This window comes from Lygodium microphyllum, chromosome 20 (genome assembly GCF_053477565.2).
Source record: "Lygodium microphyllum isolate KBCC chromosome 20, Lygodium_microphyllum_v1.1.10, whole genome shotgun sequence".
NCBI classification, from domain to species: domain Eukaryota; kingdom Viridiplantae; phylum Streptophyta; class Polypodiopsida; order Schizaeales; family Lygodiaceae; genus Lygodium; species Lygodium microphyllum.
In genome coordinates, this window is record NC_141154.1 from 134,500,013 (window position 1) to 134,572,101 (window position 72,089).

General features: G+C 38.9%; 2 protein-coding genes and 1 pseudogene across 2 annotated transcripts; 1 reads left to right on the forward strand and 2 right to left on the reverse strand.

The window, feature by feature from the left end:
- Positions 1–23,802: 23,802 nt before the first annotated feature.
- On the reverse strand, positions 23,803–25,950 carry LOC148019430 (uncharacterized). Its single transcript, XM_087661065.1, has one exon. It carries the CDS (start codon positions 25,872–25,874, stop codon positions 23,985–23,987), a length of 1,890 nt encoding a protein of 629 aa, XP_087517191.1. The 5' UTR covers positions 25,875–25,950; the 3' UTR covers positions 23,803–23,984.
- A 1,472-nt stretch (positions 25,951–27,422) lies between these two features.
- LOC148019431 (uncharacterized) lies at positions 27,423–27,935 on the reverse strand (annotated as a pseudogene).
- A 21,947-nt stretch (positions 27,936–49,882) lies between these two features.
- Positions 49,883–53,296, forward strand: LOC148019432 (uncharacterized). The gene is made up of 2 exons (XM_087661066.1): positions 49,883–52,045; positions 52,947–53,296. The coding sequence occupies exons 1-2, from the start codon at positions 50,064–50,066 to the stop codon at positions 53,143–53,145; spliced, it is 2,181 nt and encodes a 726-aa protein (XP_087517192.1). The 5' UTR covers positions 49,883–50,063; the 3' UTR covers positions 53,146–53,296.
- The last annotated feature ends 18,793 nt before the right edge of the window (positions 53,297–72,089 follow it).

Here is a 72,089-nt window from a genome sequence, read left to right on the forward strand (position 1 = left end):
CGACTTAACCCTAACATACATGAAAACTCATAGGGGAGGTCGACAACTCTGTAACAAAAGACACTCAAATGAGAACATCATTCTTCAAGTAAGAGAAAGGCATTACGCAAGGCCAGCCACACCTTTAAGCTTCCTGTGATCTGCAGTCAAGTTCCTAATTCCTTTCATACCCCTTCGAGTGCTGAAATTTTTGTTGCAACCGATTGATAAAGGGACAAGTGATAGGGGCTCTAGCTTGCAACGTATTTGGGGGCGGGGGGGAGAAGGTCCTCCCTCCTCCTTATGCTCCTGATTCACAATTCTCCTCCGCCACGACCTATGATGCAGGTTGCACCTTGAATCAGCCATATCCAGGGAACGAAGCTCGTGTGTATAGAACGGGCTGGGGGCGGGGGGGGGAAGGTCCTCCCTCCTCCTTATGCTCCTGATTCACAAGTCTCCTCCGCCACGACCTACGGTGCAGGTTGCACCTTGAATTAGAGCGCAGCTGGAAGAGCACCTTGTGTGCAGTGCCCTCTATGCATCCAGTCCCTTGTGCAGATCCAATTCGCAGTTGAGCTCAAGGTTTGGAGTGATAGCTACAATACAATCCTCCGACGTTCCATATCCGGTGGAAGTAAGATGCAGGGATCTTGATGAACAAGAAGATCAGAGAACCGCGGTTGTTGAGACAGAGGTCCCAAAGCCTAAAACAGGAACTTGGATATGGAAGCACGGTGGATATGATGTGAAGGTGTTTTTTGAGTACACTGGTGCAAGCTCTGATACCATGTTGGAAACTGCAAGGAAGACGAGAGACGAAAGGAAGAGAGAGAAGAAGAGAGACACGAGACACCGGAAGTGGAACCCCAAAAGTGTGTCAACTGAGCACACATGATAGGAGTATATAGAGGGGACCTGGGCCGCTATATATAGACGGTGCTATATATAGATAGACTATATATAGCTAACACTATATATAGACAGACTATATATAGCTAACACTTCCTTCTTTTTGCTTAGCTCTCTTAAAATATATGAATGATAGCTGATTCACTCGCTATAATCATCCATTTCTTTCCACTACTCCTCTCTAGGTAAAAATGAACCCTAGTCCATTTTGATTCCCCACATCACGCTTAGGACACATCAAGGTCAGGACATACCTAGGGAGGTCACTCTCACCTAGGGTTAGACATGTCTTTCTAAGCCACACTCACTGCAACTGTGGGACAACACCTAGGCTTGCATGTGACCTAACTCTTAGTTCCATTAGCAAGAGCACAATGCACCACACAATGTTGAAGGGATTCTAGTCGACAGATTGTATCCACCGAGGATCAAAGATAGAAGGAAGTAGAGAATAGGAGATATAAGAGAAGAAAAAGAATAGACAATAGGTAGATAAGATAAAGACAAAGCTCAATGAATCAAAGCACTATGTATTGATAGAACCTGAAATTCCTTGTCTAGCACCACTCAGAAGCAATCTCCAAGAATTAGATCTCCTAGACCTCCCATGTAGACCAACTGAACGTGCATCAAACAGTAGCTTCTTCTCTATTCCTCATACTACAAATCTGATGGTTTGGTTGGCTTGAAAAGGGGGGAAAGCTCTAGGACACCTATTCAGGATTCTTTGAGATCACTCCTTCTTCTTCCAGTTCAGAGTGATGTTTACTACCTCTCAACTGCGATTGCAACGTGCATGATTTTCCCCAATCCTTCTTTTTTAATGAAATCTACCAAAACTAGTTGAAAAAGTCACTTTCTTTTTTCATGCCACCCTATTCTAGAAGTTTCCATCGCTTTTTTGGGCATTTACAAGAAATAATATCCAAAATATCAAAAATATGCTAGTTGTGTCTAAAAATCTAATATTTTTGGACTATTCATACTATAGACATTGACACTAATTTTACTAATACAGCATTGACTCTCTAGATCAATAAGAAAGTTTGATGACAATGCACTATAGAGTTTTTCACACTTTGTCCACATAGTGGCATGACAACCGTAAGGCAAATACACCCCCAAGTAGTACAGCTTCTTTTCTTTTCTGATAAATATAAACCACCTTAATGATGTGATCAACTTCTCCCCATGACCAATCCCCATGAGGCCCCATCATCTTCAACTCACATGACCACCCTTCAAATCAGCGAATCCTCATCAGCTCTCAGACCCACAAGTGCCATGGGATTGGCACTCATCTAGGAGGGGAATAATGTCACAAACATGTTACAAACCATACAACCCAAAAAGTAGAGGAAGACCAAGGAAGCCCCACTCAAAAAGTGAATAAAGAAGATCATTCTGCCTAGGCGATAAAAGTGGAAGAGAAGGCAAGCTTTAAAAAATGTAGGAGAGCATCGAATATTCTAGCAAGGTGCACCGAATACTTTAGCAAGGTGCACCAAAGATTCTAGCAAGGTGCACATAGTATTTTAGCAAGGAAAGCGTAGGGTGCAATGTGATTCATTTTATAAAAGAGCACTAGGCTCCCTCCTGTGCAAATTGTAAATGTAGAAGAAGAAGAAACTGAATCTTTTTTATATGCTGCACTATGCATCTATGGAGAAGTGGCTTGGTAGGTACAAGGTAGCCAAGAGAATGCAAGGTAGTGTGATTAGAATATCGACATAGTTCATACCAATGTCCAATTCGATATCCCAAGGGTATGAAGGAGATACTGTGGTTCATGTCTACGAGATGGTTGCATGATGCCTTGGACCAAGGCTTCATGCCAATGGGTGGAAATCTCTAGGAAGGAGTCGCTATTGTAGGGGGTGGAGGAGGAGGATCACTTATAGGCTGTAGATAAGACAACTAGGGGCATTCTAAGTGAAGAATCTAGAGTACAAGAATACTTCAAGAATGAAGTAGACTTATTTTTCTATGGGGACCTATGCATATATCTTCTAGTGTATACTGAGCTATGCCAAAATCTTGTCATGGACTCGTAAGACCAATCATATTTGTATTTTCTTATCAAATTCATTGACTATTTACTTTTATTAGTATTTTATTACATGTTTTTAAACCAACATCTTCTTTACAAATATATATTATCATTTTTTTCCTTCACCCTTAGATTGATTATGCTAACATCTTTATTTTGGCTGTGCAAGTCATTGTAGATGATCCATAGAGCAAGATGAATCAAGGGATGATGGATGAGGCATTACAGGAAATCTTCATGCATATGTCTTCAGATCAAATGGTGCAATTTAGAGATATGGTAGCAAACCAAGATTTTTCCTATCATCTAGGTGTTTAGTGTGTTCTACCTCAGCATGCTCCAACGTGGCAATCTCTAGTAGGAGGAGTTGACACTCTAGGCTAGCTATAGAGGGGAACTCAATGACACCTCACTCAATGGGTAGAGGTTGTGGTTGTAGTGGGTATCTCAAAGAGGTGTAACTTCATCTCCTTCTCATTCTTGGGGTGGTTCTAGAGGGTATTGTGGAGATATAGATGTTATGACCTTGTGGTCGATCGCTACTTCTCATTGTTGCACCAGTTCTAGGAAGGGTAGCTCAAATGGATATTGTGGAGATATTGATGTAGTATCTCCATCCTATTAGTTCAGTAGACGCTTATTATCTCCAGCATTTGTTGCATCTACATGGATGTCTACTCCATTGATTCTAGGTTTTTCTCACCCAAGTGGCACCCTTATGGGTGCTACTTTGAGAGATACTACCCCTGCAAGTATGCTAGATGGATGTGGGTCTCCTGGTTTTGCCCAAAATCATGGTCTCACAGATGGGAGAGAGCACATCTTAGACCCACCTCACCAGGGTATGGATACTTAGTGGATCAGAGAATTAGTATTGTAATCATGAATATTGAGGGGAGGAGAATGATGGTACACATGAGAGAGTTGTGCATGAATAATGTTCTAGAATACTAGAAAATCATATCGGAGAGATCCAAGGAGTATGTGATTGTATCCTTGCATGAGAAGTTCTTAGTACCTATAGTAGTTGATTGATTCTCCACTATTGGATGGGTAATGGATTATATATATACATATATGTCACGTAGATGGTCATATGCATGCAAGGTACTGAAAAGTGGCTCTCCAAAGCCTAAGTTGTTGGATGTAGAAGATTAGTGAAGACTCAGGAAAGAAGCTATAGATTCTCTAGGACAATGGTAGTAGCAACGTGAGGCAATAAGGGCATGGTTGAACACAGGGGTCGTGTATCATCTTGGCACTTGTAGACACAAAACTTCTTTGAAGAATTTCATAAGTTTTTGTTTGGTTATGTTTACTTTCTTATTTGGTGTAGTACTTGTACTAACAATCTTATTTCTTAGAATGCTACTTTGTTTTCCTTGCAGCACTCGATCACAAATTGTGATCCCATAAGGTTGGAGACATGGTATGCATAGAAGCACGGTCTCACTTCTCTTATCGATAGATTGTATATGTGTGGTGGTTTGGTAAGTCATGTCTCTCTCTTGATTTTAATTTCTAGTTATTTTGTGATGCATTAAGTTATGTAGATTAATCTTTGGTTGTTTTATATTGTAGAGTCCTTTTGAGGCTCCATTGCATTGGGATGAGATCTTAGATGGGCAGGACTTATAGCAGTCACTTGGATTTATGGAGCATGCACCCCTTTCTTTTTTTTGGCCCTATAATCTATGGAGGCTCTTTCTATGTAGCCCTCCTTCTATATATTTCTCATCCTTTATATGGACTCACATTCTGCAATACTTATTGATACATCTATTTGTCTTTGGATTTTGGTCCCTATCAATCCATGTAGTTTTATGAGATATCATTTGTTGATGGTGTACTTATTTGATAATTAAATCAAAGAATATATTTTTTCTACCATCTCATAATGCATTTTTTAAAATAATAGTTGTATACTCAACCTATATATGATTTATGAAACTTTTTTCAACACATGTGGCTAGAAGGGTGGCAGGGGTTTATGCCACCCACTACATGCATGTGTTTCTATTAGCATCTCAAATAAACATGCATGTATTGCAATATGCATTTGTATTTGTGTTGTAATATGCGTCACTATGTGTGTCTCAATTTTCATTACATATTGCAACGATTTTGTAGAGACATATGTACTGAGGGTGTTAGAAATGAGGAGGGAAAATTTTTTAATTAATAATTTCATCGCTTTAAACATTGGTATATGGATTGTATCTTATAGCATGGTCCTTAAAGCTCCCTTGATCTACTCTTACCTAATGTGAGACATAGTATTGACAGATTTGAAGATTTCATGATTCACTATTGAAGGTCTTGATGTAATACTTTAGTATATGCTAAAATAAGTGTATTTTGAAAACTCTACCATAGAGCTTTTGGATCTATATGGGGTTCTTTGTCTTGAATGAAATCTATGCATATATGAGCCTCGTTCTTGGCAAATGGATCCATGTCTTGATTTTGGATCATGTGTGGAACAATTGGATTAATATATACAAAATATGTGTAGGCTATCATCTCAATGAAATTATCTTGAGCTATTGTGTCAAAATTGTCTGAATTGGATTCATGTATGTTGTATAGATTAGAATCGAAGAATATTGTATAGTTGCATTTTCAATATTTCTTATGTCTTTATTGCAAACTATAGAATCCTAGATTTATGCCTTACACTTTATCTCCTCGACATTTGATGAATATGATATGATAGGCCATTTGAAGAGTTACATGATGGGTAACATTGTGAGATCTCTTACAGGCTCTTTTGATGAAGTGAGAGAATTATTACATAATTTTAATATATATATTTAGCAATACCAATAGCAATGGCTACAAATCTTGATAAATCATGAATCTATTTCACTAAAGCTTTACACACTATTGAAAGCCAATTGAAATTATTTGATTGTTGGAACTCTTTGGCCTATGTAAAGATATATGTAGAAAAGATGGGGTTTTTTGGGATATCTAGAACTTATTATAGCCAGTATTTTGTATGGCTCATAGTGTATGAAATGAAGCCATGTATCTTTGAGTTGTATATGAAAGATGAAGTTTGGGATGAGTTTAAGAAAGCATTAAGGGAAGGATTTTTTGAGTGAGAGCACAGATTTAGTTACTTGCCCAAGTTTTATGGAACAGATTGCCAAGCTTATTAAAGGTCTTGCATCTACAAAGTCATTACATGAGTTTGAGTGCATGTACGATTAGATGAATATTGCTATGAGCAGAAGGCTTTAGAGATTCAAAGGATAGATTTCTTTTTGTAGGCTATAGATTGTGTCTTATAAGTAAACTTGGAAGAGCTTTTGGAAGATGAAACGACAAAATTGGATTTGAAAATAGATTGGTGGAATGTACAAGGCATTGTCTCTATTCTTGTTAAGAGGTAAAGGAGAAGGACCAAATTACATGTTTGGATTATGCCTACAACCTCTAATAAGGTGACAAAGCCTACAGTGAAACAAGTTGTATATATGATTGCACTTTCTCTTAAAGTTGATATTATGGATGAGTTGGCAAAAGGGATGTGTGACCCAGAAGTTAAGGTTTCAAAGCTAGATGAAAAGGGGTGGTAGCCCCCATAGCTTTCTCAAGAGGGATTTGTTCATCATTGCATTTGGTGTGAAAGTCCTCCACATGAGAAAAGATACTGTGATATTTATCGAGATGCTTTAGAAAGAAATGTAAATTTTTGGAAAGAGGAAAAATTTAATTTGCAAGAGACATGTCTTTCATTTGACCCAACTTTGAGAAGAAATAGATCGCAGAAATTACTTGAGGATATGGTTGCTATGAATGTATACTTAGTAAAATAAAAGCTGCCGTATTTGGGTTGTAGATTTTAAAAACTCTTGGATATGCTATCATTGTTAATAAAACAAAGGTTTGGAATCATGCAGTACATATAGCTAAAAAGGACAAGATATCTAGGGTTGAAATAACTAGTGCAAGTAAGAACCATTCATGAGATGATGGGTTGGGCTACACTAGTGGATTCATTTTCAGCTTATGCTTATCTTTCTAGGACTCAAAATATGGGTGTGATTGTGTAAGAGAAAAGAGAAAGGGATGAATATAATGCAAGTTCTTGTAAGAAAGTGACATGTGGAAATTTCAATTAGCCTAGGGCTTTTGCTAGGCCTATGCCAAAGCATGTGATGGAAAAAGCAGGATGGAAAGAAAAGGGAAAAACAAGATTCAGAGTACAGACTAAAATTGGATATTGAGACTGCAATTGATTTGAAAAAAGTACATGATGAGCACATCTTAAATAGCAAGTTTGAGTTTACTCTTAGAAACGTACTTGGAATTGCAAAAAGAGAATTTCATGAAGAAATTAGCAATACCATTAAAAGAAAATGATAGTTTCTTAGGGAACCAATAAATGCCATGGTGTAGAAATAAGAAGAGCTTGGTTTGTAGGGCATACATATGGATTATTAGGATGACATAGGTGTTGTTTTAGATATTGTTGATGCTATGAATGTGGTGGAGGAATGTGTAAAAGTGGATATAGACTGAAATATCAATAAATGGAAACCTTACGCAAAGGGGAGTGACAACGATTCATGATGATGAGACTTCAAGTTTAATTCTTAGATCTCATTAGATGAGAAATCATTAGGCTTGAGTGACATAGAGATAGTTGTGAAGATTGGGGAGCTTGGGACTCCATGTATTGCAATTATTAACTATGGGTCAAAGATTAAAGTAATGATAAAAAGTCTATATAAAAGTAGTGGGATAGCCAATTGATGGTGATCATGGATAGTGGATATGGACAACAAAAAATTAACTCTCCAGTGGACTCGAATGTGAGGATTACCATTGGTAATGTGCACAATGGTTAGCATTTCTTTGTATGGGACACTTCTACTTATTTGATTATTTGGGGACAACCATATACCACTACTATCTCGTCGAGTTCTTAAAATTATATGTGTGAATCATGCCAGAAATAGAGACACGCTAAGTGACTACCCTATTACCACCAAATTTGAAAGAGTTTAGGGAACCTAGTTTTTAGTGTATGAGCCCTATTGTATGTTGGGACTACAATGGGGATACATGGAGAAAGATCTTATCTCCAATTGTGGGAAGTTGCTTTTTTGGTAGGATTTACTAAATTTACAACAATATCTTCTGCTGTTTTTGAAGAATGGAGGCTACAATTGTGAATATTCTAGTTGCACGAAAGAGGATCAAATTATTTAAGAGAAGATATTCAAGCACATATAAAGAGGATGGACAATACATTTATTATGAAACATGGATCCTTGAGAAAGGTCTAGCTATGGAGGGCGAAATTCATTAACAAGATGCATGATGACTGAGACTAAACACACTGACTATTACTCAAGTGAATTAAGTTTCAAGATAGATTAGCTTGGACTCATGAACACAATCTTGAATAGAGAGAGACAAGTGAAAATACTAAGTAAAATAACATTCATCATCTAACTCAATGTCAAGCACATGCTTTTATAGTTGTAGGATGGCTCCCCTTTTCTCATTGTGCCTATGGGATTTGAGCAGCTTCTCCTAGGTTGTTGCATGTCCCTTGCCCTATTGCTCCATACAAAGAGGTTGTCTTAGGAGTGCGATTGCATAAACCTAAAAAACATTGAGCTTATTAATTGCAATCTAGAAAACAACCAAGAGGAAATTTGGTAAGATGAAGAAGATGAAGTCTTTAAACCTTGCCCTACTGCTCCATACAAAGAGGCTGTCTTAGGAGTGCAATTGCATAAATCTCAACAGCATTGAGATTATTAATTGCAATATAAAAAATAAGCCAAAAGATAATTGGTAAGATGAAGAAGATGAAGTCTCTAAACCTAATGAAGAGTAAGAAGTTTGGCACATGTTGAAGAAGGAGTAGATTTAGAGTCGCTATGGTAAGAGTGTTATAAGTATTATATATATAGCTTGCAAAGTAGGTTGTTGTAGTTTACACCTTTGGATATCTTAAATTTTTAAAAATCTAGTGTTGATTGGGAGCCTCTAATGATACACAACACACCCAAGGTGTACCTTCATACCTAAGGAATATCCCTACCAAGTTTGGTAGCCAAATGATTAAATACACATGAGATAGATGGTTTGAAAGGTCGATGTGTGTAGTAGATTTTTTTGGGTGCAATAGTTTATAGGATTTGACTGTGGTGTCTTTAGGAAAGTTATACATGGTATTTTTGAGCTATTTTCTTAGTGCAATTATCTTGAGCTATCATAAAAAACTTGTTTGAATTCATTTTATGTATGTTGTATAAGATTTGAATCAAAGACTCTTCTATAGTTGTATTTCTGATATTTCTTGAGTCTCTATTGAAGACCATATTATCTCTTTCGATATTTCTTATTTTTCTTATTTATGGCTCTTATCTATAGAATCCCAATGATTTAAGCCTTATACTTTTAACCCCCCTTCCCCTTCGATAGCGTGTGATACTAGTTACATTATGCCTAGTAGATAGATGGAAGGACACCAATATACTTTGTGTTAGTACAATGAGTGGATTATTAGATGGACTCATGTGGAATTAATATTTTGTAAAAGTGCATTTTAATGCATTTTTGAGACATTATTTGTCTAAGGTGTACTGAAAATAAATATATTATTTGATGTTACAAAATTTCAATGTGTTCTTATATGATGAGTTATTCAGTGATTTATGTGACCTTTCAAGACTAAATCCGTGAATAACGTAGTGTAAATCTCGAGCAAGTTACTCATGAATATACGTGTGCATCAAGCGGGTTCAAAAATAAGATATTTTTAAAATACCATTTTTGTATTTTTTTTTGCATATAGAAGGGTATAATATAAAGGGGTTATTTACAAATTGAATAGAAAAGGGTTATGTTTTATTCAAGAAAAACTCACAAATAAGGATATTTATAAATAGGCCTTGAACACATGTGACGTAGAGGATTTACATAGAGTAACTTCTTTGAGGTATAAAGTACCAATTCATATGCGAGATATATAAGTGACCAAAATTATTTTATCAAAGACCATTATAACTATTAGCTATATATAGTCTATCTATATATAGCGCCCCAGGTCCCCTCTATATATTCCTATCATGTGTGCTCAGTTGACGCACTTCTGGGGTTCCACTTCCGGTGTCTCATATCTCTCTTCTCTCCTCTCTTTCTTTCGTCTCTCGTGTTCCTCGCAGTTTCCAACATGGTATTAGAGCGCCCCTTCATCTTCATGGCCTCTAGCCCCTCCACAGCCTCAAGCCCGATGCCTTCATTCCCTAGGTCGTCGTCATCGGCCCGTACCACAGCAACCTCAACCCCCACCATAGCTCCTTCCCAGACAATCAGGAGACAGAGCGCTACAAGGCTGTCGCTACTAAGGAGATGGAGAAGCACAAGGTCATGGCCTGCGCCTTGCTGGCGACAAGCATGTCTCGCTCACACCTCCCGGCAGTGGAAGCGGAAGCGCACATTGGGAGCTTGTTGCATCCGAGGACCCTAGTTTCCCCTTGCCTCAATCCAGCTATGAGGATTACGGCCTCATAGGTATAGTGCGAAGCAGTCGCAGATCAAGAAGCGCAAGAGCTCGCCGCATAGCAGTTCTTAGCCCCAGTGCGTCTCTACTTTCCCTTCCGACGTCCTCTCCTGACTGCATCATTTTGTGCCTCCCACCATGGCGCATTTCATGGCTGCATCGTTTTGTGCCTCCCACCATGGTGCAGAGAGGATATTACAGCGGGGAGGACGAGGAGGTCTACAACATCCTTCCTCAGCATGACATGCTCACTACTGCTTCTCTGCTTACCACTAGCAGTCCGTAGCAACCAGGAAAAAGAAGCAGCTTTTTTCATAGGTTTTCTTTTGCCATCTCTCTCTCTCTCTCTATGGTTATGGCTTCCCTATCTGGTCGTCACAATCCCTATTTTCCTCATGAACCTCATCTGCTGGAATTGAAAGCACTGTCGTGGATCAAGAAAGGTACTCCTTGAAGAAAATTAGGCACAAGTAAGAGAGAAGAGCGCTTGCCATCACCGATACTAGAGTAATCCTCACAGGTAGCCCTAGAAGTGTGTCAACTGAGCACACATGATAGGAATATATAGAGGGGACCTGGGGCGCTAAATATAGACAGGCTATATATAGCTAACAATAACTAGTGTGTTGGGACTTATTTTAAGTGGTACATGTTTTCCAAGCTGAAAAATATAAAAAAGTGACGTGTTTATTTTAAAATGTTATTTTTGACTATTTCGAAGGGATTTTTATAATTTTTCCTAAGTTGGCTTATCGATAGGTCTACTCACTTTGATTTGAGTATCTTGATGATCCTATTCTAAGTTTCCATATGAAAGTTATGGTTGAAATAAGTTGCAGCTAGGCACATGCAAAACGAATACAAGAAAAAAAATCAACAAGAGTTTGGAAGGCAAAAAGCATGAAAAGCAATAGTGAAAGATAGGTATGAACTATTGTATATAATTATAAATAGATATTTGAGTCATTATTACAAGCATGAGTAAATAAATAAATGATTTACTATTGTGATTAACAAGGATAAAATAAAAGAAAAGTGATTCTATCTCCTTATAAGTACCTTTAGCCCAAAAATGTTGATTGTAAACAGGTTATTTTTGGGACAATTCTAAAGATATTCTCACATACCTAGAACAATAATAGGTGAGAATAAAAAGTGTTTCCTTTTTTTGAGATGTCTAGCTCTACATGAGCTGGCATCCATTATGTACCTTGGTGATGTGGCAATATATTATTCACTAATGTATTAGGTGAACAACATAAGGATATGCCAGTGATTCTACAGTTGGACTACACCCACATAGTCCATCCTTAGTTATGGCACATTCATTTTGCTACCTCTTCTTTTCTTAGCAAGTTCACACTTAGTGTCTCCGCATATATATATTGTGGTACTTTCATATTAGCCTTTTAACATGTCGTAGAATCAATTCTTTTTGTGTGAAGAAGAAGAAAGAAGAAGAAAAATATTTCAGCTCCATGTCTTTTTGTTCTCAAGTCTCCATTGCTTTTGTGTACGTGTAATCTTGGGTGCTTTACCTCTCTCCCCTCTTATCTATTTTCATGGCATCAAAGCCATCCTACGGTGGCTGCATGGAGTTCAATTAAAGGTTGAGGTAAAGGCATTGGAGCAAAAAAGTAAGCAAGCAATGGGTAAGAAGCTCTTCCACCTTGCTCAATTTGCCTTGGGTTATAGTCGTAGGAGGCTCCTTAGGCCTGACAAGGTTGCAATCTTTGATTGTAGAGAAACTGGGTGAGCAAGAAGACTAGCCTACTTGTACCTATTGATCCATTTCTCTATGGATGCATGGTGCAACATACAATAAAAATTCAATTTATCCTCCATAGCACCATCTATCCTCTTCTTTGTTCCATTTCTGACCACCATATCTCCTATTAGTCTATCATTGTCCTCAAATGTCCATAGCAGTCTATTATCTAAATTTACTATTGGTCACTACTGTGAATATATACCAATGCTTCTGACACTACACTGCCCTCTAGACTAACCCATTGTCCCACAAAGCCTTTTAGGGTTTTCATGAGGCAATCTAAGAAGAACATCCATCTAGTATGGTCTTGCAATCTCCACTTCGCCCACGAGATGCACTAGGAAATGAGTTTGTATTGTGAGCATGCTTATGGGTAAAAGAGACAAGTTATCTCCTACTCCTTGCCATATAGATTCAATGGAAGATATCTTGATCTCCTTCTATGAGATCCTCTGCACTAAATTTGACAACTTATAAATCGCTAAACGTATCTCTAGAGTAAGATACCCTGTGATCATGATTGATAGTATAATTACTAGAGATTCAATACATTATAAACTATAGATCAACAAAACTAATGGTATACTAGATGTACTTACTATCAAGGCCAAGATAGACATTGCATATCTTGTGCCAATCATGGTATTTTAGTCTATTAGTTGGTCACCTTTAGAAAATGTGGACCTAAGAGAATGCATCATGTGCATCAGAATATGGATAAACCTAATAATTTTCTTCACCATATTCTTCTCTTTAGTGGATAGGACCCAAGGAGCATTAGGTAGTTGTATACGATATCATATGCATTAGGATATGGATAGACCTAATAATTTTCTTCACCATACAATCCTCTTTAGTGGATAGGACCCAAGGAGCATGAGCCAAAGCATCCCCATCTTACCTACCTCCTTCAAATCCATTCCTGCCCCTAGAGTATCTCACTTTCTTGTGATATGGTCCCACAACAAGTTGCCAACATTCTTGATCTATAAAAGGATCCAATATGCTAACTCATAGAAAATTGAGAACTGTCGCATTACACTTGGAAGCGGCTCCTCATGAACCATCTTTGACTCCTAGACAAAATCAGGTCTTCATTCATGTGATGGGTTGTCCAAGGAATCCTACTCTCAAATGATGGCGCTTCAGCAACAAGAATTTGATATGTTTGTGATAGACCATCTTCTTCATGGTCCACAATCTTTGCAAGTCCAACTTTGGTCAATACAATGGACATGTATGATAACTTGAGGTGACCAAACATATCACAATATCTATATCTAGTCAACATAAAGATAAATGACCCATGTTAGTTACCAATTATGAGAACAAAAGCTCATTTACCTAAGCACTCTCCAAATCTCAAAAACTCTTGCATAGTCCACATAAGAGTAGCTCATATGTTAACAAACTATCTCTCAATATGCTTACTCATGTCTTCCACAATAATCCCCTTGTTTCATAAAATATTGAGCTTATCAACTAATGGATAGAGATAGATGTTCATATTCTTGATTTTATAGTGTCTAGGAATGTGCGAGCTAAGGATCATGTGTCCTTTCTTTGTAGAAAGCCATGGTAGGATGTTATAGTTTATAAGAACTACTCACCACACACTATAAGAAGTCGAGTGGAGTCCAAATGGATTTACACTATCTATAGCAAGACTAAGATGAATATTCATTTTTTATGCGCAATACAATATACACAAAGTATAGATAAAATACAACATAAAATTAGTGGCCTGCTATGTTAAACAATGTAAAATTGACTATGCTAATCAATTGGTACTATAACTATGCCATTTGTAGGTAGATGCAACAAACCAAATATAATAAGTGATGATTCAGTGGCTATATGAGGATTATAATGACCACTGATCAACTAAGTGTAGATATGCCAACCCATCTAACTAGGCATTCTATCATCAATGTGTCCATGTTGAGCTTGCCATCTCAACACTCCCCATCAAGCTCAACTGTATCTTTGCAACTCCAAGTAAGCTTTGAAATTTCGAAGCTTCTCCATACACAATGCATTTGTGAAAATGTCAATCATCTAATTTTATGTGCTGATATATAGCAAGCCAATCTCTCCTCCAAGTATCTTCTCTCTTACAAAGTGGTAATGTATCTCAATGTGCTTTACCCTAGCATGGAACACTAGATTGAGTAGCTTATAAAATAAGTTGAGTAACAAGGCCAACGACATGACTCAAGTTTGGCCTAGTGATAGTCGTGTAAATCACACGCCCTACTATCCTACTGAACATATCAAGGTCTTTTATCTTATCCCTAATATTAACACTCAACTTCACATTTTGCTCCAATGGCATTGAAAGAGGCTTACATACTATCATACCATACTAGGACAACATATCCAAGCCATACTGCCTTTGGGATAGCCATATATCATCATCACATTTGATCACCTTAGTACTAAGATAGTGCCTTAGCTCACCCAAATCCTTCATCTCAAACTTTTTCTTCAAAAGGTACTTGACTTTAGTAATCCCACTATCATTGTCACTTGCAATAATCAAGTCATCCGCATATATGACTATGATGTCCAAACCTACATCTTTCTTTCTTACATAAGTGTATGATTAGCATCATAAACATAAAAGCTAATGTTGACAACATACTCTCCAACCTTGTCAAACCATACTCTAGGTGCTTGCTCACCTTGTATACATATGTGGGATGCTCTAAACTCCTCATAATCTATTGGTTGCTCCATATACACCTCTTTTTTGCAATTCACCATGCAAGAAAATATTCTTTAGATCCATTTATTGCAAACTCCAACCTTTTTCTACCAAAGCAATCACACATCTAAGAGTTGTTATCCTATCAACTAGACGTAATGTCTATGCCAAATGTTTGAGCATAGGCTTTTGCAACCAGCCTAGCCTTATACCTATTAACAAAACCATTTGCATTAAACTTAATTTTGTAGGCCCACTTATAGCTAATAGATTTCTTACTCGTAGGCAATGGTACTAGATCCCAAGTCTTATTGGCTTCTAATATAGCCATCGACTCATCCATTATTGCATCCCAATGAGCGTGACTAACAACATCCTCAAAACAAGTGGACTCAACATCTTTAATCACCTTCACTATATAACCATAGTGATAAGTTGCATAACCTTCAAAACAAAATCTTTTAACAAGGTATCTAACCCTACTGGACCTATGTACCATTGGATCACTCATCAGTGGGGTGGAGCCTTTATATTAATATGTGCTCTTTGTACACCTAGTGTCCTCACTGTAAGAATACCAAGCTCATCATCCAAAATCTCTGAACTACTAGAATCTCCATCAAATCCCAAACGACCAGTAGATGCATCATTACCATTTGAAATTTTTTTCTTCCATTTGTCTTTACATACAATATTTGTAGATGCACCTAAAAATGTAGGGTTGCTCCTTGGTCTCCCAAACCAAGGGTAAACTATAGATATAGTACCAAATGATGTTTTCGGTCCACTAAGACTATGTGATTCTTGATTTTCTTTCTGTACATAACTATCATGATCATCATTATCATCCAATGCATCACCACTAGATGCATACCAACTAGTCATCTCATAAAAAATAACATCCCTGCTTACTTTGAACTCACCTATATGACAAGTTTATAACAACGATACCCTTTTTACTTTAAAGAGTATCCAATAGAAATATATATTTTCAACCTTTGGATCTAGCTTCTTTGGTAGCTCATCTTACACATGAACATATGCAATATAATCAAACACTTTCAAGTATAATACATCACACTTCTTGAGTGTAAAGCATTCTTCAAGGATCATCCCATAAACTACAACTATTGGAGTTCTATTCATAATGTAGATAACATATGAATAACTTTTAACTAAAAATGTTTTCTCAAATTATTTTCAACCATCAATGCATGTGCAACTTTTGCAATATATCTATTTTTCCTTTTTACAACCCTATTTCGGTGTAAATACCTTTAAGTAAATTGTCTTTTTATCCCATAAGACCTCAAGAAGTCACTGAAGTTATTAGAGAGGTACTCTCCCCCTCCATCTGATCTCAAGCACCTAACTTTTAAGTATTTTTCTGTTTCAATAGTAGCCTTGAAAGTTTTGAAGTGCTAAAACACATCACTCTTTTCTTTCATAAAATACACCCACAACTTTCATGAATAATTATCAATAAATGTGATAAAATATATGCTACTGTTGAGAGACATATTTTATATATACCTCCAAACATCTCTATGCATAGCATCAAGTATATTTATGTTCACATATCTCTCATGTGAAAAAGGTTACCGCTTACCAAACTATACACACACTATATGAAATTCTATAGCTCTAAAAGCAAACAACCTTATAACCAACCCTTTGGACTACGTTAATTTTAGCCTTTGCATATTTACATGTCCAATATATTTGTACCATATTTTAATGTCTGAACCACTTGTTTGCCTTTAGCATACATGATAGCATATGTAGCAAGAATTTTTAGCAAGTGAACATATAACCAACTCTACTTTTTTTTTACGACCAACCTACACTTATTATTAAAGTCTTTCATAAATTTTTTTTGCATTAAATCAAACTTAAAACGCTTGCTCTACCATTTGATTAAAAAATAGTAAATCATTTGTGATGAATAGTATATATAGTATTTCTGTCCTAAAGACGATGCATAGTTTCCTTGCTGCGATTTACCACTTCGAATATCATCCTTCTTAGCATAACATTGGACTGCAACATGACCTATTTTGCTACAATAATGACAAATAATATCAAAATTACAAGAATTTTTGTTCTGCAATCCATCTCTTTCTCTAGAACTTAAATCATCATCATGCATTATTAGATACTAAGGCATCTACAATGCTTCTTATCTTTTAAACATACTCATTTATAGAAGCTTTCCTTCTTCAAGTTATTTAACTCTTGCTTGAGTTGAATCTTCCATGCTTTTGTATTCACTGAAAAACATATTCTTAAATATTATTCAAGCTTCATGTGAAACTTCTATAGTTTTTATATATCCCAATATAGTGCTATCAATGACTACCAATAGCCAATATATAATATTTTTGTCTTTTGCATTCCATACGCCTTTAGTTCTTCTATAGTCTTGCAAAATTACTTAGCTTTGACTCCTTTTCTTCACTTGAAACAAATTCATAGAGGCCTTTTTCAATAAGAAAGTTTGTCACATAAAACTTTCACGATGGATAGTTGGGCTCGTTCAAATTCTCAATGGTGGGGTTTCCACTGGTTTTCTTTCATTATCACAAAATTGATATGAAACAACAAGTCTTCTATAATCTTTCACAATAAGTGCACAACCGCCAAGTAGCCTTTTGTATGGACTACCCAATTGTATATGTAATATACAACTTGTTAGTAGATAAATCTTGTGTTTGCTTTCAGGAAAGCCCCTCAAAACTTATAGATTCGAAATATGTAACCTATGCATGATCCACTTTCAGTTGACACAATCCAGATTGTAATATATCTTAAAACATTTGTCTACAACTTTGCGCATCTAACAGAAGGCTCAAAATAGCCTTGGATAGTGAGAAAAACACTCTGCTCTACTTATACACCAAATCTCACAAGAATTTCAGATTTTTTCTTTGCTCTATTTCTAGTGCCTCCACAGACTATTTAAGAGAAAGAGTGGAAGAGTGGGAGAGCTTATTACCCATGCCTTGCTTGCTTGAATCCTTAGTTCTTTTCCTTTACTTTAGCCTTCAAAACTAGCCTCTCTCAGTTATATTGCATTGATACTATGTCACGAATCGTGTTGTGAGGGGACACATAAGCTATTATACCAAATATATCATACACATAAGAGAAAGCTCACCCAAGAACACAAGAAGAGAGATAGAGGCTAAAACATTTTCTTACTAGTTTTTTCTTCTTCTTTTATAGATAATTTAATATATGCAAAGTATAGATAAGATATAATATAAAGGAAAGTGACGTGCTGTGTTTAAACAGTGTATAACTGACTATACTGATTGACCAACGTTATAACTATGCTACTTATAAGTAGGTATAACAAACCAAATATAATAAATACAAATTCAATGGCCATGGGATGATTATAATGACCATCAATGTGTTAAGTATAGATGTGTGGACCCATCTAACCAAGTGGTCCATCATCAATTTTCGCAGGTGTTAAGCTAGGCTCCATCTCAACATCTCTCTCCCTCTTGGCTTGTCTATTTTTCCATCCCTCTCTTTGTTTCTCTTTCCTCCTCTCTCTTCCCTCTTTGTTTCCCTCCCTTTCTCTCTATTTTTCTATCTCTCTCTCTCTTCTCTCTCTTTCTTTCTTTCTCTACCTTGCTTTCTCTCTCTAATTTTTTCACACTCCCTACCTCTCTCTCTCTCTCTCTCTCTCTCTCTCTCTCTCTTTGTTTCTTTGCCTCTCTCTCCTCTCCCTTTCTCACTCTCTATTTCTCTCTCTCCCCTCTCTCTCCCTCTTTGTTCTTCTCTCTTTTCATCCCTCTCTCTCTCTCTCTCTCTCTCTCTCTCTCTCTCTCTCTCTCTCTCTCTTTGTTCTTTTCTCTTTTCATCCCTCTCTCTCTCTCTCTCTCTCTCTCTCTCTCTCTCTCTCTCTCAATGTGTCTCTCTACAAACAAAAAGACAAAGAGAAGATAAGAAAATAGAAAAACAAAAAGAGGAGAGACAATGTACCTATCTCAAAGGCTCGAAGAAGAATCCTTGCGCCTTTGCGACTTTTCTCCCTTTTCTCCTTCGCACCCCTCTCCTTCTTTATGGATGGTGGCAGTGGCGATGCTCTCTCTCTCTCTCTCTCTCTCTCTCTCTCTCTCTCTCTCTCTCTCTCTCTCTCTCTCTCTCTCTCTCTCTCTCTCTCTCTCTATGCTTTGATCTCTCTCCCTCTCTCTTTCATTCGTATTCGCTTGTTTACTCTCAAAATATCGTGCTGACTTTTTCCTCGCTTTTTTTTTCTCAAAAGACCTTCGCTATTAGTGTGTGTCACTATTTCCGATGAAAATAGTGATGTTATTTGCAACTATGCCAAAATGATCATTGGTATGTCCTTGTTTCCTAATTGTAGTGGACATATCGAAGGATTACTCATTACCTTGCAATGCTAGAGAGTTTCAAGAGACGAGCTTTTAAGTAACTATTGTTGTAATGTAGATCTACAACCATACTTAGGGGATAAAGCTCTCACTTATAGCTTTGGGTGATGATAATTTTACTTTGGGCTTTATAGAATTGTCAATAGGTAGGTTCTGTGAAATTCTAGAAGATTGAAGAAATGAATAGATTTTTTAGAAAATATATTTATAGGGTGGAAAATAATATGAAAGATCGTAGTTTACTACAAGATGATGAGAGAATTGTAGGATTATATAATGGGTTTTTTTTTTAACACAACTCAAAATTTTTATAAGAAGAGATTCAAAAAAATATGATAAAAAGCCTAAGCTTGAAGATGTTTAGGCAAAGCATGATATTCAAGAAGAAGAGGATTCTGAGCTTATTGAAGATAATGAAGACCTAGAATCTCTAGAAAAGTAAGTGGCACGTATAGGAGGCTGTGTAGGTTTCAAGGACATGGATGCTAAGACACTACGTGTCTAAAGTGTAAAAAGAAAAAGTTCTTCATTGTTATAGTATTTCAGTGTGTACATATGGATAACTTATTCAGTGATTTATGTGACCTTTCAAGAGTAAGTCAATGAATGATAGAGTGCAAAGTATTAGTTCCTACGCCAAATTTGTGAGTGATGAAAATTAAATTACTAGAGACCATTACCAATATACCATGACTTATTTTGAGTAGTATAAGTCTTCCTAGTCAAAAAAATATCAAAAAGTGTCATGTTTACAAAATATCATGTTCAACTATATTGAAGCAATTTTCAAAATCCTATATATGTGGGCTTGTTTATTTGGTCTATTCTCTTTGATTGGAGTACCTAGATGACCATATTTTGTGTTCATATATGAAAGTGATAATCAAATCAAGTTGTAACCAAGCATAGAAAAAATGAATACAAAAAAGCTAAATAGCAAGAGTTTTGGAAGGCAAATTAGACCATGAAAAGCAACATTGAAAAGTAGGCATGGATCGTTGTAAATGGTTACAAATAGAGATTTGAGTCATTATTACAAGCATGGGCAAATAAACAAGTGATTTATTGCTTTGATTAATAGGAAAAAAGTAAAATGAAAGTGAGTTCACCTCTTTACATGTGCCTTTAGCCTAGAAAGGCCTTCCTATAAGAGATTATTTTTAGGATAGATCTAAAGATATCATTACCGACTACAATAGGTAAGAATGGAAAGTGTTTTCCTTGTACTTATTGTGATAATTTCTTCTAAGTTGAAAGAGTGGTGCTGAGCTATCATCTCACACACAGTTTGCCTAAGATACCATCTTAGGCATAATGTATTCATCTTAAAAGGATCTATTGAAGTTGTGCACAGTTTCCAAAGATAATATACTATCTTGTTGTGTTTGTTTGTTTATTATGATCTATGGTACATTCAAGAGCCCTTGTTTCAGTGTTTCTTTATTCCATCTATCTTCTCTTTTGCTTGATCCCTAGTGGATTTAGGCCTAGATCTTTCCAACCTCGATAGCATAGGAGTTAATTATAGTTAAGTACTTTATAGCACCAATTTGTTGTATTTTGATGTACCTCTTAGCACAAGAAAATCAAAGGTATTCCTACATAATTTATTTATTTGAAAACAAATGATTTCTAGAGCCTATAAAGCTTAACTACTATTATTTTATAAGCCTTAGTTTTGTGTATTTGATAGGAGTTAGAAATATTGGTATAAAAGCATGGCATTTATGCAAGAAAAGTAATAAAGGCCCAAAAAGTAGATTTTTTTCAATGTTATTTTTTAGCACAAATGCATAATACAATTCAAAAATACATGCATAAGGAGGTACTTACCCATGCATGGGGGGAGATTATATCCAATCTTGTGTTTTCATACTTTCACTATTTCTCTTCTCTATTGTCTCTATTTTCTTTCTTGTTAACTCTATGTTTCCTTCAATTTTGAGTCAATATTTTGCTATTGTATAGTAAAGGGAATCAACACCCAGTGTGAACTAGTATGACTACATGTAGCTTTCAAATAATGAAAAAATTTGGAGAGCATCTTGAGTAATGAAAATGCATCCACACATGTTTTAAACATAAAAACCCTCCTAGAGAATCAGATCAGGGGCACAGCTAATAGACAAGGAGTGCTTGCTTGGCCATTGGCCATTGGTCTTTATCCCAACACTTTTATCCTTTAACTTGATTGCATAAAAGATCAAGATCAATTTTTTCTGATTTTTGATATTATATAATTGAATATGCATCTATATTTGCATTTACAGTTGTGATTATAGGCACAATCATTGGCACAATTATAGAGATAGATATAGATGCATCTATAAAAGCATATTGATGGTGCATGTTTATGATGTGTTTCTATTGTAGTGTTTCTTTATAATTTTTTGTCCTTACCAATTTTAAGGTTGAGGTGGACCACTTGACTCAAGGAAAGGATGTCTTTCTCTTCTTCTCATGTCCTCATTTAGACGATGATATGATAGAGAGTTGTTATAGCATGCATGGTGATGTTCCACTACAATATATTTCCTTCTTCATTAGCAACGATGCACATAGCCTTGGGAGAGTCATATGAGTTATCTTGGATCTACACCTTTTTGGCTAAATAGACCCTGTGTGGTGGTAGAGTGGCTATGCTCTAGTTTACTTCTCTTTGATGCCTCATCTACAAGTGGAGAGAGAGATACAATTCATTGTTTCACCATGTGTGTCCACATTAGGAGGATCAGGGTGCAAATACTCTTTTGGGCCAATTGTGTTCCTCTCATGGGTGTTTATACTTGTTTTGTGTCTATTTATGTGACCTTTCCCATTATGGGATCACTTATAGTTCTCTAGTCCATCGTACATGTCGTTGAGCATGAGATTCTTGATCTTAGGTGCATAACAAGGCTACTACAGGCTACTACTGAGTCTATGCTTTCCCTTTGTGATGGTGATTGTTCTTGTCCTTGCTTTACATTGTGCTATACATAATATGCCTATATAGCACCCTATGATGTTTCATTATTCCAAGTGATGATCATCTGATAATTTCATGTTTTATTATTCTAGCTAATGATCATTTGATGATTCATTTCTAGTAGAGGTTTCATTCATATGTTTCATTTCGAGTGTTGTCTCATGATTCTAGCTAATGCTCGAGTTGAATCTTCAACTTATGTTGATGATTATTTGATGTTTCATTTCCATGTGAGATTTTGTTATTCCAACTCATGTTCATATGTTTCGCTTCCAACTGATGCTCATATGTTACTTTAGTAGACGTTTCTATGTTTTGTTTCTAGCTTGATGTTTCATTATTCCACCTAATGCTTATATGTTATTTCAACTTATGTTTCTATAGATGATGTTTTTTATACTCATTGGGATCCCTAGTTATCTATAACCAAGCTTTGTGTGTACATGTGCTATTTTTTATGTTTTCATGCATGTGATTATTCGTCTTTATGTCATCCATATTTTGTCTACATGTGTGTAATTATTTATCTTTATGTTGTCTATAGAGCAGCATTGAGAACCATCGCTTATGGCATTGTGTTTGTGATTATCATCATTATAATGTTTCCTAATGACTCTATTATGCTATAAACTACAGTGCTTGTATCCAAACAGAAGTCAAAGATATATCAAAGATAATGATCTATACTATACATTAATAAATTCCTTCATACAAGCTATTGTAAATTCAAGAATGATGTTGCTTCTTTGAATGCCTTTATATAGGCAAACACAAATTCAGGTCTAAATTACTCCTTTAAATTCCTTTATATAGGCTACTGTAAATTTAGGAGTGATGTAGCTCCTTTAAACCTTGTAATTTTATATCTGAAAGACTAATATAAAAGATAGGCATATAGAGTTGTGGGTTTTTCCCTAGGGCCACCAAAGGCTTTTTTCATCCATAGTAAGGACCCTCATTTGAGTGGAGGTGTTGTGCTATATGTAGTATGTCTATATATAGCACCTTGGTTCCCTCTATATAATCATGTCTCGTATGCTTAGTTAACACACTTTTGTGGTTCCACATCTGCTCTCTCTCTCTCTCTCTCTCTCTCTCTCTCTCATCTTCCTCACACAATTGAACACTTTGGTTGCATGCTAGTGGATTTTGGTATGTTGCTCTCCTTTCTTCCTTATGTTGTCATGTGTTTTGTGTCTTATGTGCATGCTCTTTAGTTTTCTATTCCAATTTTGCATTTCTTCATTCTAAGAGAAAGATAATAGAGAGATGTCTTTGAGAAATACTTCACCAAGCAATCAAATAATCAATGAAGCTTGCCATAGGTTTGGTTGTGTGCACTTGTCGAGCTAGATAACTCCAAACATTGATGACAAAACAAACTTCAAAACATGTGTATCTTGTGCTTGCAAGCATGGATACTTGTAATTGAGGATGTTTGAGACATTGATAATACAAAAGTATTGCAATCAATGTGTACATCTAAAAATTGAAATGTGAGGGCCTGATTTATATCGAAAAGTGATTTACACCCATCTAAGGGGCCCACCGGTAAAATGCATATCTGACAAAACGAAAATATTTGAAGTTGTTGGCCCTTAGGCGCACACATTAATTGTACACATGCGCTTTGTTGTGTGGAAACAAATGCCCTAGCTTAGGTGTACAAGGTAGCTGCAACAAAAGAGACATTGGGGAGTCCGAGTTCGACTTGGTCATGGAGGTCGCCGAAGTTCTGGGGCATGGCAGTGACTTGGATCGTGGATGCGCCAAAGCACAGGATCACCTCCACGTCCCGCTCCTTGCCCAGCTCCATATCAGCGGACAGATCCACTACGAAGCTGCCTTCGAGTGTACATCCTTCGTCTGTGGTGAACTTAGGATACATTTCTGTGGAGCTGTAAAGCTCGATTTCCATAGCCGACTGTTTGTGATAGACCGGGCAAAAGCTTCGGGAAGCCTTGCTGCTGACCACGACCCTCTCGCCTACGTGCACGAAGCAATCGATCACATTGCTGCACATCTGCTCTCCATCGTCGTCTGTGAACTTAAACTGGGGCGGGTCGTCGGGCTGCCAGCCGACGCGGGTGGTCTTGATGCCGTATGTGCGCTTGGAGATGCGGGACTGCACGATTTCCTTGCGGAGGTGCAGGAGGGCCGCGCCGTGACAGATAGCGCTGCCTGGGTCGTCAGGGGTGATGATTTCTTCTACCTCCGCCTGGAAGCGCTGCACAATCCTCCGCCTGAGGTAGCGCGAGCTCGAGAAGCCGCCCACCACCATCAGCACCCTCACTCCCTCCACCTGCTTCTGTATCAGCCCCAGCACCTTCTCCACCTCCGGATCGAAGATTGCCATCAGATCCGTATCCTTAAACACCACCTGCGCATACTCGTCCTCGCTGCGTGTCGCACCCATCCTCTCGTCATACGCCATCCACGCGTCGCTCAAGCTCTTGCTGATGTCCAGGAAAGCCCTGTACCCGGGGCCGTCGAAGCCTACCTTGACTCCCTGCCACCATCTGCTGATGTTGAGCTGTGTGTAAGGGTTGTTGCGGCAGAAGGCCTCAAAGCAGCCGATCCTCGCTGACAAGAAGGCAAAGAAAGCCATGTCGACGAAGGATCCGCCTCCGAGGCAGCCGTAGCTACTCACGACCTCATCGACTGTCACGCTTTCAGGGCTGCTCTCGGCTTTAGCGTGTACGACGAGGTCGATGGTGCCGCCGCCGACGTCTGCGACGAGGAGCTTGTCGTGCTTGCGGAGGTGGATATTTGCCGCGCGCGCATGGTACTGGCAGTACATGGAAGCTGCCTCGGGCTCCAGAATGATACCCAGTTCATGGGGGCTAGCGTCTTGCGGGGAGGGACACAGGGGGCCACATACGAGGCCGGCCTTCTCCGCACAGACCTTCATGACCTGCTTTGCTCGCTCGTCCCAGATGGCCGGGACTGTGAGGCACCACTCCACCTGTTGCATGCTGAACTGCTTGCCATACTTGATCTGTAGGTCGGTGAAGATGAACGCGGCCATGCAGCGGAGGTAGTCGGATATGAGGCGCTCCACGGTCAAGTTACCGGGAAGGCTGTGGGCGAGGTCCGCGAGGCCCTGGTCGCGCGAGAGCCCCAGCTTGAAGTTTCTGGCGAGGTAGCCGGCTTCCGAGAGGACGCGAGGCCTGGCGTCGGCCCGGGCGGACGCCATAGCCCCAGAGCCCGACTGCATGGATCCTGAGCTCATGGTCGGATTGATGCAGCGCAGCGACCGCGCAGCGTCCGTGTACGCCATCAGGGCTGGCCATCCCCACTCCTTGAGCTTGTAGATGCCCGGGTTGTCCTTCCTCCTCTCGTACAGCAGACATGTCAGCGTCTTGCAGTACGACGATCCGCCTGACTGCGGCCAGTCGTAGAGCTTGTGCACTTTCTCAGGCTCGGACCTGTGAATATGAGCGTGCCCGCTGAAGGTGGTTCCGAAGTCGATCGCCACGACCACTCTGCCGCTATCCTTGCTCTTGAAGCTCCAGGACGATGATGATGCAGACGACGGGGTTGCCATGGCGCTTCTGCAGTTCTCCTAATCCTATTGAGCGTCCATGATGAATAATAATTAGGCTTGATTGACCAAGGGGCGGTATCCCTTCCCTGTTGCACGTTCCTCTCACAAACCGCATCGCCAGCTGGCCTCTGTTTCAAACGCGTGCCTTGGTCAAAGCACAAGCTAGCACGCGCTGTTCACGACAGTTCAAAGCCCGCGGAAAAGTTCTAACCCGCGTTATCAAGGGTCAAGCCTTCCAAGCTGGCCACAAAACGCAGTTCAGCTAGAAGAAGAACATGCCATACCAACTTCAACTTCATTGTCAGGCCTAAATTTGACGGGTTTCTCAATTTTTTTTATGACAGACATTTTTTGAAAATGTCTTTCAAATGACAGATGATAGACAACCCATGCTAGTCCAATGACAAGAAAAATATGTAAATGAAAAGTACGATAAAAAGGTTCAATGAAGATAAGTAAAACACGCCAAGTAAAACACGATTTTTAAAGCTCATAGGTCATAACATCGAATGCATAACTATATAGCTTATTATTAATATTTCAATAACAACATAGAGATTAGATGATTGAGACTTTTAAATGAGCGCCATTGCATAAGTAGCAATAACATGAATCCATTGAGCATTCAATCATTCTAGTAGGAACAACATGAATCCATCTACTCAATAAAATCCATGGGTGAACTAACAATAACATGAATCCATAATCCATTCAATCATTCTAGCTGCATTGCCCTCCTATTCTTTGCTCCCATCCAAATGTCCCAAACATCTTTCCAGTCAATTTGAGAGCTATCACATGCATCAATGGATAGCAACATTAAGGCATCCAAAGTGTCAAGGCATAAGCTAGACCTTGAGTTACTTTTTATTAGATTTTGCCTTGAAAATCCACGCTCGCATGAAGCTGTGCTTGCTGGGATAACCATGCTAGTCTGCCATAGATGCATCATACCTGGATAAAGTCCCACCATGTCTTTGTAGTGCTGCATACTTCCCAAGCATCATGCGTACCTCTATTTCGAGCAACTCGATATAACATGCCGATGAAATCCTCCCGTTCATTCATACACCTTTTAATGTCAACTGTCTGACTATCAACATTAAGTTTGTTGATAAGTCTTTCTAACCATTGTTGAGTCATTTTATCCCTGTCGATTGGATCCATAGGATATGAAGAAGGATTGAATATCTTGAATGCATTGAAGACCGATAAATCTTCAAACCGACTAGTTAGAGCATCCAAAATGTTTTGCACATATGCTCGTGCAATAGAGATACATTCAGTTAGAGACCCTGTTTCACTTGCATCACCTTCGAGAGATATATTCAAGTTCAATCCCTCATGTTCACTTTCCGAATCACTTGTAGCCTTAGATTTCTCCTTCTTTTTGGACACTTTGGGAATTGGAATGTACTTCAATACATGTGTATGTGTGACACCATTCATATCTGTATACTCCAGCTTCCCATTGCTTATCATCTTTAGAAATTCAATAAGATGCTTTGACCCAATACCAAACTGATTATCTTCACATATAAGATACCTTCATTTAAATTTTTCAAAAATCAAGTCAATAAGTGCACCAATCATAGTGACATCCATCTCTTGCCTTTGAAATTCGGAGTTTAACTTATTTAACTCTACAAGCACATCTGCCAAAAGATGTATCATAAATTGCACCATAAAAGTTGTAGCATAACCATGCCACTTCTTTTCGTGTCTTTTCCATTGCTCAAGGACAGCAGGCATGATTTTTACAAACCTTTCCATGACTTGACCTCTAGAGAGCCATCAAACGGCATGAATTTGCAACATCTTTGCATCCATAATATCATACTCATGCATGATCTTCCATAGCTCCAAGTGGTGATTTGTTGATCTACCTAACCATGCATACACTTTATTTGCAACTTTATCTACAAAAGAAAATACATGAGGATGTGAAATAAATCCATCCTTTGCTGCTAATGCTTGTCGGTGTGCAATACAATGTATCCCCATAATACGTGGAATTAGTGCTTGAAAGCATGCCACAACTCTAGTCCGACACCCTGTCATAGATGAAGCACCATCTGTTGCTATTGCAACAAGTTTAGACATATCCAAGTTGATTTCTAGAAAGAATGCATTGATAGCATCATACATTGCCTGTGATGTCCCATTATCTACTGGAAATAATCGCATAAATTTGCAAAATGCATGCCCTTTGCCCCCGTCACTGATATACAAAATATAAATAATCAAATGTTTCTCCAAGGTGCGATCAGTGTTCTCATCAATGAGCATAGAAAAGAAGGGACTTTTGCATACTTCTGCATACATTTGCTTCCTTACATGGTCTCTCATAGCCAATAACATCTCCCTTCCTGAAACTAGATTGACATATGATCCATATTCATCGGATGCAGGCATATCTGGAGTAGAAAGCTCTCTTTGCAACCTGCACAATTGTGGATATTTCTCTAGTGGCAAATCTTCACATGCACAAAAGTATACAAGTTTCATGCATGATATAATGCGCTTTTGCTCACTATGGACTATTGTGTCTAGTCCATGATCCATAGGTCCTTTACCATCATTTCTAATTTTGTATTTTAGCAATTTGAGTATGTGAAGCATTAACATGATCAGAAGTTTTTGCATGATCATTTAATGCAGATAGTTGGATCACTATTTCCCCCCAGCAATGTATCCTCTTGTCTTGTAGAAATATTTTGACTTCTAGCAAAGAAAGATGTGATAGAAGGATCCGGCTTTCTTTTTCTAGTCACACCCTTTTGAGATCCATCCATCCTTGATTTATCTAGTTATACATAAACAAGCCATATAATAAATATTACATTTTGTTGATATAAATAAGCACTTTGAAAAAATCTCATGCTACATAATAAGAGAACTTTGTAACATATATCTAATATGTAAGTATATGTATATATAGGTGAATCTACAAGAAACTTTCAAGTCTTAATCGCAAGCTCAAAATGTATCCAATGTAATAATGTATCACACAATTATTTTCGTCATATACCAAAGTGGTATTGTGATAGTGTGAACTTCTACCAAAGCCTTGGTCTTATGAAAGGGAGTCGAGACTAGGTTTAAATTAGGTTTTAAAGAGAAGATATCTATACATAATGAATTACATAAGTATTTCCATCAAAGTTAATACAAACACTTTCGAATAGATCTCATGCATGGCATTAAGAAAATGACATGGCAAATTGCAATAAGCAAATGAGATATAGATTTGCACCTAATAAACTGATAAGGTAGTTGAATCTACAAGGAACTCTTGAGTTTTGAATTTTGCAGGAACTCTTCAGTCTGAATTTTGCAACCGAAGATCAACGCTATAATGTTGGAAGGGGCAGGGCGCACCTGAATACCATGAATCCAGATCGTGATTCGTCACCATAGACTGCACTTGCAGACTCTATTCGCGCACCATGCACATAGAGAGAGACTCGAGACTCGTCGAGAGACCTGGGGTCCTGGAGGCTGGGAGTCGAGAGTTGAGACCATGCGTGGCGCAGTCAAGAGACCTGGGGTCCTAGAGGCTAGGAGTCGAGAGTCGAGACCTAGGGTCCAGGAGGCTGGGAGTCAAGATTCGAGAGACCTAGGGTCCTGGGGGCTGGGAGTCGAGAGTCGAGACCATGCGTGGCGTAGCTATTGTTGCTATACAAGCAACAGAACTACCAGCAGTTGCACGCTGCAGAGTTGCATTGCGCGCAACGTTCTTGGCAATATTATTAGGCGACAGGCTTGTCAGATTCGTCACAATCTAGCGACTGTAGTGCAGTCCTGGACTCTGCAGTGTCGTAGGCTACACTATGCAGCTCGTGCCAACGATGCCTATTGTATAGGCCTAAGCCTTGAGGCTTGAACGCAATGGAGGGCGAGTGCATCTCGATTCTCGATTCTCGAACACAGATTGGTGCACTCGTGTAGTGGTCAGGACTCAGTGGTCACTGGTGAGTCGTGACTCGGTGAGCTTGGGATGGCGGGCAAGTTTAAGTATTTAAAATTGAAAAATCACAAGAAGACCGATTCTAATTTCTAATTTCTGACTGACTGGCCACTGGCCAGTGGAGAGTCGAGACTCAAGACTCGTTATTACTAATTAGTTATCATTTATAAACTTGCATATATAATCTTTGTATGTATCATGTATGTATGCTTATATTACATGCATATACTTAAAAAAATGAAAGGTAAATTCTATGATGCGACATGTCAAATGGCAGGTAACTTGTAATACTATATGTCATGATGACAGGTAAATTTTAAGCTCCAGCATGTATTATGACAAGCTATTTTCAAAAATGCTTGTTTTGACAGGCAAAATAGCCCTTGACAGGAAAAACAGCCGTCAAATTTAGGCCCAAGCAGTCATCACGATTCACCCGTACATGATCATGAGGTGAGTCAACGACCTTCGTAGGTGCATGAGTCTTCAATGACTTTCGTAGATGGAAGGGTTTAGATTTGTATTTACTTATTTGCACATATTTGTCTTTGCATGAGGAACTTGCACATCGTTATAGATGCTTATGACGCGGCTTAAGCAAGTCGCACATCGCAAACCAGAAAGTCAATATCGCATTCTTTACAAAACATTTGAAAACTTGTTTCCAGGGCAGGAGAAAGAAAGTGTGTGTCCATGCACGCATGCGTTTTCTCTATATCGATCAAACCGCTTATACGTTCTTTCATACACACACATATTGGATATTATTGTTCTACATAAGTGATACTACAAGCTTCCTAATTTTGATCCCAATGCTTCATGCGTACAATTTACTTACCACTAATCAAATATTTAAAAAATTAGCGATATCTGTCTCAGTAATCATATTTTGGATTATGGGGGGGTCATGGGATCCCTCTCCACTTGCTATATGGAAAGAGATGTCAAAGGGCAATGCTTATGTGTGTTTGTGCACTCTTGTTCTTTTGTTGATATTTAGTTTTTATGTATATTTCAGGTTATGTACACCAATGAAAGTGTGTACACACAAGCTAGACATATGACAGTATAATCTATACATATGCACATAGCAATGTTATATAGTAAGTTTATTTTATTTTGTTTATACACACACACACACATAGAGACATACATATACCAATATAATATTAAAATGATAAAACATAATTTGTTTGACTACATAACATTGTTTTCAACACTTGGAAAAGTGTCAAAACTCTAAAATGCGATCTAAAAGGAATATATCTTTTTTCTTACATAGGATTTGAATTTTTGCAAACATATAAATATATATTTTCCTACACCTAGTTAAGTCTACTATACATTAGATGTGGTAGGAAGCAATTTGAAAATATGATGTTGTACTTTATTGCAATCAATGCTTATGGAGTAGGCTTTTAATAATAATTGATTGTAAGTATAGTAGTTGTGTAATGTTAGACTTTATTGTTTAATATATATCAATTGTACATTGCAAGTTATATGTTAGTATATTTATAATATTCAAATAATTGATTGGTTGAGAACTAAGATGCTAACTATTAGTAACTAATTATTTATCTCTAATACATAATATAATTTTAAATATAATAAATAATTATAGCTATTTACAAATCCTTGCTATATATTTTTATGAGTTATAATATGAAATAATTATTATTGACATCCTAGTGGATATCTACACCTTTACAATGGTTATAATGTTAATGGTTCAAATACACACACACACACACAACGTGGTAGGAGAGAGAGAGAGAGAGAGAGAGAGAGGAGAGCAAAAAAAAGAAGAGGAGAGAGAACCTAGATACAATACCTTTGTATGAACCCTCTTGCCACATGTTGAAGAGTACCTTAGGATGTAAAGTGCCCTAATTGTTACCAACATGGATGCAAAGTACTAGCCTTAAACCCATAAGAAGCAATGGCCACTCTCTTAGTATGAAGCACAAGGAGAATATGGTGGGGAGCACCTATTAACTCTACTAATAAATTTATCAATCTTCTTGAAGCTTTACATTGTTCGTAAGTTAAGATACGAGAATATAACTTGTCAAAACAATAGGTTTGGGAAAAAGATATTCTCAACACTTTTCCTACTAACCATGATTAATTTTCTTTCTAAGATACCTTCTTCTTTGATCATCACTCAACTTGCATAACATGGCGGCCTCCCTCATGTATTGAGAAACCTTTCCTTTTTGTACTCCAACCACATTTGCTATCATTGCAGAGCTCACATAAAAATCTCTCCCAATCAAGATGGTGCAAATGATCCAAGACTCCCAATACTTCCTTCCATCGGAAAGGATGTCTAGAAAGCTCCGCCCGGCACTCCCATGGAATGTTACGGGCTTTGCGATCTAGGGCTTTCTGCATCTGCCACATAGCGAAAGTATTCCGGCCGTTCCCACTTAGGATCGACCTGAATTAGGGTTTTCCTTATTGGTCATTTCCTAACGGCAACTAGCGTCGGACCCAAGCGAACTACTTTACGCAGAAACGCCATGTTCGAAGCGGATTCACACTGCACTTGGTTCAAGGAGAATGGGAAACGAGAGGGATGCAAAGCTCAACCTCTTTGCCATAAGGCATAGTCCCATTCCGTTCCCCTAAAACAGCGTAAATCGGGTTCAATCATAACTCTAGGTCAACGCTTTTGTTGTTCGTGTTCTTTGATGATCTTCCTGCTATCCCTCGTGATTTGAGAAAAGTTCCCGGCCAACCAGGACCACCCATCCGTAGGATGGACCTATGGCCCATCCTCCGCACTTTCCTCGGGTTGTTTTAGTTATTTAATTACCTAACACATTAGTTGGACATGTAACAATCAGCTTATTTAATTAACCCGTTAGGCACTGGTTCTTTTACGTAATCTTATCACTTGACATAGAAAAACAATATCAAATAAGTTCCTTATAACAAGTTATCATATTTATCTTTCAAATACAAAGAGTCCAGCCCGTAGGCTTATCCACAATCCGCCCAAAGGCTATCCAGCAATCCACAGGGATCACTAATCCAAGTTTCTGCCCGTAGACTAGTATGCAGGCCTCGAGATCCAATCCCGAGTCACATAGCCTCTTGTGCAGGGCCCAGAAGGCTTTCCGTCGTGGAAGTAGCTTTAGAACTTCCTTTTTGAAATTCAACTGTGGCTCCCTTTTTGCAATAACTTGCACTGTCCGTCGAAAGCAGTTTTAGAAGGCTTCCTCCCTAAAGTAGGGATTTCAAAGAAGGGGGTGTTTCAAAATCTTTTGCAGATAAGACCCATTAAAGCCATGGGAGGGGCTTAATGGCCTTGTAAAGACTCGCACAAACGGGGAATAAAAAGGTGTGGAATCCCTTACGAGAGCTTTTGAGTGGGAAAGGGAGGTGTCAAAAGACCCTCAACACTCTCTTTTCTTTTACGAGCGGGGGAAAAAAACAAAGCTCCAAGGGGTATTTTGCATGGGGAAAGAAAAGGGATAAGGGGCCCTTAGAGGGGATTTGAGATACGGGGGAAAGGCCTAAAGGGAAGTTTCCAGAGGGGGGGGGGGAGAAAAAGAGTAGTCCAAAAAGGTTATAGGAAGGAGGCCCTAAGGAAGCCCTTAGGGAGATTTATAATCACAGGGAGGCAAAGGACCCTTAAGGTCAAGCTCTTTGAGGGGGGAAAAGGCCCTAAGGGGGCCTTAAAGAGGAATTTTAAGGGGGGGGATAAGACTTTTAAGGTCTGAATTTGTTGGGGGGGAAAGGGGGCTTATAGAGCCCCCTCCCTTAGAAGCTTTTAGAAGCTTCTGAAAGCACGTGGGCAAGGGGGGCCTTAGCTAAATGGCGGCAGTGACGTTGTTACGCGAACGGTGAATGAGAACTAGCCTCTCTCACAACCTGATAACAAGATGTAAAGGAGTGCCGGTTAAAGTATTTGACCTTGTCGAATGCACTACTCAACTTGGAAAATTTAAATATTCGACGGAACTCACAACCACACAAGACAACTCACAAAGAAAATATCCAAAATTTTGACAACAACCAAATAAATTATATTCTCATACCTTGATAGCCTCGATCTGAAGCTTGGCACCACAAAGTCTAACTTCTTCCTTTTCCACAATAGCACGTCCAAAGATCTCTTGCATGCGACCCTCCTCTCACATCTCTCACAAGATGGCAAGAAGATACAAGGGAAGGGGGTCCCTAACTCTCCACTCTCTTCTCCTTTTATAGTTTTTTACATCCTCCTTACGTTGAAAAAGCATTTGTTTTTCCAAAAAAGTATTAGGCTTTTTATGCCTTATTCACGCGTGAAAGGAGGAAAATAGAATTAGATCGTTACACATTGAGAAACACCTCCTCTCATTCCTCCATCGACACTTAAGGATCTAGCATTATTTCTTATTGATTAGGGAGAATAAAAGTTGAGATGCCAATAGAACACATTGGATAAATATTTGACATGATTTTGAAACATATTTGCTAGTCATTTCATATCAAAGCCTTCACTTTATCAAGGCCTACCTCTATTCCATTTTGAGCAACTATATGAACAACCATCTATACTCTAGCTTGAGCTAGCATACATTTCCTAGGGTTCTTACTAGAAACTAGAGTTATCCAATTTGTCAAAATATAGGTTCAAGTTCTCAAAATGCCAAACCCTTCAAGCATAGATGCATAAATCATCAATAAACTCTTATGGACTTCCCTAAGTAGGAAGTAAACAATGCATTCACCCCCTTTCTAGAACCATGCAAGTCCATTGAATACATAAACGATTAATGGACTCTTATGGACTTCCCCAAGTAGGAAGCAAACAATGCATTCACCCTCTTTTAAAATCATGCAAGTCCATTGGATAAGTCAAGCGGAAAAACCCTATAATAGAAATAGCTAGACGGACTAATGAAGTCTTTCTTCTTTTGATCCTCAGGAGAAAAAGGAATTTGGAAGATAAATATCTATCCCACACAAGCTATACCTCTCATAACAAGTTGTTCCATCCAAAATCTAATTAATGAATGGTATAGGATAGTCATCCCTTTGAGTGGCTACACTAATGGGCTTAAAATCCACACATAATCTACATCTTAAAGTCTTCTTAATGGCTTGAATAAGAATTAGTCTCACTTGATGTGAGTATTCCATTGGATATGTAAACCCTACCTAGAGAAGTCTTTCCAACTCTTCCTTTAATACTCTAACTTGTTTTCTTGATAAGGGCCTCAATCTTCAACACACTAACTTGACTACACCCTTGAGTTCTAACAGTGCAACTATTCTCCTTTGTACCCTTAAATATATTAGGTTAGATCTATGCAAACCATTATCTCCATCAAGGTTTCTTTTCTATGCAAGGGTGCCTTTGTCTTCAATAACTTCTCTATCTTTTCTACCACACCACATGAATCTTCATCCTCTATAGCTTTCTTAAGGACAACTTCCCCTATGTCCGATAGAATGGTGGATACCTAGGCTTTGGAATCAATATCTACTAATCCTAATGTCTCTTCCTATTCCTTTACCTATAAATTAGATATTTCACTTTCCATTCCATCAACTAGCCGTATGTCACATTTTCTTTCTAGTTGAGCAAGTCCCTCTTCATGCAATAGATTTCTTATCCCTCCCCTAATATCAAATCCCTTGGTCTGAGCTTTCGCTTAGGTCTACTCCTTTTCTTTCTTCCACTGATATCTTCTTCTTTATAGTGTGATTACTATTGGGTCTTTGAGAACATTTCCCTTTCTCTTTCTTTTTAGTCTTAGATCTCTTTATTGAGAGTTGTAGCTTTTGTGATGCCTACTAGTAGATTTACTACAATATTTTTGGTATCTTCTAGTTTCAACCCATTAGGCCCCACTTCCTTTGTGATATTGCTTAAATATTCATCTTTCATATTGGGAACATTCTAGGGCATTGGATACATTGCTCGTTGTCATCCTAAAAAATAGGGTGGATTAGTGCTTAGTCAATCCACTTCATTGGAGTTATACAAACAGTTTGGTTCATCTCTTCTGTTCTGTAGTCTCACATTCTCATCATATACATTATGTTTCAATGGTCTCCACCTTGATTCCCTCCTTCATTCCTTCATTACATGGATCTTGACATCTTGAAGTTGTATAGAGATAGTCTTTATTGGGCTCCCGCTATAAGAAACTAAAGCTATAGTTTTGGTACATCGAGCTTTTTGCTTACTGCTTGTAGAAGTTCAAAGTATATAAAATTTGCTCCTAAGCTTGGGTGTGACCATTCTCCCCTCAAAATCAAGACTTGAGCAAAATCAAATAGAAGGGCCCTTAGTTCCTATTTCTTTCCCCTTTTATAGTTTCCCATCCTCATACATGAGATGAGTTTTCAGACGCTTTTAAGCCTTTTATCAGTGTTTACACTTTAATAAAGAACCTTGTGCTTTTTGGCTTTTGCGTTAAAAAAAGCAATGCTTCCAATCCTTCAATTTGAGAGTTTGCAAACTCTCTTTTTCTCACGTCAACGTGTTTTTCTTTGTCTCTACCATGACACACACAAGTCCTCATATTACTTAGGCATACTAGCCTTTAAGCCTGCTAACAACTTTATGCATGTGAAATTGATGGATTGATATCACTCCTCTTTGGCTAATACAAGCCATTGACCATCCCTCTAAATCACACAAATAGGTTTGATTCATGTGGGAGTCTACTTATTTACATCCACCTTGGACTAATGATAATGGCCTCAATTAATACTTAGACTGTGAAAACTATTTATCTCCAATAATATTTTATTATGCCCAATTTTTTTGCAAAAAATACAATATGAGTTATGTTATTTTTCTACCATAACAATAATTATGGAGTGGATTTTAAGATCTTTAAAAAGGGTCTTACATTTTTCTTGGAATTTATAAAGGCTCATCTTCTACTAGATGTTGAGGCTCAAATTGCACTTGCGATTAGTACTTTTATACCTTGGTACTAGTATACATGTAGAACCAACATATGTAAAGTGACTTAAAATTTCATATGAAGTTTTTACCTAACATTCAGGCACCTTCCTGATGTTCAAGAAATTGTATCTTTTGAGATCCTGCATGATGAGTAATGCTATCTTCTTCAAGACAGTGCTAGATTCTGGTCGCTCATATCTGGTTCTATTACTGTGTATTTGTGTCTTGAATATTTACGATGTCTATTTCAAGTTATCTGATCAAGAGTGGCCGTGATGACAGAGAACTGTGTGATAGTTTTCAGGACAGTAGTTCTACATTGATGAATGTAATATGTAGTTCATGTTTGCATAGTGTTCCTGAAGAATAAATGTATGAAATGGTTGTAAATCATGTTAGGGAGTTTCCTTCCAGTAACATAGTTATTTAAGGGAGTTTGATGTTTCCTGTATTTCATGTTATGGTCTTAATAGGCCATAACACTTTGGCAATCCTGCTGGTTTCATGGGCAAAATTCTCATGATTTAGGCATCAGGTGTGGAACCAAATTTTTCATAACAAAATCTTCAAGATCTTTCACAAATTCAAGGTTTTTTTGCATTTTTAGCCTTTTTTTTGCACTTCTACAAGTTGTAGGTATTAGCATATCCCTGCATAAGAAATACAAGTTGTAGGTATTAGCATATCCGTGCATAAGAAATACCCTACAATCAAATTGTTTAAAGGAGGATATCTTGAAGTTCTTGTTCTTGGAGAATTCAATCTCTTCAAAAGTTCTCAATGCTATGGATTTGAGGCAAATTATTCAGGGAGAACCTGAACTACAAGAATTTTAGGCAGTCACCTGAACTGCAGGAATTTTAGGCTAGTTACTTGAATTATTGCAAGATGGAAATGACAGGCATAACTTGAATTGCAGGAAAGATGGGAGGAAGCTTAATAAACTTGAGAAGTTTGTTCAATAAAGGAGTTTTCAAGAAGTACCTATAAAGGAGTATTTCAGGCAGCCTGACCTACTAGAATTGTAAAAGTACCATGCGTATTATAGACTGAAGACCTATTACTCCATCATTGCAGAAGGAGGTTTGATCAAAGCAAAGCATATTCTTTTTCAAACTATAGAAATGCTTCATTATGGGTAAATCTAAGAAGAAGAAAAAGAGATGCAAAGTTTTCTTTGAGCATGGGCATAGTTCCAAATATTGTCCATATGTCCATGAGTCTTGTGAAAGCGGGATGTCCTGCAAATATTTTTGTATGTTTAATCTATGTCAGTAGGTCAATGGTATCCGTAAGAAGTTCTCTTCAGCAAAGGGTTGCAATTCAAGACTGGATAGAGCATGGGAAAAGCTAACTTCTTTTGAGAATGTCCTCGATGATGCTTATGAATGGCATTATGATCATAAAGGCCAAAAGGTTAAGTCTTGCTCAAGTTTGAAGCAGGTTCAGAGATTGCTTAGAGCAGTTGAGAAGCTCAAGGAGCGGTATTATGATGTTTTGGATTCAGATCAGGATTCAAGTTCAACTGATGATGATGATTGCTATCCTTTACCTATGGTTTTGTCACAAATTGAGGCTAAGGGAGTCAGAGAGGACAAGAGCCAAAGCAGCCACGGATCCTCCAATGCCCCAAACCCAACACAAGAGCTTACCAATGGGAGAGTGGAGCATCACACACCTTGCATTAACAACTTGAAGATATTTTCCTCAAAAATATCAGACTGAACTGAGATATCAACAACTTGATCATTATCCTAATCATTCACATCTACATTGTTCACTATAGATCGAGATGCTTCCATATCCTGATCTGGAGATTTTGCTTGTTGCTCAAGATACAGTTGCATAGATCCAAATTTTTGAAATAATTTATCCAATTTAGTCCATAAACTTTCCTGAAATTCAAACAACTCCGGCTCAACCAAAAAGTCTTCAGGATGTTGTCTTGAATCATCGTAAATTGTTGAAAGAGCGATTTGCTGTGCAGAAACTTCATTTTCAACCATGTTGGGCTGCTCTTGATACCTCTAAATCATGATATCCACATCCATTCCAAACATTGGCACTATGGATAAATTTCCCTAAAGAAAAAAATCATTGTCATAAATACTCATTGTAATAGGCTTGCCTTCTTCCTGCTCATTTACGTTAACCTTTCGAACTTTATCTTCAACTATTCTTATAGATCCTCTCGTAATGTGCTCATACCTCTGCTCAACTTGAAGAATAACCTTCTATCCTTCCTCTTCCTGCATATCAGAGTTATCCATCTACTTAGAATCTGTAGAATGCTTATTTTCAAGTTTCCTATTGAGTTTATTTTCAGGATAACTTGTTCTGGAGTCCTGTATTAAGTTATTCTGCTCATTCCCTAACCTGTCTTGAAATTCAGGCTGCTCCTAATCCTCAGGAAAACTGCCTAATTGCTGTTTTTGTTTTGCAGAAAAACTGCATGCCTACTGTCCTAACAGGTTTTGGCTGCAGAATGAACAATTTGCTTTCCAAAACTGCATTTTCTTCAATTATGGGAAAACCCTGATTCTCTTGAATGATGCCCTCAACATCTATCTCCAAGATAGGGACTACAAAAAGATTTGCTTACATGCATAATTCTTCCTCATCTTCTTCCACTTCATCAATCATATTAACTTTTTGTGCATATAGATCCTCAAGAATAACATCTTGACTCAGACTATAGGAATAAGCCAACTGAGTATGCAAGTTAGCAATTTCATTATCTTTGAGCAAAAAAATTTCTCAAGAGCATCAATAACATCCGAACAATGAGAAACTTGCAAATCCATTGCATTCTTGACATGAGAAACCTCTTGTTCAAGCCATGCTTTCTCTACTTGAAACTGATGAATAAAAGACAAAGCTTCAACTGCTGCAAATTTTGCTACATTCCTCTCCTTTTCCAACTCAGAAGAAAGCCATTGAATCATCTCAATTGAAGATGGATTCATAAAGCATAACTCATTTAGATCATCATGGAAACCACACAAATCGAGTGATCTTTGCAATTCCTGACTTTCAGCCTGCTGTTGTAAACCTAGACATTGCTGAAAACTGTTCATTTCCTTCCTGAAAACATTAAAAACTGATCGCTTGCTATCCTAAAGCTTGCTATCTTGAAAACTTCTCATACAAAAAATTTAGTGCTCTATTTAGTCATATTTAAGGTTTTTTGTCCAAAGGTCCTTCTTTTACTATTTGGTATGTTTAAGTTTTTTTTTCTTTTATTTTCACACTTTTAATTATATCATTATGTTTCTATATGTAGATGGAGGAATATGTTCTTATTTATTATATTACAGATACCATTCTACTTTGTGGTATGAGCTTTTCTAGTGGATACATCACTTTTGTACCATGGAGGATAATTTGCCCAGGGAGTCCACCTTATAGAACATGTAAGATACCACATGAGTTCAAAATAAAATATATTATATTTAGTAAAATTTATAGGATTTTACTTACAAAATGGATTTTTTAATTACTATTTTAAAAAAATCCATAGGTTTAGTGAAGTAAAAGGGATCATTTTAAGGCCTTATAGAAAGGGTATTTCCTAATATCATTTGAATGCATCTTATATAGACCATTTCGTATAGGTGGACCCCCAAGAATAATTTGTGGGTTTTCCTAGTACACAATCACTCTAACATAACCATTATCCAATCCCTTTCGCTAATAATCTTCACAAATTATATATGTAGCTTGGTCAACCCTTGGAGTGGTCACTCTTAAATATGCAATTGTATCACATGGATTCAATATAAGGGATTTTCCAAATAGTAGCTTTTACACATTTTATACATATATGTGGCTTATTTATAGGTTGAAGAGAAAAGGGGTCTATTTTATTAATGGAAAAGGCTGCCGTATAAGGAAATTATTTACAAGTGGAATAGAAAAGGTTGTACTTTACTCATGGAAAATTCCAAGAAAAAAGTATTTGTAAATAAGCCTTGGATGCATGTGATATAGAGGGTATACATATAGTGAGCCCTTTAAGGATTATTATCACCTTCATACCTAGTGGGATCCTCAAATTAGCTATAAACTTATTTTTATTTAACATTGAGAGGTCTTTTTAAGCCACCCTCTTACCATCACTTCTACAAAGCCTCAAACCTTTGAAATGTCCCCATTGCCTAATGTTCATTCTACACATAAGACAGAGACTCCTCCCATATCACGTTTGCATCTCTTTCTAAAGGTTCTTCAAACCAAATTCATCTTAGCATTGTCATAATCCACCTCTAATTTTGGCTATATTGGATACCTTGTAGTGTGTATCCAAATTCATTTTTCACCTCATATTCAACCTCTACTTTTGGCTATTGGAAAACTTGTAGTATGCATTCATAACTAACCATTCTCTCACGAATATTCAACTATTTCTACTCATCCAATCCATCCATCAAATATGTTGTTTCAAAATCTTCTATGAATTCATATCATATATGATATAGTATATCATATTCTTCATTTTACCCAAAGAGGATCTTAAACTCCATGAAATTTTTTTACTTGAACCTTGTGGAAAGATCCTTGACTAAGGACACAAAGAATGTGAAACTTGAGAAATAAGATCAAAAGCACAATCACAAAGTATTAACATATGTATGAAACTTCATGACACATCGATAACCAAAATCAATAAGGTATTTGAGAAATAATTACAATACAATGCACTTAGACATGAACTCAATATGGCAAATCTTATGCTCCCATTCATGTGCTCCTCAAGATCAATAAGGTAATTGAGAAAGGATTACAATACAATGCATTTAGACATGAACTTGATATTGCAAATCTTATGCTTCCATCCATGTGCTCCTCAAGATCAATATGAGGCTAAGTCCTTATTTGCATAATAATCTTGGTTTTTTTTCAAAATGCAATGCAATATGTTTTACTTAGTGTATAAGATTATATTTCGATACCAAAATTTCCCTCTTCATATCTATAATGACTATGAGATCTTATATAACATTGAATTGTACCTTTATTCTTTCAAATCCACCTGATTGATGATACACCTACCTCTGTTGACTAAAGTTATCAGTCCTTAAACCATGAATTTTCCAAAAAAACTCTTAATCTCAAACATGGTAGTGCCATACAAAACCATTCCTAATTAATATGCAAAACACTACCAAACTACCTTAGAAACAAAAAACTAGTATCTACTATTTTCTATAACTTCCTTATCTTAGGGCACAAACTTGTCATTTTCCTAGTCACATGTCAGTGTCCTTCCTTAGATCCACTTAGACCCTCATGAAAAAGCCTCATAATAAGGTAAGAGACTTATCTTGAAGCGAGTCTCGTAGATGTGTGCTTGGATGCATGAGCTTGTCATGAAAGTATTCAAACACAATGTCTATAAAAAATGGAGAGACTAGGACACCCAACTAAAATAATATTTCAAATGAGCCCTATATGAGGATTCTTCATAGCCTACCCACAATGCCAAAATTTTCCATGATTTTATAATGATGAGTATGTGAAAATACCTAGCCCAGATCCATTTTAGAGGCATATGATGCCTAGGCAATGGGTTGGGAAAGACTAGATGGCTTGATTGGGACTAGTGGAAGAAGATGAAAAAGATATTTAAAAAATATTGATAATTCACATAAGTAGTAAGAAAGAGGCAATACATATTGAGGTGCAAGAATATCCAAGTTGCATCTTGGGAGTGTGTGAGCACGCATCACTTAAGACTAACATTATAAGTACTATGGTCCAATTTTTAGCTATTCAAAGTTTAGAATTTGTAAGGTATTTTTATTTTCTATTAATTTACTCAAATATTTCTTATTGTTTGTTACATTTTTTAAATTGAGATTCTTTGGTTATGAAACCTCAAGGAGATCACTTGTAAATATGTAGGTTGAGTACATGGAACTAACAAAAGTAATTTTTAGAAATCCATTTTTAGACCCTTTTTCTATAGATTGAAAGATAGTTACTAATAGAGATATTCATAGATTCAAGAGAAAAAGGGTATGTTTTATTCATAATAAATTTATAGATAATAGAATTTTAAATTAGGTCATGAATGCATATGAAAAAAAATGGTCTACATATAGTAAACCCCTTGACTGTGAAATGACAATACTAGAGAAAAAGAATGGGGCATGTCACAAATGTTGTCAATCTCTAAGGGAGCTATGGGCACAAGGAGGACAAATAAGAGATCTATAGTTATTGTATTATTCCTCTATCTGCATTATATATTTTATTCAAGAGTTGTTCTAGTCTTTATTTGTTCCTTGTTGTGGGGTTGGACATAGAAACCACTCCACAAGGATGAGATTTTCACTTAGAGATCTTAACCTTCTATGCCTTATATCATCTATGGCTAGTCAATAATATCATTTTACTTATACTTTCTTATTTGTATCATTATTATATTCATGGATTAGTTGTATCATTTATCCACTCTATCACTTCTCCTCTTTGTCATCTTGTACTATTAGATCTTGAGACTTATTCATTTTGTACCTGTTTTTCTCTCATTAATTCATCCAATAACTATTGTATATTGTTTTATGAGGTTCAAGTGCTATCATTGTTCTATCATTTATCTAGTCTATTACTTCTCCTATTTAAAATATTGTACTATCATACTTTGAGTCAAATTCATTTTGTATATGTTTTTCTTCATTGACTCATTAAATGACTAGTGCATACTATTTCAATGACAATTAGACCTTGAGTCGAATTCATTCTCTATGTAATATTTCCGCACACTGCGTGCCGTAAATATTGACTTCCCGCACGCCGTGTAAACCCTGTGCAAGGGTATTCCCTACTTCGAAATTATTGGAAGCTTAATCCACACCATGCACGCGTGAAATGGGGTCCTCCGCATTGGTAAACCAAAACCGGGAGCTCAAAACCGCAAGTCTCACAAAAACACCCTCTTGGGAGGGGCAATTTTAAATATTCAAGGCAATTTTTTTTAATTATTATCCCTTCCCCCAGCCGATGCATGGCTGGAGGAGAGGGAGTGTGGGGAGGAATGGCCAAGGAGGAGTGGGACGGATATGCATGAGGAGGAGTCCTCCACGTGTGTGGAGGCCCTCTTTCCCCAATGCCTATAAAAACCCCCCAAGGCTGTGTGAAGGGTGGGGGGGACGGGCCGTGAGGAGGGAGGTGAGGTCGCCGTGGAGAGGAGGTCGCCGACGCCGCCGAGCTGCAGTCCGCCCTGTCCGCCAGCCGCCATAGCTGCCGCCTCAGTCCCGCCAGGCCATCTCAGCCGCCGCCGCCACGCTGGAATTCGACTCCTTTTCCCCCCTCGACGTCACAGCTGAAGCTCAGAAGCTTCTTGAAGCTTCTTTAGAAGCTTCTAAGGGGGGGGCCTCCTTAAGCCCCCTTCCCACCACATTCCCCAAAAGACCCATTCATACCCCTTCACGGAAATTGAAGAGGAGAGGGTGAAGGCCGTAAAGACTCCCACAAGACCCTTCGAAAAAGGCTTTCGCAAAAAGGACTTTAAAGCCGCAAGCCATCCAAGAATCAACTCCGTGCCAACACGGGGTTTTCCCTAAAGATCTCCTAAAGCCCTTTTCGGCAAGCGCCATTCCGCAAAGGAATCTTCCGCATACGAGGAAAAGGCCAAAGGTCGGGAGGTTGCATTCCGAGGCAAGTAAATCCGTAGACCACAAAGGCAAATCAGAAGCCGACTCTACACCTACGATGGCCCCAAAAAGGACACAAGATGCGACTGCGGGAGGTTCATCTCCGAGTATACAAGTGGATATCTCCCCGACCCCTCAAGTCCAGGTTCTTTCGAGTTATTTTCGCATAAAGAAATGATTAGGCGCGCTTAGTTCATAAGGGAGATTGCATCTTTACGCTTAATTTTAATGCATGTGGAAATTGGAAAAAAAAATACATTTGGTAAAGTATCTCTTGAACATTAGGCAAGATTGAAATATGTCATGAATTTGAACGAGTTATCCACCTTAGAAGACTAGTTGCATGTAGTTTCTTTGGTACATTATCAAAGTAATGAGTCCAAACTTAGGGCAAAGAAATGGAATTTATAAGTGCATTCTCTTTCGTCCTAGACATGGTAGGAATAAGCGTGTGCCGCATGTTAGGCAACATCCTCCTCGTAATGATTTCATGAGGCAAGGTTAACACCATAAGATATTATCCGAAAAGAAATAATAGAGTACGGAAATGATCTTATGGACTTGCAAATAGCATGTAAAATGGAATGAATTAACACTAGCTTTAGTTTGGTATAAACTTCGTCAACTACATTGTAGCTAGGAGAATGTTGCGTATTGCATAGTCATCATGCGGAAACGTCATTCATCAGAAGCCGCATTTAGGAAAGGTTGCATGGTTCGTCAAAGCATAAGATTCGAAAGTATAGACTACAAGGTTGTAGGCATGATTAATAGGTCTTAGGAAAAGTTAGTATCCAGATTATCATGCATTTTTGCTACACCAAGGAAAGATAAAGTTATCGTGAACCATGTGATGCGTAGAAGCAATAAATCGCATGTTTACGCGTATTGGTGTAGTTGTAACTATTGTTCTCCATTAGATTTAGTTTATTACCTTTAGAAGGTTCATCCTTGTCGCAATACAAGTATATTGAGTTGTCTAAGTAACCTAAAACACAAGGGATTCATATGGGCATGGCTCAGTCGATATGATAGGTATCCCAAGTGCCAAGTGCAATAAGAATTCGACCTAGTTTTACACTTGTTGCCAAGTCTAAACCCGCAAACCCAAAGATCTTACACACGTTCACGAAATGTCGAATCAATTGGATGTTCATGCATAAAATGATCTAAGGTTTTATCCTAAGGATCATTCGTTCTAATGATGAAACTCCGACGGAGTTGCAAATTTCTAGGACCATGGGCCAACATAATTAGGAATGGGTTGGAGGATACCCTAAACCCTGCTACTCGGCCAGAGGTAATTCCGTGGCCGGAGGACGCCATTCAATGGGTGGAATGATCCCGTGGAATAATGCAACACATGTGCAAAAAGGTTGCAACATCGTATAGACTTGAGATTTGTCCACACTAGTCTACGGGCGGAAACTTGGATTAGTGATCCCTGGTGGATTACTGGATAGCCTTCGGGCGGATTATGAATACGCCTACAGGCGGGAACTCCTTGTATTTCAAAGATAAAAGGATAAAATGATAATAAAGAAGTTGTTTTGCATTGTTTTCTTTATGTCCTGTGACAAGATTACGTGAAGGAACCAGTGCATAAGAGGGTTAATTTCAAAGAAGCTGTTTGTATATGTCAAACTAATGTGGTAGGTAATTACATAACTAAAACAAACCGAGGAAAGTGCGGAGGATGGACCATGGGTCCGTCCTACGGATGGGTGGTCCCGGTTAGCCGGGAACTTTTCTCAAAGTCTTCGACGAACAGAGGATGATCGTCATCTCCGAAACAAGTAACGAGAACGATGACTTAGCATTAACTATTACCCGATTCACGCTGTTTTAGGGGAACGGAATGGGACTATGCCTTATGGCAGAGAGGTCGAGCCTTGCATCCCTCTCGTTTCCCATTCTCCTTGAACCAAGTGCAGCGTAAATCCGCTTCGGACCTGGCGTTTCTGCGTAAAGTAGTTCGCTCGGGTCTGACGCTAGTTGTTGCTAGCTAACGACCAAACAGGAAAACCCAAATTCAGGTCGATCCTAAGTGGGAACGGCCAGGATACTTCCGCTACGTGGCAGACGCGGGAAGACCTAGATCGCAAGTCCCGTAACATTCCATGGGAGTGCCGGGCGGAGCCTTCTAGACATCCTTCCCGATGGACTGCTAAGACGTGTCCGGGATGATTCTAGTGGACACGTTACACTCTACATGTTTTTCAACAAACAAACATAGATAATAGGGATTCCAACCTTCCATATGCCATATTCTTACTAACGTTGTTTCTCTACACTTGCCTATATGTGTGTCAGAAAATATCTCCATAGTGTTTAGTATGGCAATTGAGGCCACTAGTATATAGTGATGGGCATTCAAATAGTCATACCGATGACGATTTTACCATATTGATTTTGATGTGTATATCAATGGCATGGATTGAGATTTAAAACTTTTTCATTGTTTACTTTCATCAAAGCATTCATTGATATACCCGAGAGAGAGAGAGAGAGAGAGAGAGAAAGAAAGAAAGAAAGTTATATTAACGTCTTCTAAATACCAAAACTGGCCTATGAGACAAATTGTGATACAACTGATGAGGTCCAGCTATCCAAAATAAAAGTGCTGAATGAAAAGCTAAAAACTGGAAACTGAAAATACGGTGCTGTGAGTGTGATAAGTGTCGTGTATGTGTATGTGCGTATGTAGCTCTGGTACTCCAGATAATGGCTACAAAAGGGGAACAAATGTCGGCTGTGATAGGGGAACAACTGTCGGCTGTGATAAAGTGGTGCGATGTGTATATGTAACAGATGCAGGAAGATATACTATCCTGGGATGTAGTAGCAGTCGTCGAAGTCGCTAATAGCAGGTGATCCCTCCTGGATGCAGGATGTGGTACATCGGCGGTGGAGAAAGAGCAAACTGGAGATCTGAGATCCAATGTGTCGAGTGTCGTCGGATCTCAGTCTGCTGTCGATGTAGATCAAGAATCCTCCGGATCTCCTGTCGGTGTGGCTGTGGGGTTCGAAACCCACGGATCCTCGTGCGGCGTCGGGTACACTGGTCCTAAGCCTGCTGTAGTGTGAGCCCGGAGGTCTAGCTGGAGGCTCGTACACTAGCTCTTACTCTGTCTGTTTGAAAGAACTGTGTAATAGTCGTCTGGGTGGGCCCCTCTCTGACTGGGACCCGCTGTGTGCTCTGCTCTCTGATGTGCCATGCCTCTCCCAGAAAACGGCCAAATGATCTCTGATCCATATCAGTCATACATCCCTGAAGTGAGCTGCTCAATGTGTATCTAGATCACAACTCTGAGTATGCCGGGCATCTGAGAACAAAATGCTCCTCACTCTCCACCTCTGATCTGCAAAGGGGGCATATCCTCTCCTCCCGTGGGATGCCACTGGCTCTGCCACTCTCAATCATAAGCTGATGTGATGATACCCTGAGTTGTCCAATAAGAACTCTCAATCGATGTGGCATATAGATCTGCATATATCTTTAATCTAATATTGGATTATTTATTTTTATGATATTTTATATATTTTAAAACATGCAATTTTGGGAGATGGTGGTATACTTGAGAGCCAGTAATGTATCATTTATAGCAAATCAGTGAGTGATATGCTCCCCCCCCTCTACAATTCCTCAAACAACAAAATTCTTAGTATTCCTTTTCTTTTGTAACATTGCGAGCTTGAAAGTGGTTGCTTCTTGACACTCATTTCAAAATTGGCCCTCTTAGCCTACGTTCACAAGGTTTTAAAGATGAGTACAAAGAACCACTACAAATTCCCAATTCATACATGGAAGGGTACTTTACACTTGTAAATCAATGTCATTAGAGTAACAAATCAACCTACATAAGTTGGGAGAGTGAGATCAGAAGACATGTGAATGTGCATCTTCAACTTATGCTCCATGTTTGTCGAGACTCACAAGAGTTCACTCAATACCCTAAATCTTTGAAGGTTCTCAGTCAATAAGGAATAATTGATCATGTATGCATGACTATGCTCTTGATACTGCAAAATTTATCTCTGAGGTACTTCTACACCCAAGAGAGCATTTGCACACACGTAAAGCAAATTGTCATGAATGACTTTTTTTAATGAGAAGGGTACATGAAAAGATGAGTTCAAGTCATGTCTTGCACAAGTCAATTGAGTTATGACCTCATAGGAGAACCAACCACTCACAAGTTCAAAGAAAAGGTGGGGCCCTATTGTTGGCATCTACAAAGGGATTTCAAAGGAGAGAGAAATGGTCTGCAAGGAGAGAGAAAACAATGTCATCTACTAATGTAGTCGAAGAGCTACCTAATTAAAACCATCTAGCAAGATTAGCTCCATGGAGTTGACAAAGTATCCTCGTTTTTGGAGGGTACTGAGACAATAGTGTCCCTCTTTTCTCAGAATTGAAGTGAACAACTACAGCCACATGATGAAAACTAATGCTTAGTGAACTGATGCAAGATAATTTGACTTGTGTGTGTCACATCTCTTCATTGCATTCTACAACCAACTTAAGTTTTGGAAAAGCCTTCTCAAAGGACCTCTTCGCTCCACATTGGAGATGTTAAACCAAGGGTCCAAATAGTTCAATAGCCCATGTCTTGTGCGAGCAAGTCTTGAAGATCTCCATGGAGTCCATGTTTGAGGTATTCCTATCGCTTGACCTACAGGTGGTGGTAGAAAGTAGACCAAGTCAAATTTTTTATCCAAAAAGAGAAATGTGAGAGCTATCATCAATCCCCATGTCAACACTTCAAAACATTAAATGCATTGTGTTCTAGTTAGGTTAGATATGACTGGGAACTACTTTGGGCAATGCCCTCACCCATTATCCTATTGGGTTCACTATTCGCAACCTATTGCAAACTCAAGCACTATGTGGAGGCGAACCTGAGGTTAGTGGGAATAAGTTCAAAATAGTAGGAGATGGACATTTGTTTCACAAATTTATAGATTCATTTATAATTTCAAAAGAGATTGAATAAAACAAACTTAGATCGCGAAAATCTCCACTTAGATGGACATTTGTTTCACAAATTTATAGATTCATTTATAATTTCAAAAGAGATTGAATAAAACAAACTTAGATCGCAAAAATCTCCACTTTGCATTCTTCAATTTGAAAAAAGCTTAGGTCTAGTGTAATCCTACCTTCAAATTTTAAAATTTACCTTTAAAAATAAATTTTAAAGATGAAAAAACTTACAAACCTTGAAACATTTTCGTGTATTTTTATCTCAATAGCTCTAAATTTTGGCAAAATACCTCTTATCTTCTCCACTTGAAGATTTTCCAACTTTTTGGAGAAACATTTATTTCGAGCATTGAAGATAAGAAGGAATCCTGCATGCAGCATCATTCAGTAATAAAAAGCACTTCCCGGAGGCTGGCTTTCCAGCCTCCAGGGCCTCGCAGAAGTCAGGCAAACGCGGATACGTGGATAGGATGTAACGCGTGAGAGGAAAAAGAGCAGAGTCGTAGGCCCGACAGGTCGTGCCGAGAACGTTCGGGGTTCACGCGTCAACGTACCTCACCCTTTTGTGTTTGCCGATCAGTTCCGTAAGCCGCAAGGAAGTAGGAGTAGAGTCAAGCGCACGGATATTATAAGCCGCAAGAATGCAGAGGCAATGCATTTCTTTCCTGCAATCCTGCCTCTAGTAGGTCTTGCCGGTAATAGTGCAAGGGGGAGCCATATCCAGCGATCTCAAGACTCCACATCACGCGAGGCTACATTCCTAGGTTCAGTGATGACAGTCACGTCGTCGTCCGGAGGCGATGAGGCAAGCGTGCTTGTCGCGATCGACTTCGGCACCACATTTTCTGGTCATGCCTACATCCACAAGTCTGAGCCAAGCACCGTGTTTAAGGTGTACGACTGGCCAGACACGGCCAAAGGCGGGAGCACCCCCTACTGCAAGACCCCCACGTCTCTGTTGTATGTCCGTGACGCAGACGATCGTGGTAAGTTCGTGCTCAAGGAGTGGGGATGGCCGGCCTTGGTGAGCTACACCCAGTCTGCGCGATCCCTGCGAGCCATCACAAACTCTCTCTCCCTGGATCCTGGCCGACCCGGCCCCTCTGCGGATCAGCAGAGAGCCATTCGTAGCAAGAGCAGTGTGCAGACGGATGCAGGCTACTATGCTACCCAATTCAAGCTAGCACTGTTTCGTGATACCGATCACCGCAACGCCAACAGGAGGCACATTCAAGACTTTCCGGGCGACATCACTCTGGAGCGCCTGATAGTCGACTACCTCCGCTGCATCTCCGACTACATCATCCGGGATTTGCAGGTGAAATACGGCAGCCATTTCAGCAACAAGTATGTGCAGTGGTGCCTGACAGTCCCGGCCATATGGGATGAGCGCGCCAAGCAGGTGATGAAGAACTGCGCGCAGAAAGCAGGGCTGGTCGCGGGGCCCTTGTGCCCAATTTCTGGCGTCGCGAGCCCTCACGCGCTCGGGATTATCCTGGAGCCAGAAGCCGCGTCCGTCTACTGCCAGCAGCATGTCAAGAAGGTCCAGATTCGACTACGGAAGGGCGACAAGCTTCTGGTGGCCGACATCGGAGGCGGTACTATAGACCTCGTGGTCCACGCCAAGGCGGATGATGACCCGGAAAGCATGAAGGTCGATGAGGTGGTGAGCAGCTATGGCTGTCTCGGAGGCGGGACGTTCGTGGATACCGCCTTCTTCAGGTTGCTGTCGGAGAAGATTGGCTGTCTGGAGACCTATTGCAGGGCGAATCCCTTGGCACAGCTCAACATCTCCAAGTGGTGGCAGGGCGTCAAGACGGGCTTCGACGGGCGCGGGCACACCGCGTACCTCGACATCAGCAAGGGCCTGTCCGACGCATGGATGGAATACGACAAGCACAAGGGGATCTCTAGGGACCCGGACGAGTACGAGCAGGTGAGGTTCCGAGACACAAATCTCATGCAAGTGTTCGACCAGGAGGTGGACAAGATCATAGAGCAGATACAGCAGCAGATCCAAGGCGTGAGGGTGCTGATGGTGGTGGGGGGATTCTCGGGATCACGCTATCTGCGACAGAGGCTTGTGCAGCGCTTCGGCAGCGAGGTGGAGCAAATCATTACCCCGGACGATCCCGGCAGCGCGATCTGCCACGGCGCCGCTCTTCTGCAACAGTACAAGGACACCATTAACTCACGCATATCAAGGCGCACATATGGCATTTCGGCGAATGAGAAATGGAAGCCAGGACATCCGCCCAGCCACAAGTGGATCACTACAGACGGTGAGGAGAAATGCCAGCATATCTTCTCCGCCTTCGTGCGCAGAGGCGAGAGGGTCACGATGGATAGCAGTATCTCCCGCAGCTACTGGCCGACGTACAAAGGCCAGAAGGTGATGAGCATCGATCTCTATAGCTCAACCGAACGGTCGCCAGTGTATACGACCGAAGACGGGTGCACCTTCGAGGGCAGCTTCGAGGTTGACATGAGAGATGGACTGAAGCTTGGGAAGGATCGTGAGGTGGAGGTGACCATGTGCTTCGGCGCATCAACCATCCAAGTCACCGCTGTCCGGAAGAACTTCGGAAATCCAGAGGTGTCGCGGGGCCTATCCAATGTTACTTTCGTTGCGGGGTAAGCTACCTCCATGTCAGGGCCTGTGTTTAAGTGTAAATAACACACTGTTTGGGGACTTCCTCGTCTTTCGTTTAAGATTTTATAGCTCGTCACTTCCGTACTCTGTTGGTATTGTGGTATATACTTCGGAACTGAAGCTCCTATGTCTAGCTTAAAACAAATAAGCTTTTGCCACTAACATACAACAAGAAAGACTCCAACTGAGAGGATGATGGAGTGTGAAGTGTGCACGCATGTTATTTACTTCTTTCATGTTTAGAAGGATTTTCAGAGTTATTAATCATGTGAAGCAATGTCAAGGGTGCAAAACCCCCCATACAAGGAGACGTTTCAATTAGCTTAATTGATGTATAAAACTTATTTATATAGGGGCTTGAAAGGACATGATATGGGGTTATGTTAGAGTCAATGCTTGCCTTCTTGTATGAAGCATTATGGTACCCCATATTTGGAAAGTTTAATGTATTTGTGACATCATCTTTATAATTTCCAATTCAAGAGCCATGACATTTTAAATTATATCCACCAACGGAAGCCCATTGTAGCACGTTAAATGGTTTTGTAGCAAAGGCATGCATTATATGTGTTTAAATCAAAATTCCAACAAAAGTTTGCCTTAATTGTTTTCACAACCATCGATTTATTCTTGATAACCCTCTAGTCTCTTGGAATGATGGATCGCTTTCACAGATATCTACTAGAATCGACTTAATTATATCTGATATTGTGGATGTGTTTGCTTTCAACATGCTACATAATCAAATGATCTAGAAGTACATGGCTATAGTAGCAAAACATCCACATCCAAGGATAAAACTTTGCATCCTCAACTAGCAATCCATCAAAAGGATTATAGAGCTCTATTGTGAAAGTCTGCCAGGTTTGCTGTTGAATACAGATTTGAAGTCTCTAAACTGGAGCTTGTTGATGCAAAGCTACATTCTTCAGATAACTGTGCTCTTGCAAGAGAATGTACCAGTGTGAAGATTGATTGGGTGTACATTGGTTCATGCATTGGTGGGAAAATTGAGGCAACCAATGACCAAATTGATGTTTGGCCAATGGCTCAGTTGTACTTTGATGCCACAGTTTTGTAGTGAATGCAGTTTTTGTACGTTATACCAGCTGCCCTACAGACTTTGCCCCAATGCTTTTACCTTTGTTAGTGGCTTGAAAGCTTGAGCTTGCGTAGGAGCCTTGGAGTAAGGCAAAAAGTTACATGCTGAGATAAAAAGGACTTGAACAAAATTTGTTTGTTGGCAGTTTCTTTGTTGTAATTCACTTGACAAGCAATATAGTGATCTTTGGCATCAAAAATTTGAGATCTTCTTGTTAGCCTCTTTCCTTGCTGCGTCTTGAACCCCGTGTTCTGCAGCTCTTGCACGAACTCTACGACATTTCTGGTGAACCCGACATGAAAGCGCTGCGTCAATTTTCAGTAAGATGGGAGACTCGCAAGAAGAGATGACGGATGAGAATGACATGAAGCATCTGTTTCAGTCATTTACATCCTATATGCAGCAGCAAGCACACGGGAAACACGATAGTGATGCCATGGATACCTTGAAGGCTGTCCAACAGGAGATGAAGCAGTTCAACGGCCAACAAGTTTCAACTTACCTGCATTTGTATGAAGAAAAGATGAATTTTTTTTTGGGTTTCTCAAGACGTTTGGAGCCGCTACTTCTTGCGGATCGTGGTTCGTGCTCTTAAAGTCCGAATTTCAGAAATTCAAGGAACACATGCTGGTTGGACAGAGTTTAAGAAGGCATTAAAAGATGAATATTTCCTGGAGGATACAGGTCTTATGAACCGCAGGAATTTCTTAGCATGGGTTTCTATGCCTAATAAAGGACTTTCAATTACCATCCTTCTGCGAGAGTTTGAGAGCCGCTATGAACAGTTGGATGGAACTGAGCAGCAAGCTTTGGAGATGCAGAAAGTGGAATTATTTTTACAAGCTGCTAATGCTGATTTACAGGAAAAGTTGGATGATCTTTTGGAAGATCAAGCTACCGATTCAGGTTTAAAGACCGAGTGGAGACATGTCATTGATGCTGTGAATGCGCTTATTAAGAAGCAGCGCAGGAGGGTACGATTGCATCGTAATACAGGATCTGCTTCTGAAAAATCCTTGGAGACCTCTACTTCTACCCTTGCTGCAAGTTCTATGCCTAAGCCTACTCCTCCTGTTGTAAATCCGCCAGTTCCTGATGCTCCAGTGCCCTTATCAGTAGATGATGTTATTAAAGGCTTGTCAGATTTGACGATAGAGGCAGTCAAAGCTGAAGTTGGAAAGTTAAAAGAGCAACTTATGCCAGTACCTACTGTAGCACCTGCTCCAATGACTGCTTTTCCAGCTGGCCAAAGAAAAGGGAGACGATATATTTGGTGCGATAGTACAGAGTACCAACATTGCAGAGATTGTGATGCTTTTCAGGAAGCGCGTAAGAAGAACGTAGTGTTTTGGGGACAAGATGGGAAGATATGGCTGACGGAGACTGGTGCTCCTCTTGACACGAACTTTGGTAAGGGAGGCATGAAGGCACAGTTTTGCAGTGAATGCAGTTTTTGTACGTTATACCAGCTGCCCTACAGACTTTGCCCCAATGCTTTTACCTTTGTTACTGGCTTGAAAGCTTGAGCTTGCTTAGGAGCCTTGGAGTAAGGCAAAAAGTTACATGCTGAGATAAAAATGACTTGAACAAAATTTGTTTGTTGGCAGTCTCTTTGTTGTAATTCACTTGACAAGCAATATAGTGATCTTTGGCATCAAAAAATTGAGATCTTCTTGTTAGCCTCTTTCCTTGCTGCATCTTGAACCCCGTATTCTGCAGCTCTTGCACGAACTCTATGACAGCGGCTTTATTTCGCGTTTTCATGTTTTGTGTTTTGAAAGCGAGAGCAAGGGAGAGAGCGACCGTCGCGAGAGAAGGAGAGGAAGAAGACTTTCCGCCACCGCCGCCGCCGTTGTTCGCGAAGGAGAGGAGGAGCCTTCATCGCAAAGAGGAGCCACCCCACACTCACCATATCTCATCGGTGAGTCTCCCTCTCTCTTTCTTTTGCTTGTTTAAGGTTTAAATCACTTTCTATTTTGCTTGTTTAGGAGAGGAAATGAGAGAGAAAGAGAGGGAGAGAGGGAGAGAGAGGGAGAGAAAGAGAAAGAGAGGGAGAGGGAGAGGAAGGGGGAGGAAATGAGAGAGAGAGAGAAAGAGAAAGAGAGGCAGAGGGAGAGGGAGAGGGAGGGAGAGTGCCCTCTCCCTTTTGCTTGTTTAAGGTTTAAATCACTTTCTCTTTTGCTTGTTTAGGAGACGAAATAAGAGAGAGAGAGAGGGAGAGGGAGAGAGAGGGAGAGGGAGGGAGAGTGCATTCTCTCTCTCCCTCTCCCTTTTGCGTGTTTAAGGTTTAAATCACTTTCTTTTTTGCTTGTTTAGGAGAGGAAATGAGAGAGAAAGAGAGGGAGAGGGAGAGGGAGAGAGAGGGAGAGAAAGAGAAAGAGAGGGAGAGGGAGAGGGAGAGGAAGAGGGAGGGGGAGGAAATGAGAGAGGGAGAGAAAGAGAAAGAGAGGGAGAGGGAGAGGGAGGGAGAGTGCATTCTCTCTCTCCCTCTCCCTTTTGCTTGTTTAATATTTAAATCACTTTCTTTTTTGCTTGTTTAGGAGAGAAAATGAGAGAGAAAGAGAGAAAGAGAGGGAGAGGGAGAGAAAGAGAAAGAGAGGGAGAGGGAGAGGGAGGGGGAGGAAATGAGAGAGGGAGAGATAGAGAAAGATAAAGAGAGGGAGAGGGAGAGGGAGGGAGAGTGCATTCTCTCTCTCCCTCTCCCTTTTGCTTGTTTAAGGTTTAAATCACTTTCTTTTTTGCTTGTTTAGGAGAGGAAATGAGAGAGAAAGAGAGGGAGAGGGAGAGGGAGGGGGAGGAAATGAGAGAGGGAGAGAAAGAGAAAGAGAGGGAGAGGGAGAGGGAGGGAGAGTGCATTCTCTCTCTCCCTCTCCCTTTTGCTTTTGGAGAGTGTTAGGATATATTGTGAGAGGGAGAGGAAATGTGAGAGAAAGAGAGGGAGAGGGAGAGAGAGGGAGAGAAAGAGAAAGATAACATATAGTGGAACGATAACATATCCATGATTATGGTAATGGTATGCACTTTGCTTTTTTTATGGGTACCATTACATCGACTCCTTAAGAGGGTTAGAAATTAGTCATACACTCTATAAAGTCTAATTAGGAGATTTAAGATGCATGATAATAGACTTATCGATAATGGTATGCAATGTGCTTTGCCATGGGCCACGTACATTGGTGACTCTTTAAGATGGCTTAAAATTGGTCATATCCTTCATAATGTCCAAGTAGGGGATCTAATTGTGATATGCATAATTCATTGTTTTTGTATTAACTTTATAGGCATAACAAATTAGAAATCATGCCAACTAGTCAACGGAAGGACTAAAAGAAAATGATACCCTAGCTAATGGTCATTATGATACTTCATCAAAATGAACCCAAAAGTATTGCTATAGAAGAAGAATCCCTTAAATTGAGCATAGGATATTTTCTTCAAATGTTATGACTATGAGTAGAATTGATTGAAACAAATTTTATTACTATAGTTGATAAATTTCATAGATGGCATTAATTTTAATACATGGACCTAGGACAAAAAAACCACATTTCTAAGATGCTTTTTGTTTAGACTGATTTATTATTAGACTAAGAGATCCTCAATGATTCTCATAAATGGATTACTTATACTCAAAGCCCTCTAGTGCAGTTGTATAAGTAATCCTAGTAGAGCCCCTCTAAGATACTCAAAGTACATAACCTAGAGACCGTAGCTAGGTATATAAGGTATAACGGTTGTACAAGAAGACACCTCAATAATTGACTTATCACCATGAAATCCCAAAGAAGAATCGTGTTCCATCCCCTTCAACTCTATATTCACCTCGTGAAGAACTTCATTAATCATAGCATCCTTGTCACCAATCTTTTTGTTGCAATGATGAAGTAACATATTCATCACTTTTCCTTTTAGCATCTAAGGCATTGTCCAATCTTTTAGTCAAGTCCAAACATTTAGTCTTCGACTCATGAACCTTATGAACCAATGTTTTTTTTTTTTACAATAATGAATAATTATCTACCGGGACAAACAAATCCTTGAGCATGGTATATGGCCGAGATATAACATCAATAAATCTCTCAACTACTATGTCCAATGCATTCTTTACATCAATCAGTAAAGCATTTCTTATATCTTGAAGTTGATTTCAACACCATGGATGCATCAATATAAACCTCAATGTTTTAAAAAATTTACTTCTCAAGCTCTTGCAGAGGCTAAAACCTCTCAAGCAAGAGCTTATGGTCAACTTGCAACTTGACATACATCTCCATAAAGCTATCCATTTGAGCCTCGTTTGTTGTAATGTAGATAAGATGGAAAACGAAGAAGGTCTTATTGTTCAAGATCGCGAGGTGTATCTTAATTAGCGTGTCCCATGTCCTTGCTCTCAATGCAAGTTGGCAATTAGACGAAAACGCCGATTGTCTATAGAACGCGTATGACGATTTGGCAAGTTTCAATCTGAGATCATTGATCAGGCGATTGCGCATTTTCAGCAAACGGTAATTTGAAGTTAATATTAATCATACATTGTACTCGCAAGCTAATTGAAAACCATACACAATAAGATTGGGTATTGTTGGCAAATTTTCTATCCAGGGAGGTGATGTCTCGTCCCAAGGGGGAGTGCACCCTTTGCGGCCAATTAGAAGAGTTCGTGGGTGTGCGATGGATGGAGTGTAGGAGCCAATCTACCACTCACAAGGCCAATCTATACCATCAATGCCAGAGGAGACAGACAACCTTCCAAACCTACCTACAATCTTGGAGCCTGAGATGGAGGCAATGATCGATGCATTGATTCCCATGGATGTCGAGACATCTGATCCGCTTAGAGAGGAAGCATCCATACCATTATATGATGGGTGCCGAGTATCTCGGTTGAAGACATTGCTTGCACTCTTAAGTGTGCAAGCAAAATACGGGTGGAGCGATACGAGTGTGACCGAGTTATTCAGGTACCTTGCACATAGGCTTCATTGAATTTTTTTTTTTAATACTATTATTACAAACATTTGTGCTTTTTCAAGGTGTTTTATGATTTTTTTTCAGGTTATTGAAATATCATATATTACCACCTTCAAATACCATGCCTGAGTCTCGTGATGATGCATGACATGTTTTACGGAAGCTTGGCATGGACTACAATAACATTCATGCATGTATCAATGATTGCATACTATTTCGAGAAGAATACGAGACTATGGAGACATGTCAAAAGTGTGGTGCTCATAGGTATCAACGGGACTTGCAAGGGCAAACCATTCCTCAAAATGTTCTCAGACACTTTCCGCTCATCCCTCGTATAAACCACATGTTTCATACGTCCGGCATGGCAAGCTTGACAACGTGGCATGTGCAGAATAGGTCCACCGATGGAGTTCAACGAATATCAACGGATTCGCGCGCATGGAGCCACATTGAATCTACCTTCCCAGGCTTTGCGCAAGAGCCAAGGAATCTTCGGCTCGGTCTTGCAATGGATGGTATGAACCCATTCGGTCTGCGCTCAACTTCTTACAGTGTGTGGCCTATAGTCCTTGTCAACTACAACATCCCTCCATGGCTTTCTACAAAGAAAGGACATCTCATCCTTAGCTTACTTGTCCCAGGCCGCTACAAAGTTAAAAATATGGACGTGTATCTTCATCCATTAGTGGATGAGCTTAAGATTTTGTGAGAGGAGGGGGTCACTGTGCAAGATATGAGCAGATGCGATGGTCGGCGGTCAGCCACATTCGAGTCATTCTCATGTAGACGATGCATGACTTTTTCGGGATTGGGAGAGTGCTCAGGTGAGCAGGCCTCCGTTCTCGCTGGTAATATCTATATTTTATCTCATTCAATCAAGTATTCACTAGGTCGTGGCGTCCTTACAGGTCTGGTTACCTCAGGTTATCATGCATGTCCATTGTGTGGGCCACAGTTAGACTCCCGAAGGTCACGAACCATGAAGAAGATGGTATATCAAGGACACGCCGCTTTCTTGCCGGAGGATCATGAACTTAGGGAAGGTTTCCTTGGATGACCTCCAACACGTATGAATGCCGCAAGCTGGTACGAGCTGAAAATGGTCAACGTGGAATCACATCCAAATGGAATGCGACAGTTCTCAGTTTTCTACGAGTTGCCATATTGGACCCACTTAAGGTCAACCACCTGTTGGATCCCATGCATATTTTCAAGAATGTGGGTAGCTTGCTATGGGACCACATCACAGGAAAGAGAGACACTATAGGGGCACGAATGGATTTGAAGGAGGTAGGTAAGATGGAGGCGCTTTGGCCCATTACAAATCGCGATCCGCAAGGCCTTGAGAGTCGATATGCAGAGAGGCACGGTCTCAATGCATTGATCGACCAATTGTATAGACGCGGCGACCCTGTAAGTCACTCATCTTTCTTGTCCGTAGTTACCATGAGATATTTGAATGCATTATTGTATGGTGGATTGATGTGTTATTTCTTTTTCTGCAGAATCCGTTCGATGCTCCTTTGCGACGGGACGAGGTTTCGAGGGACGAGGATTTGTAGCTCGCCCTTGGATCCTTGGAGCTCACACACCTTTATTTTTTAGTCGCCTGATCTATGTAGACATTTTCTATGTATTAGTGATATCCTGTCATGATTGTACCAATCGCTTTTTATGCGATCATGTATTTATTTCATGTATCAGTTTTATGATTTCAGTATACATTCTTTTTGTTTGCAAGCGCTTTGTATACAGTAGTGCAGAAACTATTTTGTATGGCTCTCATACAGCACACAGTGCTAGCTGTCCTGCCACAAAATTTTTTTTATCCCTGTTACCGTCGCTATTAGCGTCGCAAATTTATTGCTCGCGTCGCTATTTCCGTCGCTATGCACGTCGCAAAGTTACTACATTGTTGGACTAGAACTAGATTTCTCTATCCTATGATATCCATAATTTTGAATGTTAATCACACCTATTGGCGTTGGATTGAGCACAATAGCAAACTTGGTGCCCAAGCTTATATTGCCTAGCTTCAGTAGTACTAATCTCTTTGCTACAGTTTTTGTGACCAAGACTAAGTCAAATGCATGTACAATTCAATCAACACTTCCTTCTACATGTATCTTATCAACAATCTTGTGTGTTGTTTTGGATCATATTCAGCTGCTAAAAGATCATCCAGGATTTGTTGGTGAGTATTTTCCTCAGTCAAAGGATTACCAACATTATCTTGCTCATGCTTATGCTACTCTACAAACAAAGGTAACAGCTTTCCTTTTCCTATTCCTATTATAGGGGTAGTCTATAAAATAGCAAGTTTTATGTTTATTGCATTCTCATATAAAGCCTCTAAAACCATACCAAGGTGACTTATTTATTTGATCTTCCTCCCCTTTCCTTCAAATAGACTTCCTGCATTATCTTCTCATAAACCACACCACCACAATTAGGGATTGCTTCATTCTTGGTATACCACAATATCCCATACATATCACAACCTACAAAATTAGTTTCATGAGCTGCATGATCCTTTCCATGAGCCATCGGAGACGAAGCTTCCTCCTGAGAGGTGTGTTTCCCTCATTTCTCTTGCTAAACCCTTCCATTTCACCTAGAAGATTAGGAGTTAGCTCCACCTCATTGCCTAACTATCCCTTCAATTTCCTAAGAGAATCCATATGTAGTGGCATACATAGATTTTTCTGCCATCTAACCCATGGCAAATTGGAACATTCCCAAAGACCAATTTCTTTCAACCACTACTAGGTTTTTGCATTAGACAAGTCGAGTGATACCTCGAAGTCATAGAAGGACTAGTGAGCTGATGGAGATGGAATAATCAGCAATCCTCCTCGACTCTGGGACTCCTCTTTCTCCTAGGTCATTGGATGACTAGAGGTCACATCAGCATAATCCTCACTCTCCATTTCATGCACAAGTAATAGCTCCCTTCACCTAGTAGCTACTCACGATGGTTGATCCCTTTGTTTGCTACCTTGAGAGCCCGATGACATAACTTCCCTCAAATGGTTCAAATGGTACAAAGGAGAAAAGGCTTTGTTTTGCAAAGAGGCCAATGACCTATGTTTCATTTGAGAAGAGATGTAAGACAAGGCATCATGCAGAAGTGCTTTAAAGGATTGCTCCTTAGATTTCTTGAATAGTACACCCAAATGCAATGTAATGGAGTAGAGGGTGGAACAACTTTCTTTAACTAGAATCCATTAATCGATGTCTTCATTAGGAGTCTGCCTACAAAATCTTGCAACAAAAATGTACCATAGCCCACATCCTTTGCAATTATATAAGGGCTAGAATAATGTAATTTCAGCTTACTAGGATGCTTTCCAAGCTTAGAATTATACATCACCACACAATCATCCTTCTTAACAATATTCTCAATGTGACAATTCACCCACACTTGGATTCTGTGCTACACCACTTCTTATATGTAAGTAGAAAGAATCCCATCAAGCTACAACAATTGCTCCATTTTGGGCTAAATACATTCATTTGGAGACAACTTGAACTCTAGGACAACACATAGAGATGACACCACCTATTCCATGAGCATTAGAACTTCTAGCTCATAACCCAAGCAAAATCGAGTCAGCAATATTGTCCTTCAAGGCTATAGCCCTCCAACCATTTGATATAGTAATCAATGAAAACTAGAATATACGTACTCATTAATCGGGCCTACTAAGTTGATCCCTTGATTTGGAAAGGATTCTAATGGAAGAATGGGGTGATCCTTCATGTGATCCTATGTTTGAGACTAGCATTCCTTAGTAGAAATCAAGTAGGTTTTAGCAAACTGATATGCATCCTTTAAAATTGTAGGCCACCACAATCTAACCTGTAAAATCTTTGGCCTATTAATTCACCTAAAAAATGCCCACCTAAAACATTGGCATGATCCTCTTCAAGGATTACCCATTGTTCCTCCTCTAGTATACATCTTTTAAGAATATCATCAAGACCCCACATGTATAACTAGACAAGGACGACCTGAAAATATTTACTCTAAAATGCAAATGTTTTCCTCTGATTAGAAATTAATAAGTCAAGCATGTTGCTTGAAAGAAAAACTTCAAGAGCTGATCATAATATGAATTAGGATGATAAACATGTACATAAAACATGTCAACATACAATTCGAATTTGCTACTCTTGTCCATCTAGCCTCCTCACAAAATCAGCAAATGCATGCTCCTTACCAGGCATGTGAACCATTGAATAGTCAAATTCTTATAAAAACAACATCCAATGAGCTAAGCGAGCAATCAATAGTATGACTTTTCAACAAATAAAGTAAGCCTTGATGATCTACATGAAAAACAATTTTGTTACCCAACACTAATACCTACACTTTTGTAGAGCAAATACCATGCCCAAGGCCTCTCTTTTGGTCACTAAATAGTTCTTCTCTATAGACTTAACCTTTAGCTTGCATAATAAACTAGTTAGAACCAGCTTGAAACCTCCTCATGCATTAAAACCGTACTATAATAGTAGTGGCATCCACAAAAACATGAAAAGGGAGGTTCCATTTGGGAGGCTCTAAAATAGGTCCAACCAGCAACATCTTCTTCAATGGATCAAAAGACTTTTGCTCAAAATATCTCCATACAAAATGCACCCCCTTCTCGGTCATCATGGTATGGGGAGCACCAGTATGAGCCATGTAACAAAGGTACTTGCTATCCCATTTCATTTTACCAACAAACTGCATTACTTTTGAAACTAATTTTGGAGGCTAAACTTATTCACCACCTTAATCTTTTGTGCATCAATTGCCATTCCCTCTTCAGAGATAATATGTCCAAGAAAAACTCCACACTTGGCTATGAAAATACAAACTTGAAAGGATTCAAGGAAAGCCCAAACTATTGATACCATTTAAAACACAACATGAGATGATGTCAATGGCTCTCACTCTCCCCAAATACACAAAAATCATCAAGAAAAACTCTCACAAAAAAAGTCAAGGGTCAAAATTCCATTGGTGTGGCTCCTTGAAACTATAGATGACCATTTTTCAAGGCAAAATTCATCATACAAACTACTAACAAAGGCAACCCACTTAGTTATAAATGTTGTTTTATCATTATCCTTAGGCTGCATGCAAATTTGATTGTATCCAAAAAACCCATTAATAAAGCTGTACATTTGGCTGCTTGATACATCATTAAGTAAAGAATCTATAAAAGGAAGCATGAATGAGATTGCTATATTGATTGCATTAAACTTCTAGTAATCCACACATACTTGAATTCTGCTATTCTTTTTGGCAACTACAACAATGGTGAAAACCAAGTAACCTAATTGATAGTCTTAATGAGTCCAACCTATAGCAATTTATCAAGCTTCTCCTTAATCCGTTTTACATAATTGGGATTCATCTTGTAACAACAATGAACAATAGGTTTAGCATCCTTTTGCAAGTTGATCTAATGGTGACAAATCTAAGGATCAAACCCCACGTATTGGTCTATTTCTAGGAGAATATATATTCAAGTTCCTTGCACAATACCACTAAATCTTTTTTGATTTTGGGATTTTAAAAAATGCTAACCTTCATAGGTTTAGGAGCTTCAACAAAACCCAAATCTACTTCTTCCAGTTTATCTTTTATGGGTGGAATGATACATTGTATGTTCAAATCGTACCTTTGCTTCAATTATAGCCTTTTGGGCCATTTTCTCCTCTTCTTTAGTAGTTTTAAATTGTTTTACTATTTGATCCTAAATATCCTATCCTTGTGGTATAGAATTCTACATGTTTAGAACCATTTATTGAATGTATATAAGAAGAGGTAAATCTTGCAATTTCGAAATAGCAACATATTCCTACACTATCTTTTCCATATCTATTTTTTAAAAAGGAACTATTATAGGATTAGCTTGTAGAAAAATATCTTCCTCATCATCCTCAACTTCAACATCTAAATTAATTGTTTGGGCCACTACAGGCTGAGAGCTAGGCTTAATGAACATCTTGTCTTGAGTACAAAGTTTGATTTCGTTTTTGCCATGTGGAATAATCACAAATCCTAAACCCCAAGTTTGTTTCATTTTGGCCAACTTAAACCAATGACTTCCAAGCAACATTTGTTGATAAGAATCCTAAAAATAATCAATGTGTAAATCTACAAAGCTCACCTTGAATTTCAAACTAGCAACTCTCTAAAAGTTTATTAGATAGAAAAATTGCTTTAAGAAGACTAAAAATGAGGATCCACCATCCAAAAGCACTTCATTAAATATCTTCCCCAAACACTCAACCAAAATTGTGGGAATTTCGTAATCTACAATCAATTGTTGAGTAGGAATGACAACATGATATAGGATATCCATGGACTCTAGACACAGCTCATCATTACCAAAACTCTTGCAGTATTCTTTCAATTGCTGCAACAATTTCTCCTTAAAAACAAGAATCACGTTGTTGTCTGAAAATGAGCGATCGGGGACATGATACTGCGTGGGGTCAAGTAGGGTAACACAAGTAAATATCAAATTTTTATCTTTCTAACACCTATCCGTAGCAGGAGTCGGATTGATAGATGGAACTCCCAAGTGGTACCATGCATGTTCAACATGTGGTTGTGATATTTCTGTTTTGAGACACGCGGCTCATGTAGGAAGAGATATCCTCATACATGGAATGTGTTCTCGCTTCCAATTTTGAGTCCTGAGTGGAATTTTACATGGCAGGGGACATGTTTGCCATCTCGGAACTAAGGGAAAGTGGGGGCATCTTGGTAAAATAGGGGGAAAAAGAAAAAACGTGAGGAGTTTTTTTTTTTAAGAGAGGGGGAGAAGGGTTCTACAGAAGACAATCAACATATGAGAGAGAGAGAGAGAGAGAGAGAGAGAGAGAGAAGAATCTTGCAACATGAAGAGAAGAGAGGAATATGATGCTCAGAAGAAGAAGAACAAGTTTTTAGAAGAAAGAGGCCATGCAACTGAACTTATCGGAGCTCTTGAGCATGATGGCAAGGCTATTGAAGCTAATGGATTGATGCAAGTTCTAAATTTTTAGATGATGGAAATAATAACATTTCTTTTATCTTGTTTTCTTCTACTATCACATGGGGCACAGAGTATGCAGATCTATATCGATGTATGGATATGAGTGAGCGACAAGAGAGGGTCGTTCTTCGTCGTGTGGAGAGTGATGTATGTTAATTGTTTGCAGCGTGAGGCTTCTCATTACCAGGAGAGAGGAATGGAAATAAAGGATCTCTACAATCCGAAACTGGGTATGTGGTAGAGAATATGTAATATGGGCAGGTGTTAAATGCACAGTCTCAAGTTAGTGGAAATTCGAAAGGATTCGCAGCCAGGAAAATGATGAATTAGAACTCATAACATTCGAAGCTCCCTTAACTCTTCAACAATGCAAGATATGCTAAGATGTATCTATTGGTATGCTGAAATGATAATGTGAAATCAAAGAAAGTGTCCTCCTGTTTGTAAGTTTGTACTTCTTAAAGCATAGAAATTATGTATTTGTTGTAAAGAGCAGCACAACATTTCTACCGTGCTCTATGAGGCAACGAGTGAATTCAATAGCATCTACACCACCAACTTGGTTTCCCATGAAAGTCATCATGATTATCCATTACTATATCAGTGTAAACTCTATTTTTGCTGCAATAATGAAATGTCAACAACAGTGAAATGCTTGTAGTAGTTGAGTTGGCATGAAAATTCATAGTATAAAGCTTTGGTTACCTGGGTATTTGGTTTGTATTTACGTGTACTATGAGAAAGAAGAATAGAAAGGATCTACAACTGATTTTTCACTGCTTGAGGCAACCATGCTTTGTGGGGCAGTACTACATGGGGTTGCCATCCCTAAAACATAGGAGTTGTGTGAATCTGAAAGCTTGTGTTGTTAGAGTCTTAGTCATGGTTATTTATGCATCAGATTCTCTCTAAAAATGGTAATTTTTGAGCTTGAAGGTTTAAACTGCTTAAGTGTTGAGTTGAAGTCTCAATGAGGAGTGAGTGATCAGAAATATTTGATCATGTGTTCAGTGGTGTTGTTTCGTGGGTTTTGTTGAGTGGAGATTCTTAGTATTTATCCCGTGGGGTTGTCTTGGGGGTTGTTAGAGGCCATCTACCCAATTCAGTTACTACCAACGTCCAAAACTTGTTCAACTGTCAATCGCAAAGTTGAAGTAACTAAGGCCTCAAAAAAACCTTCAGATTTTCTACTTCAATTATTGTTATCCTTAAAACAACAAGTTTCTTGAACTAAAATTTTTTAGGATTTTCAAAGGAAATAATTCTTTTGACCTCATTTTCTATTTTTGTAGGTATTTCTTGTCATTGCAACGATTGTAGCTTATGGATTACTTGATTCCTAACACCTTTTTGAACTATCCAATCTAAACTTTTATTGTTCTTTTTAAGATTTCAACTATCTTCTAATTCAATATACTAGTAGATTTATTTTTTAATAATGATTTTAATATAGAGGATCTATGGGAGGACCTCTTATCTTTAAATTTATTCATATGCTTCTTCTTCTTTTTCTTTTGGCCTTCATCATTTGAATCATCAAAATCTAAATCCAATTCTAAATTTGAATGGCCACTTTCACCTTTTGCCTTCTCATCACCATCAGACTTAGTATCCATATCACCTTCAAAACTAGACTCTACAACTTTCCTTTTACAAGAACAAGCAAAACCAAACCGTTTTTCCACCCATAAAACTCCCTCAATGAGAGTATCCAAGTTTTGCTACTACCTGACTCCACATTGGCAACTGCCCTTGAAATGTTGCAGCTTAATCCCTTCAAAAAATAATAAGATTGCAAATACAATATAGGCTATTATTAGCATCTAGCCTTTTTAGCAAAATTTTAAATTGTTAGGCATAATCTTCCACCAACATTCTTTTTTGCTTAATTTATTTGATTTTCTCTATCACATCACTTGGGGTTTTATCCTTATGGAAGTGCAAGAAAAAGGCATTCTTCAGTTCTTCATAAGTCTTAAATCTGGCTAACCCATATGCACTGAACCAATCAATGGCCTTCCCTTGCAAGGAAGTGGCAAACTAAGTCTTTTTAACCTAGTCATTGCATAAGACATCATGGCTACTTGCAACACTACAAACTATGCCACATGCCAATTTGGACCATCATTTTTTCACCCTAAAACTTGGTTTTCATGACTAGAGAATTACATTGAGCCATGATGGTGGTGGAAACTAGTTTCTTAGGTGGTTGTGGGGGTAAGGGATTAAAGTGTAACTGCCCTCTTAGATTAACAATTTGATTAAGAATGTGACTTCGTAGAACAAGTTGCTAAAGGCATAAAATATTAGGGTGTTTCCTCATAAGATACTACACATATGTACCCAAACGTGAAGCCTCTCTTGACAAACTTTCATTTTATGCCTGTACCTTAGATTGTCTACAACGGTCTCTTCTTTCTGTTAAATATCCTCAAACACACAACAATTCCTTCCATATACGATTGACCTGAGCATGAAGTTGTCTTGCTTTGGAGTAGTGAGAATAATATTAATTGTAAATGAAAACTGCTCCATCATGTAGACATGCCAAGCCCCATCCCTTGATGGGCTACAATTTTCATAATTGCCTTCACTGCCTAGGTGCAACAAGGTGCTACATGAAACTGCATCAACATAACATGATTGAATTGATTTCTTCCACACTCAGATGCATTTTCCCAATACGAACATAGAAAGTCAGGATTGTTAAGTGTTTTTTGGCCCTACTACGTAACTAAATAAAATACAGACACATTCTAAAATTACAACAATACAAGAAACTTTGGAACATCATAAAAAATAGAACTTGAATAATAAACATATCATAAACATCACTTAAAGTGCATTAAAAAATAACATAGATGCAATGAAAAATAGGTCACTTCTTAATTCATTCATTACATTGATACAAAATGAGTGATTGCAATAATTGAGATTATGAGGCCATACATTTCATGATGTATATGTGCCTTTTTTGGCTTTATTGGGTGTAATGTGCCCCATTGAGGACCTCTCAGTGATAGGATTTAGTGGCCCATGAAGATATTATCTCAAGCAATGCCACTTGGTACTCCTTAGAATAACATGGGGTTTATTACGTAGACGCTTGAGTCCACTTTGCAATGGAAGGTAAGGATCAACGTGAATCGGGGTTCCTAATTCGATAGTGAGGTCACCTCTGAGTTAACTAGCATCACTCCTTGAGCCACTACATTTATAAGTTAGCTCAATTGAAGTAGATCAATGTAGCAATTGGTTCATAATGAGTGAGAAACAAGGAGAAGTGATGCGTATTGATGCCTCTACCGGAAGGGTATAGTCTTAACTCCAGTCTTCTTAATTGGCCTTAACAAGGATCTAAGATGTCATACTAGGCAATCAAGCACTTGGCCCTTTCATAATTACATCACCTTGAACTCTTAGCTCATTGAGGCCACCCATCCATAGGATGGACCCACTGGGAATCTCGCCCTCCCACTTTTCTCGAGGGTGTGTTTTAGTTCTCTAATTATCCTAACATGTTTATGTTTAATATGCAAAGATAACTTTACTCATTAACCATTGAACTTTGGTTCATTTGAATAATTTATTATCACAAATATAAAAACAATGTCGAATAATCCTTTGAAAGTAGTCATAAAATAATATATTTATCATACATATCCTTAAGATGCAATGCCATCTTGGAAATCCCTCCCTTAATCCAAAGTCAAAATTTCCATCCATGAGGGTATTAACTCACTTTTTCAAAATACACAATCAAGGTAATCAACTTATTATTAACAACTAGGAAAACAATCGTTTTCCATAACACTGACCAAACAATCACATTAAATAATCTATAAGAGTCAATCAACTTATCATTGGCTAATAAAACTATTTCTTTGCCAAAGAAATAAGCCCATTTCTCAAAAAAACAATTTCAATGACCCAAACAATGTCCCCTTAGAGACTTTGCAAAAGAATCAGCAACTCACTTTTTCCTTAAAGTACATAACAAAATTTCCACCCATGAGGGCACCAAGTCACTTTTTCATAATACACAACCAAGGCAATCAACCTATTATTAACAACTAGGAAAGTAATCATTTTCCATAACAATGTTGAGATGACAAGCTCAACACATGCGGATATTGATGATGGACCGCCTGGTTAGATAGGTCCACACATCTACACTTAGCACGTCGGTGGTCATTATGACTCACACATGGCCACTAACTCATTACTTATTATATTCAGGTTATTACACCTATTTACAGCTGGCATAGTTATAGCGCCAGTCGACTACTGTAGTCGGTTATGCATTGTTTGACTTAGTAGGCCACTTTCCTTTATGTTGTATCTTATCTATACTTCGTGTACATTATAAAGTGTGTGGAAAAGAAGAAGAAATCAACAAGAAAACGTTTTGGCCTCCATCTCTTTTATTGTCTCTTGAGTGAGCTTCTCCTTGTGCATTCTGTGTGTGTTCGGCGCAGCATCTTGAGCAAGTCCCTCCACCACGCGATTATTGACATGGTATCAGAGCCGCGCCACTGAGAGAGGCTGATTTCGAAGGTTGAAGCGAAGGAGAAGAAGCAAGGTTCGAGCAAGCAAGCCATGGGTAAGAAGCTCTCCCATTCTTCCACTCTCTCTCTTGGATAGTGCCTGTGGAGGCACCGGAAGCAAGGTCGAGCAAAAATCTCAGATTACAGTGAGATTTAGTGTGCGCGAAGAGCGATGTGCATTCTGCAAATATGCCCTTTAGGGTTTCCCGCAGTTATTTTGGGCATTTGAGGCCGTTTCAAGCCCCGTTTTAAAGCCGCAAGGTTGCGGACATCAATTTCAGGGTACACTGTGATTTCAGTTGTTTTGACCGAAAGTGGGTGCGCACATTACAGATTGCGAATCTGTAATTCTTGAGGTATTTGCAGGAAGCAAACATAAGGTTTATCTGCAAACAGGTTGCAGATTGCATGTATTGTTGAGCAGACAATGAAAAAGGCTGTCTGGTGTATTGCTGTGCACTACAGGGTCAAAGGTTGCAGAAGATTTGCTTGTTGTTTGGTATTAGTTTTGTGATAATGGCAGAGAACAGTGGAAGCCTCATCATTGAGAAGCTCGACAAGAACAACTACCCATCATAGAAGTTTCGTGTCACGAACTTCCTTATTGGAAAAGGCCTCTACGAGTTTGTTTCAGGTGAAGAAAAGGAGCCGGAGGTGAGTAATCCTCCAACTGCAGAAGAGACAAAGGCACGAAAGGAATGGAATGCAAAAGATAAAAAGGTCATGTATTGGCTGTCTGCAGTAATTGACAATAATATGCTGGGACATATTAGAAATGCAGAGAATTCATATGCAGCTTGGACCATACTTGAAAGTATGTTTTCTGTAAATACAAAGGCACGAAAGATTCAACTCAAGCAAGAGTTGAATACATTGAAGAAAGAGAAGATATCTATCAATGAGTATGCACTGAAGGTAAGGAGCATTGCAGATGCCTTGGCAGCGATTGATGCAATGCCCGATGATGATGATTTGGTGTCGTCTACCTTGGGTGGACTTAACAATGAAAAAGGTTGGAAGTCTTTTGTAACTTCCGTATATGTTAGAAAGCCATTCCCAAATTTCGATGAGTTGGTCTCCCTTATGATCACTGAAAAGATCAACATGTAGAGTGAGACATCTGAAAGAAGTGGTGAACAGGTCCAAGCTTTCTACTCCAGTTCAGGAAGGGGACGTGGCAGGTTCTCTTCAAGAGGCTGTGGTATAGGACATGGTAGTGACAACCAGCAAAACAGATTGAATCAGCAATTTGGCGATATGCAGGTTTCAGGAGGTCTTGGTAACTTTAGAGGCAAGGGGAGCTTTAGAGGAAGAGATGGATGGCAGAACAGAGGTTGTAACAACTCTGGTATTGTGTGTTTTTTCTATGGCAAAACAGGTCATATTGCAGCCCAATGTTATGCTAAGAAAGATAATATTCGCAGTGGTAAGTTGCAGCAAGGAAACTATGCATCGTCTTCACGACAGAATGAAGACAAAAATGAACGTCTGTTTGTTATGCAGCATATGCTGAATGCTGTTACAGGAAAGGGAACACATGATGATGTTTGGTATGTTGATTCAGGTGCATCCAATCATATGACCAGCCATGCAGAATGGTTTGGAGAGATGCAGAATTTGCAAAATGCAGGTTATGTGCAGATGGGTGATGATTCATGCCACCCAATTTCACACATTGGAAAAGTTCCCTTGTCCTTGCATGATGGTAAGACAAAGAGTCTTTCATATGTATTACATGTGCCATCTATTACAAAGAACTTGGTATCAGTGGGTCAGATGGTAGAGCAAGGGCTACAAGTCAGATTTAATGCAAAGGGCTGCTTTGTAGAAGACTTCAATGACAAGTGCAGGTTAGTTGCAAAGGGAAGTAGAGTTGGGCGTATGTTTACTCTGGATGCTGGAATTCCTACTATGAATGCTGCTATGTATGCTAAAGAAAATGGTGTTGTTGCAGATATTGAAATTTGGCACAAACGCATAGGACATGCAAATGTACAAAGACTGAAATTAATGCAGTCCAAAGGGTTGGTTACAGGTTTGCCTACATTTAGAGTTGCAGAATTTCATAAGGTATGCAAAGCATGTCAGTTTGGTAAGTAGGCAAGACAACCCTTTTCACATGACAGAGATGTAAGCAGAAATATCCTTGATGTTGTGCATATAGACATTTGGGGGCCTACACAAAATGTATCTCTTGGAGGTAGTTCATACTTTGCCACATTCATTGATGATTATTCTAGAAAGCTGTGGATATATTTTATGAAGGAAAAGAGTGAAGCATTTGAGCACTTTAGAACTTTCAAGGATGCAGTTGAAAGAGAAACAGGCTTGAAAGTAAAGTGCTTGAGGTCAGATGGAGGGG

What these genes read in the sequence shown, in the direction of transcription:
- LOC148019430 (XM_087661065.1), bottom strand. Translation starts at nt 25,874, where the DNA reads ATGGCAACCCCGTCGTCTGCATCATCATCGTCCTGGAGCTTCAAGAGC.
- LOC148019432 (XM_087661066.1), top strand. Translation starts at nt 50,064, where the DNA reads ATGCATTTCTTTCCTGCAATCCTGCCTCTAGTAGGTCTTGCCGGTAAT. An exon ending in AATGTTACTTTCGTTGCGGG is followed by an intron (nt 52,046 to 52,946) that starts GTAAGCTACCTC and finishes TGTTGAATACAG; the next exon opens with ATTTGAAGTCTCTAAACTGG.